We start from the raw sequence: 61,652 nt of genomic DNA, 5'->3' as shown, positions 1-61,652 counted from the left end.
AATTACCCAGGCTGAAACTGTGGTGCACAGAGTTAAGTTGCAACCTGTGGTGCCAGCATCCCATGTGGGAGCCGGTTTGTATACCAGCTGCTCCACTTCTGATCCAGCTCCCTGTTAATGCACCAGGGAAGGCAGCAGCAGATGACCCAAGTCCCTGGACCCCTGCGCCCACATGGGAGACTAGAAGAAGCTCCAGGCTCTTGGCTTCGGATTGGCCCAGCTCTGGCCGTTGTAGCCACTGGAGGAGTGAACCAGTGGATGAAAGGTGTCTCTCAGTCTCTTTCCTTCTCTTAAAAACATTACCCCACTTCTTGCTTGTTGAGCATCTGTCAGAGACAGAAGATTCATTCTTCAGCACACCTGGAAAACTCCTTCTGTAATCTTGCTTGGCATCATGTGTATTGAAACAGATGTTTTAGTCTGCTCAGGAGACAGGAGGGTGTGTTTTTGAATTCTGTGGTTATTTTGTTTTGTTTTACTTACGATGCAGGGAGGCACCATGGTGAATCTAGAGGAAGGAAAGAGGGTGTGTGTGTGTGTGTGTGTGTGTGTCGAGAAAAAGATGAGCAAGTGCATGAGCAGGACCAAGTCAGAACTAGAGATGTGTAGAGCAGCACGCAAGAAAAGAACTGCACTACATATGAGGGCTCTTGGAAAATGAATCTAATGAGAAAACTATGCATGGAAATAATAAAAGGTTCTGTAGCAAAACAAAAGAAACATCTAGGTATACTTGCAACAAAATATGCAAAATCTCTATGAGGATCACCACAAAGCTCCTAAAAAAGTCTCAAGGAAGAATTAAACATTTGGAGACACATTCTATGGTCATGGATTGGAAGACTCATTCTAGCTCAGATAGCTGTATTTCTTCACTTGATAGACCAACGCAGTCTTAATCAAAATCCTATCAACAGGGCCAGTGCTGTGGCGTAGCGGGTGCTAGCATTCCATATAGGCGCTGCTTCAAGTCCTGGCTGCTCCTCTTCCAATCTAGCTCTCTACTATGGCCTGGGAAAGCAGTAGAAGATGGCCCAAGTGCTTGGGCCCCTACCATCTGTATGGGAGAATCAGATGAAGGTTGGGGCTCCTGGCTTCAGATCAGCACAGTTCCAGCTGTTGTGGCCAATTGGGGAGTGAACCAGCAGATGGAAGACCTCTTTCTCTCTCTCTCTCTCTCTCTCTGCCTCTCCTTCTCTGTGTAACTCTTTGAAATAAATCTTTAAAAAAAATCCTATCAACATGTTTTACAATTACCAAACTGATTTTAAAATGTATGTGGGGATGAAGATACCCCGAAGATCCCACCTCCCATAATTGAAGATGAACATATTGGAGGATTGACGTGTCACAGCTTCACTAACTTAAGAGACAGCCAGTCATGGCAATGTGGGACTGGTGAGAGTCAGAATGGTAACCCCGGAAAAGACCTTCACGAATACAGTTATCAGATCTTTGACAAGAAAGCAAAGTGATACAAAGGAGAAAATCTTAAGAAAGAGCACCAGGTTTGTGAAATCTCCATTCCAGGAGAGGGCAAAGGACTGTCACCAAAGGCAGGTGGCTTTCAATGGAGACGGATGTCTGCAGGTCACCCTGCACATGGCTGACCAGGGGAGGATGGTTCGAGGCCATAGGCAGCAGGAAAGTCTCTAGGTGTGCGTTCCCATTAGTAACACTGTTTAGGGCATGCGCCTGGACAGGTGGATGCCTGCACATCTCTGAGTACACTGCGGTCCACCCAGGAAGCCAGGGCAGAGCAGGGAGCACAGGACAGGCTTGACCTGGACAGGGGCCTTCCCATCCACTTTGCCTGCCCTGTAGCAACCTTGCCTGCAAGCTCATCATCAGGCTCACATCTTCCCCCAGATAAGGAGCAGAAGAAGCAGGTGAAGAGTCCAAAATATGGCCTTATGGTTCCCAGGAACAAGAGGACCAGCCTCGAGCACTGGAGAACAGGAGCAGGCTCAGGACTGGCCCATGGCTGTGGCTCCCCACCCTGGAGAGATGAGTCATCAGCACAGTAGCCACTTGTCACCCTCTATCTCGTCAGCTTCTGGCCTCAGTGTGATTCTGCAAAAAGCACCCTGTGGGGACCAGCGATTCTGAGCCCTTGGGGTCCTGCCACTGACACAGCCATGGCTCATTCAAGAACGGAGTACAGAGTGGTCAACTCCAAACCAGACTCAACAGCTAGAGAATCCTGGGCCTTCCAGACCCAGGGGAAAATGGCTATGGCCTAACCTGCCCCATTGGGATGACCCAGGTAGCTTCTGATGAACAGGGCCTAGTCGCCTTTTGGAGGTCGTGTGGGTTGAGGAAGAGGCTACAAGTGTCAGGGACCCTTGGAGAACTGGGATGCTCTCTCTGCCCAAGGTAGGGTTCCAGACTCCTTCCCTGTGGATCCTCCAGGCCAGGAGCCTCTGAGCCAGGAGTCTCTTCTCCCAACGTCAGGGGACACATTCTCCATGCTAATGACCCCTAGTGACAGCATGACCTGGAGAAGCTGAACCCACTGTGACAGCAGCCCAGGAGGCCTGAGCTGCTAGAGGGCATGTGGGCATCTGGCCAGCCAGGTGTGCCACCAGGACCACCTGGACATTCTGGGGCTGCCTCCACCCACTGGCATCCTGGTCTGTGGTCAGAAGTGCCCTGGGGTCCTCTTGCAGGCTCAGGCCATGAGATGCTGGATTGTGAGATGGGGCAGGGAGGAAAGAAGAGTGGGAACCTGGTGCCCACACACCCAGGACAGTGCACAGAGGTGATCATGGGCCTGGTCCCTTGGCTGGGCCCACACTCCTGAACTGTCCCAAAGACCACATGTACCCAGCCATTGCTGCTCCTCCAGTTTTCCTCTGGTCCACGCTGGGCACAGGTCAATCTCAGGAAGTGATGGAGCACCCCAAGCTGGGTCTCTGACTGCATCTGGAGGCTGTGGCACCTCCAGCCACTTGCAAGGGACTCAGGGACCCTGTGTGGCAGCTCGGCTCCAGGGGTCACAAAATCAAAGGCATTCTGAAACCATTTAATACACAATCAACAAGGGGCAGAAGTTCCCGAGGGTTCCTTCACAAAGGCGGGAGGGGTATGTGGCAGCCCACAGGTGCCTGGGTTCATGTCCTATCTCATCTCCTGCTCTGAGGGTGCCCATAGCAACTGTGGCAGTGGACTGGCTCCTTGGCCGAGATGAGCCAGCGTGAGGCCACTCAGGGAGGGGGAGAGGAGCTCCAGAGAGGAGCCTTGTCAATTGGGGAGGCCACCAGGCATAGAGAAGCTAGATGCTGGCCGAGTTGAGCTAGGGTGAGAAAGCTCAGGGAGGGGAGAGGAGCTGCAGAGAGGAGCCTTGTCAGGCGGGAGGTGCTGGGCATAGAGAAGCTAGGCTTCTGGCCGAGTTGAGCTAGGATAAGGCCTCATGGTGAGGGAGTGGAGCTCCAGAGAGGAGCCTTGTCAATCAGGGAGGATGCCAGGCAAAGAGAAGCTAGATGCTGGCCGAGTTGAGCTAGGGTGAGGAAGCTCAGGGAGGGGGAGAGGAGCTCCAGAGAGGAGCCTTGTCCATCAGGGAGGCCGGCGGGCATAGAGAAGCTAGATGCTGGCCGAGTTGAGCTAGGGTGAGGCAGCTCAGGTGGGGGAGAGGAGCTCCAGAGAGGAGCCTTGTCAATCAGGGAGGATGCCTGGCAAAGAGAAGCTAGATGCTGGCCGAGTTGAGCTAGGGTGAGGCAGCTCAGGGAGGGAGAGAGGAGCTCCAGAGAGGAGCCTTGACCATCAGGGAAGCCGGCGGGCATAGACAAGCTAGCCTCCTTGGCCGAGATGAGCATGGGTGAAGCCTCAGGATGGGGGAGAGGAGCTCCAGAGAGGAGCCTTGTCCATCGGGGAGGCTGCTGTGCTCAGACAGCCTAAGCTTCTGGCCCGTCTGAGCTGGACACCTGGTGGGCTCTTCTTCCCCTCCAGGTGCCCACACACATCCAGCTCCTCCATGGAATGGGCAGCAAGGAGGCCTCGAGCCAGGGAGGGCACACAGGCCTGGTCTCCCAGTGCAGAGCTGGCTCCTGCAGGCTCCAGCCCGTGACTGTCCCCAGAGTGCATGGGGCTCCCATGCAGGGAGGGCGTCTTCAGCCCTGCTCCCAGGGCTGGCACAGCCTGCATGGGCCCGGGATCCAGGGGCTCTGAGGCAGGTGGGGGAGGGGCCCTGAGACCCTGCTGGCCACCCAGCTCCAGGGGCCAGAAATCAGCGCCTTTGACAGGCGGGCTGAGATTTGGGAGGCCCCCCCATCGGGACAGGTCTCCCCTGCTCTGCAAGCTCTGTGGGGCCAAGAGGCCTGGGCCACGCAGAGACTCTGAGGACTTCACAGACAGGGCTGGGGACGAGGGCTCTGGGGAGGCACCCTCTTCACAGCCTCCCTCCTCGTCCTCTTCAAAAATTGTCTCGGGCAGGACGAATCTCAGGTCCCGAAGCAGCTTTGGCCAGGGAGACGCAGGACACTCAGCAGCCTGGTCTTCCTCCCCTTCCTCCTCCTCTTCGTCCTCTTCCTGCTTCTCCAGGCCGCTGTAGTACTCCTCGTCCTCAGAGTCGGAGTCATCTTGGAAGGTCACGTTGAGTTTGGTCAGGGAAGTCCAGCGCCGGAGGGGGCCTGGCTCGTCCAGCCAGGAGCACTGTGGGCCCGAGAGGTGGGCGGCGCCCCCTGACCCTGAGGCCCCCGTGGAGGAGCCCTGGCCGCGGGGCTGGGTGCTGCTCTCGCCACGACTGCCCTTCTCCTCCTTGGTGTGTTGCTTGGAGTCGGGCTGGACGGCAGATCCGAGAGGACCGGTCTCCCCGGGGACAGAAGCTGAAGCCCCCGCTGGCTCCTGGAGAGCTGCAGCAGCAGGGTGACAGCCTTTGCGCTCAACGATGGTCTTGATGGACACTGGTGGGGGAGCGCGCTCCTGAGAGCCAGGCGGCACCTGCAGGGCCGGGCTGCCATCTTCGGTTGGCTTATCTGGAAAAAGAACAGATGGGTTTAATTTCTCCACGGCCACCATCTGGCCTGCAGGGTGCCTGCCCTGACCTGACCCTTGGGGTCCCCATTACTCGGTGTGATGCTCAGGACACCTCCAGCCTGCTGGCCGCAGAAGGAATGGTGCATGCAGCCTGGGCCATGGGAATGACAGGGACACCTCTGGTTCTCCCCTCAAAGCCCACAGACTGGACAGGCCTTGAGCCCCCCACCTCACTCTCTCATCTCTGGAGACTGCTGGCACCAACTCAGGACCCCATTACCTACCCCACCTGAAATCCTGGGCCCTAACAGTGCATTGGCTGAGTTACCCGCATCTGAGTCCCTCCTCAATTGTAGGAAGGGAACTGAGCCTAAGATGATGGGGGTGAGAGCTGGGGCTGTGGGGCAGACATGGGGTCTGGCCAGGCCCTCGGGGACAGGGAATGTGGTTTCCAAAGAGGTGGCAGGGGTTCCCTGTGTCCTCTGCCCCTGGGCCACAGTCCCTTTCCCGGTGAAACTGGGCTGTCATTGCTTCTGTCTCACGAGCACCCAGGGGAGGCAGCACCTGGAAGCACAGTGGGGACTTCCCAGTGTCTGAACAGGCTGCCCCTGGGCCCCCACTGCCAGCCTCTAGAGCTGGGACAAAGCCATCTCTGCTCTGCATGGGGACCCAGGTGCTCAGGTCCTTGTCAGCAGGGGACAAGAACGGGGACCCCTCTGCACCAGAGCCCAGAGGCCACTGCTGCTCCGGGTCCTGCTGACTTCTGTTGGCCCAAGGCTAGGACTGCAGAGCCCACACTCAGCTGAACTTGGGTTCTGCCGTGGGGGCCCCCAGCGCCTGCCTCTGCGCCCACCCTGCTCACAGGAGTGGACTCGGCCCCCACTACTGGGTTCAGGGCACGTGGGCCTTCCAGGGGTCCTCAGATGGCTGAAGGGGATCCAGTGCCGGCTGGACCACCCCGCAGGAGGATCCAGGGAAGCTGCCCGAGGCCCCGCCAGGCCATGCTGTCAGAAGCTCCTGAAAGCAGAACTGCTGAGCCCAGGGAGGACAAGGAGGACTAGGAAGAGGTGAGTCCCTGGGTGGGGCTGCCAGGGCCTGGCACTCCCACTACTGACTCCCCCAAGGGAGCATGGGACGGGGCCGTGTGCTGGACTCACCTTCGGGAGGCAGGAGGCACTGCAGCTTCCCCAGCTCACGCATGGAGGCCCGCAGCTGCCTGATGACTGCATCCTCGCTCAGTGACCAGGCCTGCTTCAGGGTCACCTGCAGGAACTCCCGGATGTGGTCCCTGGACATCTTCATCAGGCGCTCTAGACATGGGGGTGGGTGTCAGGCTAGGAGGAGCCCTAGGCATGGCGTAGCCACCATGGCTGCTCCAACCCTTGTTTCTGCTGCAACCCCTGACCCTGGCCCTGTCCCCCACTTGCTGGCCCTGAGGCTCAGCCTCAGCTTGGACCACCCTCAGCAGGACAGGGCCTGCCTGGTCTGCACAGCAGGCTCCTTCCTGTGTCTGCTGGGCCTGGGGAAGCTCAGCTCTGCTCAGAGTCACAGGCCACCAGGTCAAGAGAGCCAGGCAGTGGGGAAGGAGCGCATGCAGGAACTCCTGGATGTGGTCCCGGGGCATCTTCAACATGGGCTCTGGACATGGGGGTGGGTGTCAGGCTGGGAGGCGCCATTTTTGGGGGTTGGGGATGAAACGGGATTCGCAATGCCCCCTAAGCTGGCCAAGAACTCAGAAAACTCGTCCCTCCCCTAGGTTCTGCTCACCCGGGCCAAGCATGGGACCCCCCCAACTCCTCCATCCCCAGCACCCAGGCCTCTGTGGGCCCTGAGGACTTACTTCGGTGGACCTTGAGGACGGTGTACACCATGCCGGTGAGTACGTGCGCGCCCTCAAGGATGTAAATGTCGAACATCCGAAGTGCCAGGGGGAACGGCACCTGGGGAACAGAGGCATTGGAGGACCCCACGCATCAGGGCCTTAGTAGGACCCACAGTGGGTGGGTGTGCAGTGTCATAGGGCATCCTAGCTGTGCCCTAGAAGCCCAGAGAGAAAGAGTACCAAGGCCTATCCAGGACCCTGGGGCCACGCGGACTGCTCTGCACACTTTGGAAGCCACCCTGGAGATGCCAGACAGCCCAGGGACCTGGGGGAGGGGTCAGCCCTTGGGCTGTGCTGAAACCAGCCTGTGGCACCCAGGGTCTATGGATCTGCTGCCTCTCACTGTAGGGCTCTGGCCTTTGCCAGGCTCTCAGGATGGGTCCTGGTGGGACCTGTCCCCTCCTTGCTGTCCCTGAGGCTCAGCCTCAGCTTGGACCACCCTCAGCAGAGCAGGGCCTGCCTGGTCTGCACAGCAGGCTCCCTCCTGTGTCTGTTGGGGCTGGGGGAGCTCAGAGTCAGAGACCACCAGGTCAAGAGAGCCAGGTACTGGGGCAGGAGCTTCCCTGGGCAAGGGGTCCCTGGGGCACTTACCCCATCCAGGAAGCACTGGATGTACCAGTGGGCGGTGTAGTCCTCAAGGCACACACCCTCCTTCTCCTGAGAAGAGGCAGAGGGGGCTCAGGGCCCAGGGCCCAGGGCCCAGGCCTGACTCCCTCTAATCTGAGCCCTGTGGCAGAGCCCCTGGGTGCAGGAAGCCCAGCAGCAGGTGCATCCCCCCTCCCAGCGATGCAGATTCCTGAAAGGACACAGGTCCCTCAGTCCACTCTACCCTGGGGACAGCATCTCCCTTCAATCTACACAAACTCTGGGGGAACAAGTGGTGGAAAACACACCAACACCCAAGCTGCCACAGACCCCAGTAACAAGGAAAGTCTTGGTGAGGACGTAGCCTCCCCTGGCCCAGGAAGCAGTCAGGACCCCTCTCTGTCCTCCCCTCCCTCAGCACAGAGCCCCCGAGGGGAGAAAGGAGATGTTTACTTACCAGGTGTTTCTCCAGGGAGGGGAGCACGCGACGCATGATAGCTCCCAGGTGGTGCTGGAATCGCTCCAGTTTTGGGGAGTCCGGTGTGTAGAAATCTGAGTAATAGCAACCCCCCGGCCCTCACTTCAGAGTGTCTTCCCGGGAAGGCTGGAAAGTCAAAGGCTTGGGGCGGGTTCTTTCTGAACATGGAGGGTCAGGGGAAGCTCTAACAGGCAGGGGAGCCTCAGGGGAAGGGGGGGTACAGCTGACAGCCCAGGGCAGGCTGCCTAAGGTGACCTCTGGGCTGACTGCAGTCACACTGGGTGCCTCAGGGCCATCTGGACACTCAGGGTGAGGAGGGGTCACCCTAGAATGGATGCTCCTTCTGCAAGGGTGTGGCTCAGTGGGTGGGAGTCTGAGTAGAGATGTGAAGCAGTAAGGCCAGTAGAGACCTAAGGGTCATTTGTCAAAGACAAGGCACAGGACCTTTGTGTGATGGGAAGTGAGGGGTATGGCTTGGTATTGGGTCCTCTGCCGGCCCTGGCTTCTAAGAAAGCATTCTGAGGGAGACCGCCCTATGCACGCAGCAGCCAGTGAGGGACAATGTCCCAGTCACTTGTCTGCATGCCCATCCCTGCACTTGCAGGACCACGCCCACCACACCCATCACCCACCATGCATCGCGTGCTGGCTGTCCCCCATGAGCTGGACTAGGGCCCAGAAAGCATCCTCTTCACTCAGCCACATCAGCAGCAGGGCTGCCACGTGGCTTAGGCCCTGGCTGTAGCCCAATTCCTGGAAGAACACAAAACACATCAGAAGGACCTCCCTGGCTGGGATGATCTCACGTGGCAAGGGTGACCTCTCCTGGGAGAGCTGAGCATTACCACCAGGCCCCACTGCTGCCCCTTGGGTGTCAGGATCTCTCAAAGTTCCTGGAGAGAATCCTGCAGGGTCTGAGCGCAGGCTGTGCAGGGTTAAGAAGAGGTATGAGCCCCACCCCAGATGTCAGGAAGGGGAAGACTGTTGTGGGAGTGCAGACTGCACACCCGTGATGGCCTCTGGAGCTCTCTGCTGCACAGGTGCCCTGCTGGGCCCCACTGCAGACGTGAGGAAGAAGCACCATAGTAAGGCCTGCCTGGGCCAGAACAGAGCCCAGCCCAGGAGAAGGCTTCCGTTCTGCCCCAGAACTTGAGGTTGGGGCCAAGGAGGCCATGAGCTTGAACTCTACCCCTCAGTCTCTGCCTTGTGGATTAGAGAGGCCCCCTCAACCCAGGCTAGGATTTCTGTGACCAGGGGCACCCTGCATGGACAGCTCTGGATATGACCTTGGAACGTTATCGCAGAATACTCACGGGGTTGTACATTGAGTATGCGAGGAGCACCTCAAATAAGGAGCGTTGTCTGGAAGAGAGAGGACAGAGGCTGTGCGTCCAGTGCTGCCGAGGCTCTCAGTGTGGCTCTGCCTAACAGAGCCTGACAGCCACACGCAGGGCCCTTGATACTCTGCTCATGAGCAGTGACGTCATCAGGGCACCTGCGTGTGGTCCACCGTGTGGGTGAGTGCTGCCTGCAGGGACATGCACATCTCCCAGGGTGCAGTCATGTGCAGTTTCGTTTCCCCAGGTGGGTGTTCATTGCAGAGGTGAGCGTCCCACTGTGGGAAGTGCAGTCCCGTGGGTCTAAGCCATGGAGAGTCAGCCTCCCATGCACGTTCATTCTGATAGGGAGCAGCTCCTGTGGCCTATCTGTTCCCCATGAGCCTCTGTGGCCAAACTCCCCACCTCCCCCAGCCCGTGACCACCACTGCCCTGTTGTGTGTCCTGGAGTTTGGCCTCTTGCAGACGTCCTGTGAGTGGATCATAGCACGTGTAGCCTTTGAGGGATGCTTCCTCTCTTAGCAGAATGCACCTGAGATGCATCCAGGTGAGCCCAGGGCCGAGCCTCGTCCTGCCTCTCACTGAATCCTGTTCTCGGATTCAGCTGTGACACGGGTTGCTTATCCGTTTCCCCACTGAGCATCGTGCAGGGTAGTCCTGCGTCCAGTGACTGTGAACACAACCCTGAATCTTGCGTGAGGGTTTTATGCACTCAGCTGTTCTGGTGGTTGTGTAAATGTGCGTGTGTGCTGGGGGTTCATGTGGAAGGTGTGTGTCTCTCATTGTGAGAAATGGCCCTGGGTGCTGCTGGGGGCCTGGGCACTGTGCTCTGTTCCTGCAACGAACCGGAATTGCGCTCACCTCACGTTTTCCCCAGCACCCGGCGTTCAGTGGTCTTAGTTCCCCCATTCTCACAGCTGTGCGCTGGTGCCCCGTTGTGGTTTAGGTGCTAAGCATGTTTTCACGCGTTGAGTAGGAGAGTTGTGTGTGCCATCATGCAGGGGCCCTCCTGAGCCTTGGCCCATGTCAGGGCAGGGAACCCTCATTTGCTTTGTTGTTATTGAGATTTACAAACTTCATTTTCTGTATTTTGCAAATACTGTCTCCCCTTGTGTTCCTTTTCATTTCATTCCCACCAAAGTGTCTTTGGGAAAGCAAACTGTTCAGTATAAATAGAAGGCCATGGATCCATTTTTTTCTGTCCTACAGGAATTATGCTTTAGGTGTGAGCCCACGTCTCTCCTAGGACCCCATGTGTCCCAGGACCCTTGCACCTCCCTCCCCCAGGGCCCCTCCAGCCCAGAGGCCTCACTTGGCTCCGTATCGCTCTCGAAACATGATGTGACTTCTGAACGTGCGTGCTACATCTTCATCGATCTGTTGGACTTGATCTGAGCACAACCTGGCCCGTTCCTTCATCTCCTGCAGGGCAGGGCCGAGGGGGAGGGGCCAGCCTCAGGACGAGCCAACCCCCACTGTCACACAAGCACCCCAAAGCCACATCAGCTCTTCTGGTTGGCAGGGAGAGTTCCCCTTGAGGGAAGCTCATTCCCCTGATCCACGGAGGGTCATGGGTTCCCCACTCACCTTAGTGTCCACGCCACCCCCAGTGCCCAGCAGAGGGGCCACTGTGGACCCGCTACAGTCAGCCTGAGGCCAGGGGCTCTGCCAATGTCCTTCTGTGCTACCTCTGCCTTCCCAGAGCAGGAGAGACTGAATCAGGCCTCCGAGCCTCCTCACTGGGCTCTCAGGCCCCACAGGACAGGAGTCAGCCTCACCCTGACCAGCCTTCAGGGCTGCCCCCTGCAGGAGAGCCCCAGCTCCATCAAGAGAGTGGACACCCTTCTTGGACTTGGAGCTGGCCCCAGGGGCAGCCCCCACTTGAAGACTTGGGCGAGGGCGGGGCTGGCGGCTCAGTTGCTCCTTGCTCCCTGATGTCAGCCAGGGAGGTGACAGCCCGGGGCCAGCCCTCTGATGGATCAGCCCTCATTCCCAGAAGCAGTTGAGAGCTGACTCTGACCGATGGAACCAGCAGGCCAGGTGGGGGCTGGGTGAGCTGAGGCCAGGCCAGGCATGAGAAGGCCCAGGTGAGGGCAGGGCCCGGCGAGCATAAGAAACGCACAAGCAGGGTCAGGTGTGGGGAGGGCCGTTAGGGACAGAGCCAGCTGAGGGCCCTAGCACACAGGATTTCCACCTCACTCCAGGCCGTCTCTATCCATTCAGGACCCAGCACAATGGCACTGGGCAGTCCTGGGCCTAGAGGCAAGGCAGGACCACAGGGATGAGGGCTGTGGCCCTGACCGGATCCTTGTGTCCAGGCCCATTTGTGTGTGGGGAGACATGGAGGAGGCTTCTGGGGAGACGTGGATGAGGCAGAGGGGAGGGCCGGGTGGGGGCCCCAACCAAATGACCACTCCTCCTTGGCATTACTTGTCCACCACACGGGAGCCTTGCACTCCTGAGCAGGCCCAAGCGGGTCGGCCTGCCTCAGATTGCACGCAGAGCCATACCTCGAATTTGCCAGGGTTCTGGGCCTTCCTGGTATCCACGGAGAGCATCATGGCCCACACCTTGCCGCGCACCTGGGCAGGGATGCCTTTCTCAATTCTCCGGTGGAACTACAGGAGAGAGGAGGCTCTGGTGAGACCCGCCCCAGGCCCTCTGTTGGGGGGGAGTGTAGGGTGAGACAGCAGGAAGGGGAGCCCTGGGCTCTGTGCTGTGTCCCCAGATCTGCCTGGACCTGGGCCTCCTGACCCAACAGTGAGAGGAGGGCCGAGGGCTCAGTGCAGGCTCTGTGGTGCACTCACTGCCCACACAGGGCACCAGGAACTGTGCCTGCCCTGCATCTGGGAGTGGCCCCAGGGGAGACTGGATCTTCTACTGCGGCAGTGTCCTGGGTGCAAGGGCATTGGGCTGAGATGACCTGTGTCCTTTCAGGGCAGGACAGTTGTGTCTGAGAGGCACAGCGATGGGCACTGTCCATCCCAACTCCACCCTCAGTGGTCCCCAGGGGCCCTCAGGTCCAGGTACCTTCTCACTGCTGCGGTACTTGGTGAAATTTCGCAGCATCTTGTTCCATTTTTGCAGTCGGCGGCCCTCCTGATGTTTATGCTGGGAATGGAGACAGGATGGTGTGAGCCCAGCAGTGTCCTCTGGAGAAGCCACGGATGCAGCTCAGGAGGCTGTGGACAACTCAGCTGGGAGGAGCCAGCAAAGGGGCAGACCACGGCACCCAGACCTTCCAACTAGGGGAGCCTCAGGGGCTTGGGCTCTGCCCACAGGACAAGCCATCCTCAAGCCAGTCCCATCTCATCCAGGAAAGTGGGTCACAGTGGCCCACAGGTGGGGACCTCAGAGCTGCAGGCCTGCTCTGGGGCATGTGGGCCTCAACAGATCTCCTGGGGACTGCTGTCCCTGGAGGACCATATGGCACTCCCCTAAGCACTGCCTATACCCACAGGCCTGCTAGTTCTGCCTCCTAGATGAAGAGTCCATGGCCAAGGTCAGCTTACCCATTGCACTGCCAGGCATCCATGCCTGGGCGGCTTCTGCTTACTGAAAGGCAAGAGAGACAACACCATGAGAATGGGCACTGAACCACGCATGGTCCACTTCCCCAGCAAGGCTGGGACAGGACCCGTGTCCTCCTCACCCTGCTGAGGTGCAGCCCAGGGCACAGAGAAGGGCAGGGAGGGGGCAGCCATGCTGCAGGCAGACACCCAGCAGGGGCTGTGACCGTGAGCATAGGGAGCCCAGGGCCAGGGAGGAGCCCTTGCTGCCAGTGCTGTGAGTGTGCAGCTGGGACTCGAAGCACCTGGGACCACCACACCTCCCTGGGTACCCCCCTGCCCACCCTCCTCCCTATGCACTGGCTGCCTGAGGTGCCTGCTCCCCACCTCACCCTCCTCAGCCCGGACCGTGGCCATCTCTCCACCAATCGGCTCCTGCTTTTTCTCCAGGTTCTGGCACAACATGGAGCCAGAACCCCCATCCCCGAGAGCTAAGGTGGCCGAGACGGCTCCATCCCTCTAGGTCACCGGAGCCCACCCTCCAGCCACGGGGCCTCCAAGTCTGTCTCTTGCCCTCAGGTCCCACTCCTCCCAGCACAGTGCCCTCCGCTGCAAACCCCTCTGTCCCGGTCTGTACTGGGGAAGCCTGCAGGCAGGTTCGGAGCCTTGAGGTCACATCCCTGGCCTTCCCTCAGGCCAGGCCTTTAAGCCTTTAGCTTGGCCCCTGAGACCCAGGTACCTCCTGGACAACTGCCACCTTCTAGGCTGATGCCCCAACCCTGTGGCCACAGCTCTGGAATGCTGATGGCCCGGTTGTGTCCCCTAGGAGCAGGGCAAGACCCTCAAGCCACCCCCTCTACTTAGCATGAACAGAGGCCTCAGAGGCAGTGTGCCCCGTGCTTGCCCCATGTCCAGTTCTGTCCCTGCCTGCAGTTTGGATTCACTCACTGGGTCATCAGCTCTGGCCACACGCTGACCTGTGCCTGCACTGTTACAACAGCTTGGATCAAGGAGGGGGCCTGGGGACAGGTGTGCTACCTAATGGTGGGGTTTCTGACCCTGGTCCCTCCCCTGGGTGGATCGGGGTGCAGAGGACTCACCGCAGGAAGCCAAGTTTGTCTGGGACAAGGGCTCCACTCTCGTTGTCCTCTTCTCCCAGGTGAAACTGGGGCCCTTTACGGGGACCCTGCAGGGGAGAGGGGACCCAGGTGAGAAGTCCGGGTCTCAGTCACTGAGGGAAGCTGAGCCACCCTCCCCACTGTGTCCCCAGGGAGGTGGGGTCTGGCTCTCACAGGCACAGTACTTGAGGCAGGGTCCTACCTCCTCTCCCAGCACCCTGGCCCATACCTGCTCATATTTCAAGATGATCCCTGCTCGCTCCTGGGCCCTGCCGGACCTCAGGGCGTCCATATCCAATCTGTAAGACACACACGCACATGTGAGCCAGCACAGGGAGCCCACGGGAACTGCTGCCCTGAGGGCTGTCCCCCTGGTCAGAGGGGGGACAGCCACACAGCCAGGTGGGCGGGCACCTGGTGGTCGGGTCCCAGGAGGATGACTTGTCCAGAGCACAGGGACTAGGGACAGTTGGGGAAGGACAGCCCCCACCTTGCCTCCCCTGCCCTGGGAAAGGATGCTCCTCTCCCAGCCTGGCATCCACGTGTCCTCCAGGGAGCCCAAGTCCAAGGGTCTCCCTGGCCCTCTCCCAGCCCCCGCGTCTCTAGGGCTCTCAGAGCCAGCCTCGCTGCCCCACCTGATACCAGCTGATCCAACACCTAGTCTTGAACCCGTGTCTGACACAGACTCACACCAAGGCCCATTCGACACTGATGACCAGCAGAGTGGGAGGAATGAGACGACTGTATACACGCTCTGCACACAGGGGCCGACTGAGAGCTCAGCCACATCACTCATGGAACCTGGCGTGGGAGACCAGTGCCACCCACCTGGCGTGACCTTCCCCATGTCACAGCTCATGCACAGAGCAAGTCCCACTCACCTCCATCGCGAATCCATTGGATTCTAGCAAAAGTGCCTCCTGCCTACGCTACCAACATCTGGTCAGTTGGGCAGTAGATGCACTACTGACCGCTGGTTGCCGACAACCCAGAGTGCACAGTTCTCAGTGACTGTGATGTCACAGAATCCTGCCAGCCAATCCCAAGTGACACACAGCTCTGGCAAGGGGTCAGGGTTCTCATCCCGGCTTCATAAAAAGTCACCAGAAGTGGGGCCTGTGTTCTCCCCAGGGCCCAGGTGAAGAGGGCAGGGCTCTGGCAGAACTGCCCCAGAACCAGGGGTGCCAGGGCCCTCTGCCACCTGCCGTAACGGTCCCAAGTCTCAGGCAACCTGCACCTCCTGCCCCTCCTTTCTTCCTCTGCAATTTTATTACAGCACAACTGTGAAAGCCTTTCTCTATGAATACAAGGTGGCACAGGGAGCCCCATCATGGCCTGTCCATCTCCCTGAGGTCCCCACACTCGGGACTGCCCTTGCAATGACCTGAATGGAGACTCCCAAGGCTGCAGCCTCCTGACCTACCACAGGCCCCACCCTAGCACTCCCAACCCCTGCCGACCCCTCCTGCTCTGTTCCAGCCCTTCTTCCCAGGAGTTTTAGGAGGTGGACACCGGCATCCTCCTGGGATGGGGGGAGGGGAGCAGCCCGCTGAGCACCACCTGCATAGGACCTCAAGCCAGCGTGGTCCAGACTGTCCAGAGCGGGAGCCAGGGCCCTGTCCTGACACTGACCATGGCTTCAGGCACAGAGCACTGAGAACTCCTGGGCACCAGCTCCTGAGCCGCACGCTGGTAACACCGGGCTGCTGCTGACCATAAGGACAGGGACAGCATGCATCGGGCAGGAGCAGCCACAGGCCCACAGTTTCCCGGGGTGCTGATCACCGGGACACCCACCCCTGAGGGATGCAGGGGTCACTGCCAGCAGCAGCTCAGCCCTTCCAGCCCCTGGGCTGCTCGTGGTCAGCACGGGCTCTGCAGAGCCCAGGGACCCCAGCAGGGTTGGCCCAGCCTCAAGGCTTCCAGCTTTGGCTGCCTTCCTGCTACTTCCTCGCTGCTTACTCCGGGGAGGGGGAGCTGTCTTCTACTGTGGGGTGCACATGTATTTCTCTATGTGCATCATACGTGTGTGCCCAAGGTGGGTGTGCTCCAGGCCTCCCCCAGGACTAGAAGCTCCACGCCTGAAGCACCCGGTCCTTGTCACTGTCACCTCATGGCATGCAGGCTACACTGAGATGGCACCAAGTGTCCCCCCATTTTCCCACCCCGCCTTGCTGGGCTGCTTTGGTGCAGTCAGGTGGGCTTGCAGCGGGCACAGCCCCATGGCAAGGCGGAAATCTGCACTCCTTCAAGAACTCTTGTTGCCTTCAGAGCAGTGCTCATTGGTGAGGCTGACACGATGGCTCCAGGCTGATGGGTTCAGGAGGCACCCGGGATGAATCTGCTCTGGGTGACAAGGCAGCTGGCTGCACAGCCCCTGCCAACCTGGCCCAGCATGGAGGACGCCCGGGGGGAGGGATGAACTCACCTCTGCAACGTGGCTTCTGTCCCCTACTGTCAGGTGACGATCCCACCTGTTGGCCATCTCCTCCTCTGTCAGGACCCTGGAGGTGGATGAGGAACAAAAGATGCACCTGTCTCCAGCCCCTCCCTCCCCTGCCTCAGGCCCCAGGACAGCCTCTCCTGCTCACCCCATCATGGTCAGGGCAGTGACAACCCAAGTCTCATCTGCAGCCTGCCTGGTACCACAGAGTCCAGCGTCCCCATCCCCTGCACATGCACCACAGCACTCTGTTCCACTTCCTCGTTGTAAGGAGCCCCTCCTGTGCCCAGGAACCCATGCAGGTGTCCCCCTCTGCTGTCCTGCCCTACCTTGACACAGCACTCACCAACCCCTGGAGAAACTTCTCCCCAGACACGGGGGCAGGAGGCCTCCCTGCACCCCTTAAAGCCATGCGGCCATGGCGTTGTCCTGCCTGTCAGTTTCTTCCCAGTCCTCATGGCAGCCTTGTTCGCCTCATCACCTGAAGGTCACGGGCGTGGGCAGTTTCTCTTTAGTCTCCCTGCCCTGCAGACTTGCTAGCAAACAATAGAATGCAAATAAATACCAATAAGTTGAAAACCATGGGATTCTCACACATTCGGTGTGGAGTTGATGGCCTGTTTAGTCCAGAAAGAGACCGAGGGTGATAAATGCTCATCCCCAGACCTCCTCTTCCACAGCTATCAGGGGACAGAAGAGTTACTGAGCCAGCAGGAAACACCTCTCACACCTGGGGGCCCTGCTCAGGGGCAGGAGCCAAGACTCGGGAGTGGATGCTGTCTGGCCCACAACGCTGTGCATCCGGGAGAGTTGGAGAATGAACCAGATGGACGATTCTCTCTCTCTCTCTCTTTCTCTCTCTCTACTGCTCTCTTTATGTAACTCTTACTCTCAAATAAACAAATCATATATATGTACATATATAAAAACATTAATTAGTGGAGCTGTAGAGCCTTTCTATTACTATATATATATATATATATATATATCACTACACTGTTACACTGTGTACACATTTTTTTTTTCTAGTGAGCACTTGTAGTCTTCACCAAAACAAACTGCTCATGGGCCTTAATACCACTTGTTCAAATTTGAAAGGTTTTTTTAAAAAAATATTTATTTATTTGAAATTCAGAGTTACACAGAGAGAGGAGAGGCAGAGAGAGAGAGGTCTTCCATCTGCTGGTTCACTCCCCAATTGGCTCAGCTGCACCTATCTGAAGCCAGGAACCAGGAGTTTCTTCCAGGTCTCCCATGTGGGTGCAGGGGCCCAAGGACTTGAACCATTTTTCTTCTCTATAATCTTTTTTGTGGCTAAATGATCTTACCTAGTTGTGTATTTTAATTTTCCACTTATTGGCTTTGGTTATTATATTATAGAGTTTTGCTTTGTGTTTACCATGAGTCTTACTAAAACATTTTTGGCTTATCAAAAGCTTGTTTGACATGTAGACATCTTGGCATAAGGAAAAAACAAGGGGCTTGGTCCATGGCATGTTAGGTTAATCCTCTGCTTGCGGTGCCAGCATCCCATATTGGTGCCAGTTCTGGTCCCGGTTGCTCCTCTTCCAATCCAGCTCTCTGCTATGGTCTGGGAAAGCAGTAGAAGATGGCCCAAGTCCTTGGGCCTCTGTACCCACTTGGGAGACCGGCAGGAAGCACCTGGTTCCTGCCTTCAGATCCGCGCAGCTCTGCAGTGCAGCCACTGGGGAGTGAACCAACGGACAGAAGACCTTTCCCTCTGTCTCTTCCTCTCACTGTCTTTTACTCTACCTCTCAAATAAATTCTTCAAAAACAAAAAAAAAAAAAAAAAAAAACAAGAGATACATACTAATAAAGAACACTAAAATTATACTCCTTTCCTTCCTACATTTTGAATTTTTGATGTCTACTTTTAAATCTATATTATCTATTATTTTTAGTGGAATTATTATTCTTAATTCTTTTGCTTGTTATTCTTCATACTAAACATATGGATTGTGGATGTCCTTGTTTACAATATGGGAGCATTCTGAATTTGTGTATTTAGTGACTTGTACCAGTGAGTTTTCCACATTCTAATATTTTTTCTTACTCATTAGCATCTCTTTCTTCCAGTTTAAAAAACTTCCTTTCTTGTAGGACAGATCTATAAGACAATAACCTCTCTCACCTCTTGTTTTTCAGAGAATAACATTATCTGTCCTCCATAACAGAATGATAGCTTTGCTAGATCCAATATCCCTGGTCAGCAGGTTCTCCAAGAACATTGTGAGAATCACATCTCTTTTCGTGCCATCTGTAAATCCTGCCCTATCACTCTAGAAGTGAACTGGGACAGTCTGGTGTGTCATTCACTTCCTTTCTCTTGCAATGTTGAGACTCATCTTTTCCCTGGAGACAAATTTGATTTTAATACATCCCGGGATGGACTTGGTTGAATCAAATCTAATTGGTGACCCCATGCCTTCCTGTCACTTGGATCACTGTACCTTTCTGCAGACTTCAGGATGGTTCTGTATTATCTAGTTGTGTGTACTGACTACCAATTTAATATTCTCAGTTCCTCTTGACCCACAATAATGTAGATATGTTTGTTTGTTTTTATTGTTTGAAGGTAGAGAGATCTTTTATCAACTGGTCCACTCTGCAGATGCCCACACAGCTGGAGCTGAGACAAGTGAAAGCCAGGAGCCCAGAGCTCAATCCAGGTACCTCACATAGGTGACAAGGGCCCAAATACTTCAGCTATCATCTGACACCTCCCAGGGTGTACATTATCAGGAAATTGGATTCAGAAGCAGAGCTAGTGCTCAAACCCAGGCACTGCAATATGAAATGTGAGTATCCTCACCAGTGTCTTAACCACTGCACTGAAGAGATACACCAGATGTGTGTACCTTTCAAAGAATCCTAAAATACACGTAAGCCTTTTCATACTTGTTGGAATTTTTTTTATTTTTTGCTCCTCCATATGTTCATTTTCAAATAGCCTATATTTGAGTTTACTGCTTCTTCTGTTTGATATAGTTTCCCATTGATACATTCTATCATATTCTAAGTTTTGGTTAGTATAATTTTAGCTTAAAGATTTCTGTTTGGTTTTTGAAAATTACCTTCATTTCTTGAGGGCCGGCACCGTGGTGCAGTAGTTTAATTCTCTGCCTGAGGTGCTGGCATCCCATATGGGCGCCAGTTCTAGTTCTGGCTTCTCCTCTTCCCATCCAGCTCTCTGCTATGGCCTGGGAAAGCAGTAGAAGATGGGGCAAATCCTTGAGCCCCAGCACCTGCATGGGAGACCTGGAAGAAGTTCCTGATTCGTGGCTTTGGATCGGCACAGCCCCACCATTGCAACCATTTGGTGAGTGACCAATGAAAGAAGACCTTTCTCTCTGTCTCTCCCTCTCACTATCAGTAACTCTACCTCTCAAATAAATAAATACTTTTTAAAAAAAGAAAACTACCTTCATCTCTAGTAAGCCTCCTCCTCTGAGTATTGAATAGTTGTGCCATCTTCTCTTGAAGCTTAGTGAGTTGCAATACAGCAGCTCTTTTTAATTCTACATCTGAGAATCTGTACATGTCAGTTGCCGTCTGTCTGACCTCTGAAAACTTACTTTGTTCCTTAAGTGAGGTTGTGGTTACTTGAAAGTTCTTGATGCTTGTAAGCACACTACATCATCTTCAACTTTAGGGATTTTTTCCTTGAGCCTTCAAATTGTGGCTTTGTTTTTGACTTTCCTTCCAGAAATTCCAAGCAGTCTATTTTCAGAGCATATGGACACTTGGGCTGTTTCAGCTCTAGATTGCAACATAAGTCTGCTGTTGATGTGTTGTCACTGTTTTAGCACTAGAGAGTGCTCCAAGCCCAGGTTTGTCCTAATGCTGCGGTTGGTGTTTTGTTCAAAGTTAACTGAGGAAGTGCCTAAGTAGGGATAGTCTATCATTGCAGTCCTGTTCCTGGTGCTGAGCCAGATGCCAAGTACCACGCCACCAGTGCCAAAATGGCAATCACTTCTGGAGCCCAAGACCCATGCTTCCGGTCCTGAAGTGGACTCACTTCCATCATCCATCAGTGATGCTGTTTGGAATGTAAGTCTGATTAACGTGGGTCACAGGTCTCCACCTGGCACTCCTGGCACTGGGGTCAATCAAGAAGCAGGGGTTTGGGGAAGGGAAATGTTGGGATAGGAAGAGTCTCAGGTATTTTTCAGATGGGCACTGAGTCACAGGACACAATCCTGAAATCACTTTGTTTCTCAGTGGCTGGGGTCTTGTTCTGTATTCTTTCCAAGATTGAGAAAGGGATGGTTGAGGCAGTCCCCTTGACACCTCGCTAAAGAGGACACTTGGGCTCAGTCTGTAGCCACTGGCTTGGGAGCAATGGCCCTGGGGCCCTGTCTGGCACCATGTTTCATAGTAGTGAGCCTGGTACTGGGTTTAACATCAAAGGTCTGGGTGCAATTCCTCCTCTCTCCTCCAAGCAGAAAACCAGACACCCCTTTCCCTGCTACTTGGATCTGAGAGGTGGGTATGGCTGTCCTCTTTTCTTCCTGCATTCCTCAGAGTGTCTTTTCTTCTTATTCTCATGCCAGGCACTGTGGTCACTCACCTGCTTCCTTAGATCCTGTGGTGTGGTGTAGGAATAGCTGTTCTCATCAGTGTCTGAGTGCAGTGCTGACAGCCAGAACATCTTAGCTCCCTCCTGCTGCACCTTCTAGATATTATTTGCTGTACAAACACTACCAAGTTTGAGGCGAGCAGTGTCAGTGCGATTGTGTCATACACAGGAAGGTTTCCCCCCATGAAGTGATCAGGACTTGTCCCTACCATTCCTTGGAGATCATCTGTAATTTCAGAGTATGAAAAAGATGTCAAGGCCGGTGCCGTGGCTCACTAGGCTAATCCTCCGCCTTGCGGCGCCGGCACACCGGGTTCTAGTCCCGGTCGGGGCACCGGATTTTGTCCTGGTTGCCCCTCTTCCAGGCCAGCTCTATGCTGTGGCCAGGGAGTGCAGTGGAGGATGGCCCAAGTACTTGGGCCCTGCACCCCATGGGAGACCAGGATAAGTACATGGCTCCTGCCGTCAGATCAGCATGGTGCACTGGCCGCAGCGCCCTGGCCATGGTGACCATTGGAGGGTGAACCAATGGTAAAGGAAGACCTTTCTCTCTGTCTCTCTCTCTCACTGTCCACTCTGCCTGTCCAAAAAAAGAAGAAGTCAATATAAAAATATGAAAGATATGACAATATACATGTGATTGTGATGTGTAATTCTGGTGGACATTCAGGCTGGATAAGGGTGACTAGATAGCTTACTGAACATTATTTCAGAGCGTGTGTTGATGGTGGGGGGGATTTCTGGATGATGTAGGTGAATACATAGGTGCTGCCACCAGGGACCACAGCCTGGTCTCATCCAATATTTTTTGGAGGATTTATTTATTTATTTAAAAATCAGAGTTACACAGAGAGAGGTAGAGGCAGAGAGAGAGAGAGAGAGAGAGAGAGAGAAAGGTCTTCCATCCACTGGTTCACTCCCCAGTTGGCCACAATAGCCAGAGCTGCTGTGATCCGAAGCAGGAGCCTGGAGCTTCTTCTGGGTCTCCCATGCGGGTGCAGAGGCCCAAGGACTTAGGCCATCCTTCACTGCTTTCCCGAGCCATAGCAGAAAGATGGATAGGAAGTGGAGCAGTCATGACTCCAACCAGTGTGCACATGGGATGTGTGCACTGCAGGCAGTGGCTTTACCTGCTACTCCACAATGCTGGCCCCTGGCTTCTTTCTTACAGAGGTGTTTCCAAAGTGTGCCTGTGTTGTGCAATGTGTCAGTGCTTCTCTTTATTGCTGAATACCACAGTGTATGAATATGTTGCACTTTGCCTAGCCATCCATGGACATCTGGTTAGCTTCTACCTTTTACTTAATATGCATAATGCTAGTATAAACATTTGTGTTTCAGAAGGGTATGTTTGGTATCTGTTTTCAGTTCTCGTAGGTGTATATTTAGGAGTGGAATTGCTGGGGTAAATGATAACTTGGTGCCTACCTTTTTAAGAAACTGCCATGCAGGTCCAGTTTCTCCAAGACTGTATTGACAAGGGTTGTCTATATTTTTGACAATGGACTTCTTACAGGGTGTCCCCTTGTGCTTTTTTTTTTTTTTTTTTTTTTTTACAGGCAGAGTGGACAGTGAGAGAGAGAGACAGAGAGAAAGGTCTTCCTTTGCCGTTGGTTCACCCTCCAATGGCCGCCGCGGCCGGCGCGCTGCGGCCGGCGCACCGCGCTGATCCGTTGGCAGGAGCCAGGAGCCAGGTGCTTTTCCTGGTCTCCCATGGGGTGCAGGGCCCAAGCACCTGGGCCATCCTCCACTGCACTCCCTGGCCACAGCAGAGGGCTGGCCTGGAAGAGGGGCAACCGGGACAGAATCCGGCGCCCCGACCGGGACTAGAACCCGGTGTGCCGGCGCCGCTAGGCGGAGGATTAGCCTAGTGAGCCGCGGCGCCGGCCATCCCTTGTGCTTTGCATTTCCCTAATGTCTGATGGTGCTGGACAGTTCTTCATGTGCTTGCAGACCAGTAATAAGGCTCTTTAAAACCTTTTGATTATGATATAGTTTTTGCACTTACAGAGGAGTTACAGAATAGTTTGAAAAAGTCCTGTAGTTCCTTCACTCAGACTCACCAGACATTAACATTTGCCCTATTGGAGTTGCATTCCCATTCGTATTCTCTCCCTTTTCCCTCTCTCTGGTCTTCGTCTTTCTCTACACACATCCATACAAACACACACACACACACATTTTTATTTAATAATCTGAAAGTAGCTGGACTCATCATGTCCCTTTATCCATGAATACTTTGGCATAGATTTTCTGAGAACACGGATTCTTTTCATGTAATTTCAGTACACTTCTCAAAATCAGAACACACGGCATTGATAACCAGTAATATCCAATCTGTGTTTAGACTTTATCAATCGTCCCCATATGCTAGACCCACAGCTTGCTCATCAGATTTCCTTAATCATATTTATTATTTTTTGAAATATTATTTATTTGAGAGATCAATGGACAGAGAAAGAGAAGAAGACAGAAAGACAGAGCTACTATCCATGGGTTCACTCCCCAAATGCCTGCAACTGCCAGGCTGGACCAGGGCAAAGCCGGGACCCCAGAACTCCATCTGGACCTCCCCCATGGACCATTGTCTGCTGTCTCCCAGGTGCACTGGCAGGGGCCTGGATTGGAAGCCCAGGAGACGGGACTCAAGTCGGCACTCTGATATGGGAGGCGGGAGTGCTGGGTGGCGGTGTAACCTGCAGCGCCACAGCATTCACCCCATCCTTGGCAGGTGCACGACCTTGCCTGTCCTGGAGAGTTTGCACCGTGATTTGGTAGAAGAGTTGCCCGCTGTTTCGTGACAGTTTGGGAGAGTTTGCCTGCTTTTCCCTGGGGCTCTATTAAAGCACACGTGTTTAACACTCAGGAACAACAGGCAAAACGTGCTTCCCAGGCATGGTGGGCAGGGACTCATTCCTGCCCCATCGTTGACGATCAGCTCTGTCACTTGGCTAAGGTGCGGCCTATGGGTTGAGGGGTTAAGCAGCCAGGACAAAAGGCAGTACAAAAAATTATTGTAGTTAATAAGAAGTTTGGGGGGTGGGTGTTGCGGTGCAGTGAGTTCAGCTGCTGCTTGGGATCCCCGCATCCAACACCAGAGTGCCCCTCCGGCTGCTCGGCTTTGATCCAGCTCTCTGCTAATGCTCCTGGGAAGAGGGGGATGACGGCTGAAATACTGGAGGCCCTGCCACCATGGGGGACACCCAGATGGAGTGGCAGGCTCTTAGCTTCGGCCTGGTCCAGCCCTGGCTGATGTGGGTATTTGGGAAGAGAATGAGGAGATGGAAGGTGTCTCTCTCTCCTTTTCTTATCACTAGGTTCAGCATAGTGTGTGTGTGTGTGTGTGTGTGTGTGTGTTTAAATCAGACCTGAGGTGCGAGATACATGGAAGAAAATTCACCCAAGTGTCTCTTAGATGAGTTTTGCCAAATGTGTAGAGCCAGGTCCACATCATTGACAAAAACTCAGAATGGGTTGAAAAGGGCACACACTTTTTTTAAAAAATATATATTTATTTGTTTACTTGAAAGTCAGAGTTACATAGGAAGAAGAGGAGAGACAGAGAGAGAGAGACAGAGAGGTCTTCCATCCGCTGGTTCACTCCCCAATTGGCCACAATGGCCAGAGCTGTGCTGATCGGAAACCAGGAGCCAGGAGCTTCTTCTGGGTCTCCCACGCAGGGGGAACACACTTTTAAATCATAATTCAGGACTACATACATAACCAGACATGCATCACTCTAATCTTAAGGGACTTGGTCTCCTTCCTCTTGGACACATGCACCCCTAGGAGCCCAGGAGACAACGCTGGTGTCTCCTCTGTTGCTGTCACGGTGAGCTGTGGGCAGTAGGGGGACCCACAGAGAAGTCACTTTCCTGGGTACCGCAAGAAGGGAGCACAGTGTCCTTTTCCTTGCTCGACGACCCCCCTACTTACCTGGGGGTTCTGTTGCCTGCCCCCTTTCCTGGGGCACCACCCTGGTGTGGTCACAGGCAGGGCATGCACTGTGTCTCTGGGACCCACTCCCCCAGCTGCCTCTCCTTTGCCCTGGCCCTGGGCTGGATGTTGAGTCTGGTTGAATGGTGGCTGTTCTTTCATGCCATCTTCTTCAAAAGCTGCCATCCCTGCCATGAGCTGGGAAAAGTCTGTTTGGAAGTTAAAGGCTGAGCCTTGAGTCCTTTCTTAATCAATGGCTGTAGAAAGCCCCATCCCTCAGCCCAGGGTACCAGGCAGAAGAGGAAGGTGGGGGAGAAACACACCTCCCTAGCTAATACTTACCAATGCCTTCCCATGGTCGGACAGGTGATTTGGGAAGAAAAAAACACAGAATTGGCCCAGCATCCCATATGGGCACTGGTTCGAGTCCCGGCTACTCCTCTTCCAATCCAGCTCTCTGCTGATGGCCTGGGAAAGCAGTAGGAGATGGCCCAAGTCCTTGGGCCCTTGCACCACGTGGGAGACCCAGAGGAGGCTCCTGGCTTCAGATCGGCCCAGCTCCAGTCATGGTGGCCATCTGGGGAGTAAACCAGCGGATGGAAGACATTTCTTCTCCATCTCTCTGTAATTCTAACTCTCAAATAAATAATACATCTTAAAAAAAAAAAAGAACTTAATGTTGACCTACCTTAAATGTTATCATTCTTTGTCTACCTTAATCATTCTTCCTTTGGAAACAGGACAGATTAAATATTTATTAAGTATTTCTCTACATTGGTCTCCCCTGTTTTGGCCAAGAGGCAAATTAAATATTTGTCTACCTTAATCCTTCATCCTTTTGAATTTAAGACAAACAAGATAAGGGCAAGTTCTTGTCGATTTTTTTAATCTGATTGTTTTTGGTAGTGCAGCAGGTGAGAAGGGAGACAAAGACAAGGTCAAGATGATTGGAGAGGGTGTAGGAGCTTAGATCCTGTCCTGGGGCGTGCACATGGGCTTCAGGGAAGGGAAGGTATGTTCCGGGCAGCGTGGGGGATGGCGCAGGTGCTGGCTAGGCCGTGTGAAGGTAACGGGGTAGGGGTATGGGAAGGGGCCATGTCTAACCTTCACCTCAACCTAGGGTTGTTTAAGATGCAACAGAGAGCTGGTCTCTGAGCAGACAAAGTTTCCTTTCCAACACCATTTGTGCTTCTCCCAGCATGCTGTGGGTCGGTCTCAGAGACCCCTGGTGTGCGGGCTGAGTCCTAGCCACTGTGGTGGCTTCACTTTTGCACCATGAGATTGGAGACATGGCTCCATGCAGTCCGCAGAAAGTGATCTCCAGGCACTCGGGTGTAGCAGATGAGAAGCAGGATGGCACTCTGGAGAAAGGACAGCTGCCCAGGATTCCCTCAGTGGCTCGGACAGTCCAAGGTCATCAGCAGAATGGAGCCGGGAGTTTCTTCCAGGTCTCCCACATGGGTGCAGGGCCCAAGGACTTGGGCCATCATCCACTGCTTTCCCAGGCCATAGCAGGGAGCTGGATCGGATGTGGAGCAGCTGGGATTCGAACTGGTGCCCACCTGGGATGTGGGTGCTGCAGGCAGAGGCCTAACTTTCTGTGCCACAGCACTGGCCTCCACCTCTGCTTTTGATCCAAATCCTGCTGCATGTGCCTGGGAAGACAGTAGTTGATGGCTGAAGTACTTGGGTTCCTGCCACTTATGTAGGAAACCCGGATGGAGTTCCTGGCTCCTGGCTTTGGCCTGGTCCATGCATAGCATTTGAGGAATAACCCAGTGAATGGAAGATCTGTGTGTGTGTGTTTGTGTGTGTGCGCGCGCGCTTGTGCGCGCACGCACCCCTCTCTGTCACTCTTTCAAATAAAAAAATAAAACATCAAAAATTAATAAAAGAGACAGTTCATCCCCCCAAAAGAACTTTGATCCCAGTTGTGTCTGATGAACCTAGGCCATTTTCTTTAAGCTTCTGAACACTGACCAGCTAGACATCTAAACTTAGAGTAAACCTAGGCCATTTTCTTTAAGCTTCTGAACACTGACCAGCTAGACATCTAAACTTAGAGTAAGCTGTATTTTCTCTCTATGTCTATTTTCTTACAAAAATAGTAATACCTAGGGCTGGTGCTGTGGTATAGTAGGTTTAGCCTCTGCCTGTGGCACCAGCATCCCATATGGGCTCTGGTTCAAGTCCTGGATACTCCACTTCTGATCCAGCTCCCTGCTAATGTGCCTGGGGAAGCAGAGGAAGATGGCCCAAGTGCTTGGGCCCTGTATCCACATGGGAGACCCAGAAGAAATTCCTGGTTCCTAGCTTTGGCCTGGTCCAGCCCTGACTGTTGCTGCCATTTGGGGAGTGAACTAGCAGATGGAAGACTCTCTCTTCCTCTCTCCCTGTAACTCTTTCAAAATAAATAAAAAAATAAATCTTTTTAAAAAAACCAGTAATACCTTCCCTCCAATGCAATCATTTCAATATGAGACTCAAAGGAGTCAGGTTTATGTGAAAGCAACACACAGGGTCTCTAATTATGCTCCCCCAGAGGATTCCCAGGATCTACTGGATCCAAAGAAATTCTAGAGACACAAGAGAGAAAACTGGATTATGTCATATATTGGTCTATTTTGCTTACTATCACAAAATACCCAAGGCTGGATAACTTTATAAAGGAAAGGGGTTATTTAGCTCACAGGTGTAGAAGTTCAAGGGCCTGCGTCTGGTGACAGATTTCTTCCAGGCAGGGAGACCTGAATGTCTGCACCTGCACCTGCTGCCTCCTTGTGCATCTCCCTCTCCCTCTCCCTCTCCCTCTCCCTCTCCCTCTCCCTCTTCCCTCCTCTTCTTCTCCTGCCCCGCTACCAATTATCCACCAGTATTTTAGTCCTAGTAGCTCTATGATTTTGTTTAATCCTAGTCACCTTCCAAAGATCTGACCTTTAAATACCAGGGTCAAATTGAATTTCCATCCTCCTAACACCTGACAAGGGCATCAAATTTCAACCCATGAGCCTTTGGGGAGCACAGACAAACCAGTGTGGCAGAAATGAATTCTTCACACAGCCCCGGCCATTGTGGCCATCTGCAGAGTGAACCAGCAGATGAAAGACACCTCTCTCTCTCTCTCTCTCTCTCTCTGCCTCTGCCTCTCTATAACTCTGCCTTTCAAATAAATAAATCTTAAAAAAAAAAATGAATGCCTCATTCATTTGGCAAACATCTGTCTGGTGTCTCCTTTATGCAGCCTGGAGCTTGAAGGACTGGATTACAGGGGTGACAGGGGTGCCTCTTCCTCCCATTGTTGAAATCGGTCTACATTTTCATTGAAATCGCCCTGCTGGGGGCCAGCGCTGTGGTGTAGCAGGGTGAGCTGCTGTTGTTGGCAGTGCCAGCCTCCCATGGGGTGGGGGAATGGTTCAAGTACCAAGAGGCGCTGCTTCCAATTCAGCTCCCCGCTAAGGCTCCTGGGAAAGCAGGGGATGATGGACCAGGTGCTTGTCCCTTGAGCCCATGGGGGAGACCTGGAAGAAGCTCCTGGCCCTGGCTTCAGCCTGGTGCAGCCCTGGCGTTGAGGCCATTTGGGGAGTGAACCAGTAGTAGATGGAGAATCTCTCTCTCTCTTGCTCTCGCTCTCTGCCTTTCACATAAAATTAAAAATAAAAAATTCTGTAAGAAAAAAGAGTTTCCATAAAAGAATATGCTATAAAGCAAATCTCCTGGACCAGAAAGCATTTGTCCTCAAGTTCCACACTGTGGCTCGCTCCTGCCTGCTGAGGACTCAGAATACTGAAAGCCCAGGAAGCTAAGAATAAGTTTCCATCACTAACTCAGCAGCCCTAGACCAGGAGCAAGGGAGACTACACCCAAGTGGCCCATCAGAAGCGGCCACTCGCCCTCTGTGCCATTTTCGTGCCATCCCAGGGGGAAAGTCAGAAGTGCTCTACAAAGGAAAGCTGCGTGGTTGCCAGCAGCCATAACTAAACCCGCCTTGGGATCTTAAAAGCTGGCTGTGCCAGATGCAGTAACGGTCCAGGAAGCTTGCCTGCCCACTTCCTGTGGACGCTAGGGGACTGGTGTTCTCCCTGGTGGTGGTGGTGGTGGTGTGTGCTGGGGTCACCATGGCCAAGTGCAATGCACATGGGCATCCTCCAAGTCTGAGTCTCCGATCAAGGGACTCGAGGGGGCCGCTCCTCCTGAGATCCCTCCTCTGGGTTTGTAGGTGGTGAGTGCCACCTCCCTGTGTGTTCACAGAGCTTCCTCATGAAAAGAGCAGGCAGGGGGCCGTGACTGTGGCATAGTAGGCTAAGCCTCTGTCTGTGGTGCCGGCATCCCATATAGGCACTGATTCAAGTCCTGGCTGCTCCTCTTCCCAGCCAGCTCTCTGCTTATGAGCTGGGAAAGCAGTAGAAGATGGCCCAAGTGCTTGGGTCCCTGCACCTGCATGGGAGACCAGGAAAAAGCTCTTGGCTCCTGGCTTTGGACTGGCTCAGCTCTAGCTGTAGTGGCCATTTGAGGAGTAAACCAGCAGCTGGAAGACCTTTCTCTCTCTCTCTGCCTCTCTCTATCTGTAACTCTGCTGCTCAATAAATAAATAGAATATTTAAAGAAAGGGAAGGCAGTAGATGGGAAATAGAGAAGGAGAAGGAGTTCTGGTGTCTGTTTCCTGTTTAAAAAAAAAGTATTTGAAAGACACACGAGAAAGAAACAGACAGAGGCCTCCCATGTGCTGGTTCACTCCCCAAATGCCCACAACAGGTAGGGCTGGGCCAGACTGAAGGCAGGAGCCAGGAACTCCATCCGGGTTTCCCACATGGGTGGCAGGGATCCAGGCACTAATGCCAGCACCTGCTGTTTCCCAGGGTGTGTGATGGCGCCTCTTTTTTAAGATTTTGTTTACTTTTTTCAAAGGCAGAGTTTACAGAGGGACCCACACACACCCAGATACCTTCCATCCTCTGGTTCACTCCCCAAGTGACTGCAATGGCTACGGTTGGCCAGGCCAAAGCCAGGAGCTCCTTCCAAGTGTCCCACATGGGTGGCAGGGGCCTAATCCCATTTGGGCCATCCTCTGCTGCTTTCTCAGGTGCATTAGCAGGGAGCACAATTAGAAGTGGAGCAGCCAGGATCCCAACCAGGGCCCTATGGGATGTCCCTTTCACAGGCGACAGCTTTATCCACTGTGCCACAGCACTGGGCCCTGATGGGTCCTCTTTTAAAGACATTAATTCCGAGGTCAGAAACTGGATTGGGAGGAGGGAGCAGGGGTGATTGCTCTGGGTAGCTAAGAGAAAGTTCTGGAGGCCAGTGCTGTGGCATAGCAGGTAAAGCTGCCACCTGCAGTGCTGACATCCCATATGGACACCAGTTCAAGTCCTGGCTGCTCCATTTCTGATCCAGCTCTCTGTTATGGCCTGGGAAAGCAGTGGAAGATAGCCCATGTCCTTGGACCCCTGGAAGAAGTTCCTGGCTGCTGGCTTCAGATTGGCCCAGCTCTAGCTGTCACAACCATTTGGGGAGTGAACAAGTGGGTGGAAGACCTCTCTCTCTGCCTCTGCTTCTCTGTAAATCTGCCTTTCAAACAATAAATAAATAAACATTTAAAAAGAAAGTTCTGGAAAATGTCAAGGGCTCTGCAGGAAGATTAGTGCCCCAGTTAGGGATCTGCTCATTTACTGGGGGCTACGAAGCCGCCACCCTGAGACTGAACGCCAGGGGCAGAAGGGCATCACCCCCTCCCCTTCCTCGGCCCACTTCTTACTGGCCTGGTGACTGAAAGGAATTCAAAGTGTGTCAGGAGCTCCAACTGCAGCAGGGCCTGCACATAATCATCTCCAACCTGCTGGCCATGGAGAGGCTCTGGGGAAAGAAAGCCACAACCTTTCCAGCTGGCTGCAAATCAGGGCCGAGCAAGCAGTCTGTGCTGGGGGGGGGGGCATGCACCTAACCAGTCCCTAACCAGTGCCCAACACACAGTAGGTGAACGAACGAATGAACAGTAAGAGCAGCGCCATTGGGGAGGGGAGAGCTGGAGCACAGAGAGGTGGGGGCTTTATTTTTGCATTTCTTTTTTTCCTAAGATTTATTTATTTACTCAAGAGGCCAAGTTAGAGAGAGAGGGAGTTACATCATTCAACCTCCCCTCATCTCCTCACAATGGGACATTATCTCACATCAGTCCAAGAAGGCTGAGTGTGGTGCAATTAGAGAGAGGGAAATAGAGGGAGAGGCCACATTTGCATAACTTTTATTACTTTAAATCGTCATAATCATTCTATTGTGTTGTGAAGTTGTTGTTGTAAATCTACTGTGCCTGATACACTTCATCATAGGTACGTATAGGAAGAAGAAGTGCCCACAGGGTTTGACATTATCTCCAGTTTCAGGGCTCTGCTGAGGGATCTTGGAACAGATCCCCTGTGGAAACGGGGGTACCTGCTATATGCACAGTAATTTGGGGGATGACAAATGCTGTGAGTAAGAAGCAACAGGAAGGAAGGGAGTGTGGGCGTGGATGCCGCTCTGAGCGATGGCCTGGAGTGGGGGATGAATCTCTCAATCTGCAGACACTCAGATAGCTGCGGGTGCACCAGCCAGGGTGGGAGGATTTTCCCAGTGTGGTGAGGAATAGCAAAAAGGACAAAGTGACCCTCTCTGAGTAATGAAGGGGACAATGTTAGGACCTAGATATAGCAGGACATGGGGCGTAAGCAGGAGGCCAGCTCCCCGAGAGTTTGGTGAGGGCTTTGTTCTACAAGTGTGGTATGCAGCTGTGGGTAGGGGCAGGGTGGGGATAGCAAAGGTGCACCTGCTCTGTGTATGGGGGTCACGGTGACGGTGACTGTGCTGGCTGTTCTGCAAACAATTGACAGCAAGAGGTTTTGAAGTGGGCGTGAAAAGGCCACCACCAGGTTCCCCCTACACACACACACACACACATACAAACACAAAGAGGCTTCAACAAACACTAGCCTAGCTTCTCACAGCTCATGGCCGTGAACTCAGGATGATGAGCTGTATGCTGACCTCAGCCCCGTAAAGGCCCTGCCCACGAGAGCTCAATGTCATGGAGCATGGGCCCCGAACCTCCCTTCGGTTCTTAGAAAACTCGTCCTTGGGGCTCCTTTCTTTGTCTCTCTGAAATGTGTCCGTGCCAGTACAGAGCTGGATACATCCCTTTGAAAAGCAATCATCCCTCAGTCTTCCAGCCCTTGATAGGAGGGTAGGCCCCCACCTGGTTAGCAAACCCGGATACCAAGATCACCTTTACCCAGCCTCCCCCTAGAGAGTGTCCTCAAACACGCTTCCCTTGGCATGGCTCGGCATTTAAAACGTCTCCTGCCTTCGGGTGGAGTAGAGCCCAGTTCAGACCACAGGGTCCCTCTCCAACCACCGGTAGTCTGAATACAATCTGTCTTTGAAAATTTTTTTAAAGAATTTTTTTGAAAGAGTTACACAGAGAAGAGAGGCAGAGAGAGAGAGAGAGAGGTCTTCCGTCCGATGGTTCACTCCCCAGTTGGCCGCAATGGCCGGAGCTGCATTGATCCAAAGCCAGGATCCAGGAGCTTCTTCCAGGTCTCCCATGCGGGTGCAGGGGCCCAAGGACTTGGGCCATCTTTTGCTGCTTTCTCAGGCCATTACAGAGAGCTGGATTGGAAGAGGAGCAGCTGGGACTAGAATGGGCACCCATATCAGATACCAGCGCTTCAGGCTACGGCGTTAACCCACTGAGCCACAGCGCCGGGCCCTGTCTTTGACATTTTTTAACAAGTGCCTGGGACAAAATTTAACTTTTTTTTCCAAAATTTATTTATTTGAAAGAGTTGCACAAAGAGAGAAGGAAAGGCAGAGAGACAGAGAGAGACAGAGACAGAGAGAGAGAGAGAGAGAGAGATCTTCCATTTGCTGGTTCACTCCTCAATTGGCTGCAATGGCTGGTGCTGTGCTGGTCCAAAGCCAGGAGCCAGGAGCTTTTTCTGGGTCTCTCATTCAGGTGCAGGGGCCCAAACACTTGGGCCATCTTCTACTGTTTTCCCAGGCCATAGCAGAGAGCTGGATTGGAAGTGGAGCAGCCGGGACTTGAACCGGTGCCCATATGGGATGCCAGCACTGCAGGCGGCAGCTTTACCGGCTAAGCCAGAGTGCCAGCCCCAGAATTTAACTTTTGAAATTGGCTGGTGTAACCTCTTTCATCTTGTCCTGTTTAGAAAGTATTTTGGCTATTCTAAATTACTTGTATTTCTATATAAATGCTAGCCGAAGTTTGCCAATTTCTCTAGGAAGTCTGATGCACTCTTTCTTTACAAATGACTTTTCTTTAGGAATGGCATTGGATTTGTAGCTAAATTTGAGAAGAACTGTCATGTTAGCACTATAAAGTGAACGTGGGTGTATTTAGATTAAGGGTTGGCAAAGTTTCTATAAAGGGCCAGAGGATAAATATTTTTGGCTTCCTGAACCATTCATGTCTACCATTGTAAGTAATATGCCAATAAGTGAGTATAGCTGTGTTCCAATAAAACTTTATTTACCAAGCATGCAGGGGGCCAGATTAGTCCGAGAGTCTGTAGTTTGTTGTCCTGATTTAGGTCTTCTTTAATCTCCCTCAGCAAAATTTTGTAGTTTTCAGAGTAAAATCCTGCCCTTATTTTGCTAAAGTCATCCCTAAATGAATATAATTGTTTCCTGGATTATATTTTCAGATTGTTCATTGATTTTATTTATTGGTTTTGTATCCTGAACCTTGCTCAGCTCTCTTACTAATACCAGTGAGAATGGTTGGCAGATCCCCTGTGATTTTCTGCATGCGGTCAGGCACTCTGCAGGGCCAGTTTTTCTTCCTCCTCTTCATTCTTGATGCTCCAATGTGAGCCCTTGGATACCACACAGCTCTCTTGTGTCTTGTTTGTATACAGGAAAAGGTGTATCTGAAGGATCCTGGGGTAACACAATGAACAGATGGCGAGGAAGAGGAAAATGGCCTTTTTTTAAGAGCAGAGTTGTAATTTTGATGCTGAGGAGTGATCAGTCTCATGCTGAATTGTTTGATAGCTGAAGTGGACATCATGTTCGCATGGGCCCTGACCTGCTTTCCCACCAGCCCCCAGGAGTTGCCTGTTACCCTCTACCAGGAGAGAGCCAGGCCCTCTCAGTATCTCCATAGAGACCTGGGCTTCCTCAGATGCTACCTAGGCAGGATGAATGATGCAGCCCAGGGGTTGACTGTGGTATGGGGTAGATCAGAACCAGTAGGATAGAAGAGATGGGAAGAAACTGGCATTATTCCTATTACTCTCCCTTCCCCCATGCCTTCCTTCTCAACACTGCACAGGACTGTTTCCTAAACCCTCCATGAAGACATCCCATGGGAGTACACCCTCACTGCCTGCAGGGCAGCAGCCAGCTCACAACACACTCCTGTGCCCTGCACGCCTCTTCCCAGCCTGCCTCACTTTCAGTACCCCCTACTCTTTTATTTCCCTGGGATTGCACCCCCAAGAAAATGTGAACATGACAGCCTTTTTTTTCTTTGATTTCTAAAGAACCAGGCAGACAGGGCCTTAGAGATTATCTAAGAGCAAGATCACAAAGTCACCACCTCCCAAGCAGGATTTAGCCTACAGACATATCTGATTTAATTCAAGAGAGATGGGGCTGACCTTGTGGTGCAGTGGGTTAAGCCACAGCCTGCGATGCTGGCACTCCATACGAGCACCAGTTCAAGTCCAGGCTGCTCCACTTCTGATCTAGCTCCCTGCTAATGCACCTGGGAAGGCAGCAGGAGATGTGCTTGGGCCCCTGCACCCGTGTGAGAGATCCAGAAGAAGCTCCTGGCTCCAGATTGGCGCAGCTCTGGTTGTTGCGGCCAATTGGGGAATGAACCATAGGACGGAAGACCTTTCTCTCTCTCTCTGCCTCTCCTCTCTCTGTGTAACTCTGACTTTCAAAAAAAAAAAAATCTCAAAAGAGATTTTTTAAACAGCTATTATCTTTTAGTGGGAAGACTTCCAAAGCATCTGCATTTCCTGCTTGTCAGGGACAGAGGCCTTGAAACAATTGGCTGCTGAGGGGCTGCCTACCGGGCCTCTTGTCTTCCCCAGCTGGGCCCAGCATTCAGCAGGCATTTGCCTCCACACTCAACCAACTACCTACCTAAGGGTTCTCGGACATACATCTCCGTCCAAATCAGGATGAAGCAAAACAGGCTGGGAATAACGTGTGTCAAGGTCACATTCTCCAGAGCCCCTTTGCCAGCAACAGGGTCTGTATCAAGTCATCCGTGGGTTAACTGAGGGTCTACTTGTAAAGTTCATGGCTGAATTTCCCCAAGCTGGGGCACAGCTTGTGAGTTTGTGGCCCAGCCTATCAGGGAATATAAAATGCATGTTTTTGCTTGGACCTGAAATGAGAATTGCACCATGCTGAGCTGGGTCACCTTGACATTCAGCACGAGGGCCAGGCTGGTCTCTGCTGGCTTCCTGGGACACTGGACTCTCTGGGGGCTCTGAGGAGGCAGACTCTTCACCTCTTCATTGCCAGGCTTGTGTAATCTGCGCCATCTACATCAGTGGGATGCTTGGATGACTGAGAGTGACATCTGCTTCCCCTAGGGAACTCTGGGGGAGTTGGCCAGATCTTCTGCATCTCCCTTGCAGATGTGGTCCAGGAAACACTGCAGGAAAACCCCCACAGCCCAGAGCTGAAGCGCATTGGCTGTGGCAGCCCCCAGGGTCTCTCAGCACTCAGGGTAAACTGACCGCAGGCCAAGCCTGCACCGCCATAGGCCTGTTGTTGACTAGGGTGGAGATGGCCATCATATCCTCTGTCTGAGGCTGCAGACACAGTCCACTCTCGGGCCATATTTCTTTCTTTGAAAAATGTTATTCATTTAAGAGGTAGAACAAGAAGGAGAGAGAGAGAGAAAGAGAGAGAGAACCAGCATGGAAATCTGCAGGTACCCCAAATGCCCAGGAGTATGGGGAAGGGCCTGGGCCAGGCTGAAGTCCAGAGCTGGGAACACAACCAGGCCTCTCACGTGGGTGGCAGGAGCCCAGTGACGAGCTGTCACTGCTGAAAATGCATCAGCAGGAAGCTGGAGTCAGGAGCCAGAGCCAGGTACCAAACCCAGGCGCTGTGATGTGGGACCCAGCATCTGAACTGGCATCTTAACCAGCAGGTCAAGGACCCACCGTCTGCTGGAGCTCCCTCGTGACAGTGGTCATGAGGGAATGTTCCCAGTGCGTTGTCGAGGTTAGGAAGGAGGGCTAGGAAGAGGGTGGGCAGGCACGTCCCCTGCTCCGAAGGCCCCGCCGGGGTGGCGGCTGCCCTCCTGCTGCTGTTCTCCGTGCTTGGGTCCCTTCTCTTGAATTCAGATGCAGGGGCAGGTGTGTGAGGGAGGAAGCATCTGCCCTAAGAGAAGCACAGGCCTGGGTACAAATCCTGCCTTTGTCTCACTGCCTGGAAACCCTGAATAGATTCCTCCCTCCTCAGCTACCCCATGCCTGCCGTGGTCCCCCTTCCCATTGCTGCACCTAGGTGACATGGATCCGGCATGGATGGTGTGGCTCAGTCACTGATGTGATCCTTTGAGGGGACCAGGAGATGCAGCAGACACTGGATGGGTGAGGTTTGCTGCCAGCGTTACACACAAAACACTGGTTTATGGTGAACTTTTACATAAGGAGGAGTACACTGTAAAAGAAGGCTGACGTGTCAGTATGGTAAACACTAAACCAGGAACATAGGTGTTGATTTTATTATCAAGTATTATGTACTGTGCATAATTGTATGCAGTTTAGTTTTTTTTTTATTTTAAAGATTTTATTTATTCACTTGAGAGGCAGAGTTACAGACTCTTCCATCCGCTGGATCACTCTAAATGGCTGGAGTGGCTGGAGCTGGGCCAATACAAAGCCAGGAGCCAGGAGCCTCCTCCAGGTCTCCCACGTGGGTGCAGGGGCCCAACACTCGGGCCATCTTCTACTGCTTTCCCAGGCCACAGCAGAGAGCCAGATTGGAAGAAGAGCAGCCGGGACTTGAACCAGTGCCCATGTGAGACGCCGGCAGTACTCCATTATAGCCTTGTGGGACTGCTGTCTTTGTGTGGTCCATCGCTGCCTGGGACATTGTGGTAACTGTATATGTCGCGATTCATCCATGGGTCCAGAGCTTTCTGGAATAAAGTCCAGAAGAAAACAGACAGGTTCTTGTCCTAAAAGAGCTGATATTGTAGTCAAGGGAAGGCAGACAATGAACGGGGAGCTGTGCCTCCAGTGAGTCCAGGATTAGTGTCGAGAGAGAGAGAGAGAGAGAAAGAGAGAGAGAGAGAAAAGCAAAGAGGACAGGAAGCAAGGACTGTGAGAGCAGGTGCATGGTGAGAGGTTGTTCAGGTCGTTCAAGGCAGGATGTATTGAGAAGATGGCATTGCAGTAGCAGCTTGGGGGAGCATGGGAGTGATGCCGGCCGAGGCTTGGGGAAAGGTCTGTTCACACAGAGGAAATGACTCCGGGGCAACTCGGCTCTCTGGGGACAGCAAAATGGCCTAGAGCAGCTAGGATGGAGCACAGTGGAGAGAGCAAGTGCAGAACCGTGGGCATTGTGCTAGGGGCTGTCTTGCAAAGAGCACAGGCATGTAAAAGAGGGTACATCCAGGATCTGGTGGAAGAGCAGGCCTGTCTGAGTATCCGGCCACTCCAACTCCTGACTCCAGCTTCCTCCTAACAGAAGAATGGGTAATGAATACCAACAAACAGGCAACTTGCGAAAGTTGGTTAATAAGTGCTCAAAACTGTCTGAACCTTGCCAACCACCAAAGAAAAGTTACTAGAACAAAATAGTGTCCACCTATCAGAATGACAGGTGATGGGCTGGTCGAGGGCAGATGTCAGGAGCCAGGAACTCAATCCAGATCTCCCCCGTAGGTGGCAGGAACCCAGTGACTTGAGCCATCCCTGCTGCCTCCCAGGGTTGCTGCCGGCAGGAGGCTGGAATCAGGAACTGGAGCTGGGAATCGGACCCAGGCACTCCAACGTGGGATGTGGGCTTCTTAACCTGCATCTTAACTATGAAGCCAAATGCCCACCCCCAGGAGCTTTTCTGAATGGGAAGAGCAGACTGTACAACAGTGCATGTGAGACCCCGCGTTTGGAGAGACAGCTCTCGACTTCCACTTCTCCTGAATGCAAACACACCCAGAACACTCTCGAGGGAAATTCTCCACAATGCTAACAGTAGCTCTCTTGGAACAGTCCGACCATGATATTTTTTCTTTGCCTCTTTGCATGTTCCTTTTTTTTTCTACAATGAAGGTGGATTGGTTGGGGTGGGTGCTAAGTTTCTTAAACATCAGCCAATACATGCAAACATGTATGATACATGAATATACTCATGGGAAAAAATAAGGCCTGGTCTATTTGTAAAGATGACAGTGGAGATGGGATAAAAGCTGCACATCAGTCAGGCAGAGCTAGCCGCCATACACTGGGCGGTGGCCCTCATTCCATCTTCCTGCCCCCCACCCTGCATGGGCACCTGCACACCCCTGCTCCAACATCCGTCTCCCCTCACAAGTGCCTGCCTGGGCTGCTCTGGGGCAGCTGGCCACTGCCTTCCTGCTAGTGCCTGCTGAGAGGCAGATGGGCTCCTTGTAGCAAGGCTATGGGGCCTTGGAGACCTCTCTCCTGCTTGAGAACCTCTGCACTAACCCAGAAGGCGGCCTATCCCACACAGCTGTGCTTCACTGGGCAAGGTGCCAATTACCGGAGGGACACCAGCAGGGAGAACTTGATGGTCACAGGGTTGCACACAACAGAACCTGCTGGAATTTTATTAAAGAATGCCAGGGAGCTCACAGGCTCTGAGAAAGGCCGGAGATCCTGGTTTGGTTGCCAGAAGGCCGGGTAGATCACTGAAACCCCACTGCCACATGGCTCTGGCAGTACAACCCTGCTACCATGTCCGTCATTGGACTCCCACAAACGAACTGAGTGCCAGAAACCCCCTGTTTGAGGAGCCAGTGCTCCACTCACATTTAGCTTTGATCCTATCTCAACTTCCATCTTTACAGAGGCAACCAGCTCCCCTCCCCTTTCCTCCCCTCCCCACCTCTCCCTTCTCTCTCTCTCTCTCTCTCTCTCTTTCTCAGAGGCAGCCAACTCTGCAGCTCTGCATGAGAGCAGGAAGTGAACCTACCCTGCATTGGGTGCTGAGCCTGGATTTGGGGGGAGTTGAGGCTGGCACTGGGGCAGATCGCCTGGCCAGCTCTACAGACCTCTGTGGAGCCACTGGCTGAGTCTGAGCTCTCATCTGTGGACAGAGGGGAACCAGTGATTGGATCTCAGACACTAGGGAGCTCCAGGGGTGGGGGTGGGGGATCACATGGTATCATGGCCTCCACTGTGTCCACCCAAAATCCATGGATTGAAAAGTAGCCCTCAGGACCTCAGAATATGATTGCATTGGACATATGGCTGCCTCTAAGCAGGTGATTAAGGAGCGATGAGATAGTCAGGGTGGGCCCTAATTGGATAGGACCAGGGTTGCTATAGGAAGAGGGAATGGGTACCATGGGAAGAGACAGCAAGAGGGCGAGCCTCTGCAGACCAAGAACAGACCCGCATCTGCCTCACTGCCTGACTCTGGATTGATTCCCAGTCCCCAAAACCATGAGCAAATAAATGACTGTGGTGCAAGCCGCCTAGTCCATTCTATTCTGTCCCGGCAGCCTGAGCAATACATAGCTAATACACCAGGTGGTTCTGCCCGTCGCCACTCCTGAAAGGCCATCGTGAGGGTGAGCAGGGATTCTTCAAAGGAGATCATTCTTGAGCAGCGCGAAAGAAGGCTGGGATGACACAGCAGGGAGCCAAGACTGAAGACTCTGGGCCAGCATTGTGGCTCAGCATCAAAGCTGCTGCCTGTGATGCCAGCATCACATAGGGGCACTGGTTCAAATCCCAGCTTCTCCACTCCTGATCCAGCTCCCTGCTAATGCACCTGGAAAGGGCTGGGCCCCTTCCACCCACATGGGAGGGACAGATGGAGTTCTAGGCCCCTGGCTTTGACCTGGCTCAGTCCTGATTGTGTGGTCATTTAGGGGAGTGAACCAGCACATGGAAAATCTCTTTCTCCTCTCTGTAACTCTGCTTTTAAAATAAATTAAAAATAATAATTTTTTTTAAAAGAAGACTCAGCAAGAGCTTTAGAAAGTTCAAATGGACTAGGCTGGTGCCACGGCTCAATAGGCTAATCCTCCACCTGTGGCACCAGCACCTCGGGTTCTAGTCCCGGTCGGGGCGCCAGAATCTGTCCCGGTTGCTCCTCTTTCAGTCAAGCTCTCTGCTGTGGCCAGGGAGTGCAGTGGAGGATGGCCCAAGTGCTTGGGCCGTGCACCCGCATGGAGACCAGGAGAAGCACCTGACTCCTGGCTCCGGATCAGCATGGTGCGCTGGCCGCAGCACACCGGCTGCAGGGGCCATTGAGGGGTGAACCAACAGAAAAGGAAGACCTTTGTCTCTCTCTCTTACTGTCCACTCTGCCTGTACAAAAATTAAAAAAAAAAAACTTTAGAAACTTGAACTTTAGAAAGGTCAAGGCCAAGTGGACAGAGCCACATGGCTTGTCAAGGGGAAGCTGTGCTCCCGGCCCTGGAACACTGCTGCTCTCTCCTGCCACACTCTAAAGGCAGTGCCAACTGGACCATAGCTGCAGGCCTGGTGGGCCAGGGTGGGGGACGGCGTTGATTCCTTGGGCTGTTCTTACTCCTTCACAAAACCCAGCTTCATGACCTGGCTCTCGGGGCTGGCATTTCTGGACTTCCATTTCTTTGTTCATAAAATCAAGTAAGAAGGTGTCACATGCCCAGCTCAGAGTGACGGCTCTGTGAAGGGCAGTGCTCTCCTCCCCCACCCTTTCAGGTCAAGGGGAAATGCAGTTGGGGTGGGGACAAAGGTAAACACTTATTTGGGGTGGAGGCTTGCTTTATGAATCATCGTAACTCAGCTGATCGCAGCCCTCTGCAAACACTTGAGGTGTTCTTGGCGTGTTACTTTCTTGAATGATGTTGCGTGGTGCTGGTGGCGGGGTGGCGGGTGTGTGTGTGTGTGTGTGTGTGTGTGTAATTGTCCCTTCCTATATAAAAGTGTGGCCTGACTTGTCCTGGATGCACCTGTCTGTAAGGAACCCTGCTCACCACAATGGTAGGTAACTGAGTGGGTACATAGAGACCAGAAAGGAGGGGGGAAGTGTCTTCCTTATTTCACTTCTACTTGTACTGGAGCTCACGGGGTGCATTTAATGGTGAGTGGACCTAGTTAGGAATCTATTGCCATGTGACTTGGCAATTCAACGTGTAGAGTAGAAAAAGGGTGTGGGGACTCTGGGAAATCCTAACGAGTTCCCTAAGATCTGAGTTGCTCTAGAAACTCTGGGGTTCAGTGAGGTCTCTGGTGTCTCTGATTCTTGGGGCCTATTTGAGTGGCTGGTGAGATGGAATGCAATGCCGGACCAATCATTGCACCATTTTATAGATAAACTGAGCCTGGGGACTGGAAGAGACTACAAGCCTATAGGGGAGCTGAGTGCAAAGCCAGGGGTTGCTCTCTGCAGCAGGATCGCCTGGGAAACCTTGAAAAATACTGACAGGAGCTCCCAGACACTCGGATGTAATTGGTCTGCAGTGAGAACAGGGTTTTTGTTTTTTAACATTTATTTACTTATTTTAAAGGTCAAGGTCTACAGAGAGAGGGAGAAGAAGAGAGAGAGAGAATCTTTCATCTGCTGTTTCACTCCCCAAAGGGACTGGGCCAGGCTGAAGCCAGAAGTCTGGAACTTCATCCGGCTCTCCCATTGAGTGGCAGGTGCCCAACTACTTGAAGGGCCACCCTCTGCTGCTTTCCCAAGCACATTAGCAGGGAGATGGATTGGAAGTGGAGCAGCCAGGACTCAAACCATGACCCTATGTGATGCCAATATTGCAGGTGGAGGCTTAACCCCCTGCCCCACAACACCAGCTCCTATCTTATTAATTTGAAAGGCAGAGTGACAGAGAGAAGTGGAGAGACAGAAAGAGCTCTTCCATCCATTGGCTCACTCTCCAAATATCTGCAGCAGGCAAGGCTGGGCCAGGCAAAGCCAGGAGCCTGGAGCTTCATCTAGGTCTACCTATGTGGGTGGCAGGAACCCAGGCACATTAGCAGGGAGGTGGATCAAAAGTGGAGCAGCTGGGATTCGAACCAGCACTCTGATAGAGGATGTCCCAAATAACACCTTAACTTACTGCACCACAGTGCCAGCCCCCAGATCCCTTAGTCCGTGAACTCATGAATGCTCCGCCCACATGACCTAATCACCTCGGGGGGGGGTCCTACCTGTTAGTGCCTTCCCATCTGGGTTGAATTGTTACAGGAGTTTGGGTGACGGCATTCAAAGCATAGCATGCACGCAAGACAAACTAACTTTTGGGTGGGGCCGGGGAGCGGGCTGTTTCTGAGACACTGTCACCTGGGTAATGCACCCTCTTAGTAAGGTGATCTCGCGTGGGTCACTGTCATTCAGTCTCGTGCATCTCCAGCACCCCCAGGAGTCACATCCTGCAAAGTCTTCATCTCCCTGAGTGCCCCAGGTCCTGCCACCACCAGCCCCGCCCACTTGCCAGGTGCTTTTCTGAATCATCCCTGGTTCTGAACCAGCTCTGTTCTTGGGCGAGTGGTGTTTTTCCATTTCCCACTGCTATGGGGAGGAGTCTTTTCTGAAGATCAAGTCTGGGAAGTGAAGAAGTGAAGATTGGCATTGTAAACCGTGTTAAGGAGTTTGATGCACGCTCTCAAATTGCGTGCCCTAACCACTGTTCCAGCCGACTGGCCCTTGTGCCTCTCACATCTCACCCATGCGTCTGTTTCCCTCCGGGTGTTATAAATTAAATGGTTATTCTCGCCATACCATTATGGTTCTATTTTATACACATTTTACATTTGTTTTGTTTTCAGTAAGTTGAACTTTTTCTCGTGCTTGCTCATCATGTTTCATTGTGTCTATGCATGGGTGTGAAACGCCTTTTTTAAAAAAAAAAAAAAGATGTATGTATTTATTTGAGATGTGGAGTTACAGTGAGAGAGAGAGACAGAGAGAGAGGTATTCCATCCAGTGAGAGAGAGAGACAGAGAGAGAGGTATTCCATCCACCGGTTCACCCCACAAATGGCTGCAACTGCTGGAACTGGGCAGATCTGAAGCCAGGAGCCAGGAACTTCTTCCAGGTCTCTCACGTGGGTGCAGGGGCCCAAAGATTTGGGCCATCCTCCACTCTTTCCCAGGCCACAGCAGAGAGCTGGATCATAAGAGGAGCAGCTGGGACTCAGACTGGTGCCCATATGCGATGCTGGCACTGCAGGCGGAGCTTAGCCCACTACGCCACAGCGCTGGCCCCAAAATGCCATTTTTATACTAAAATGTTTTTCTTTTTCTATGAGATGACAGTCTTCCTGTAATGATACTATTTTCCAAATCTGATATCTTTTTAATTTTATTTATATTTTTGCAATTTTTTACATACTCAAATCTATTTTTTTCATACTGCATATGATAAATATTTGCCAATATTTTCTGTGGTTATTTTATTATCTTGTAAACATTTGAGCCTTGAATCCTTTTCAAGCTTCTTACATTGTGGCAACTAAAGTAAGAAACTTGTTTCTTCCCCACACAGTGCCTCACTTGTTCTAAAACCACTTAATGAATCATTACTCTCCTCAAAGACCATGCTTATTTTATAACAAACTTTCATACAGATTTATGAGTACTTTCTGAGTTCTCTATTTGGTTATGTATATTTGCACTTCTATTCTTTTTAATTTATTTTATTTTTTATTTTTATTATTTTTTAAGATTTATTTATTTATTTGAAAGGCAGAGTTACAGAGAGGCAGATGGGGAGAGAGAGAGAGAGAGAGAGAGAGAGAGAGAGGTCTTCCATCTGCTTGTTCACTTCCCAGATGGCTGCAACAGCTGGAGCTAGGCCAATCTGAAGCCAGGAGCTTCTTCCAGGTCTCCCACGTGGGTGCAGGGGCCCAAGTTGGGCTCAAGGACTTGGGCCATCTTCTACTGCTTTCTCAGGCCGTAGCAGAGAGCTGGATTGGAAGTGGGGCAGCTGGCACTCAAATTGGCCCCCATATGGGATGCCAGCACTGCAGGCGGTGGCTTTACCTGCTATGCCACAGAGCCAGCCACAGGCTAACAACTTTTAAGTGTCACAGGTTTTAAGGATTCTGCAGAAACAACAACAACAAAAAAAAAAAAAAAAAAAAAGAAGAAGAAGAAAAAACCCTGTAGTTTAGAACACACAGAAGTTTGTGCATTTTAGTTAATGTACTTTGTAACCTAAGTTATTGCAGGATAATTCTGTCATGTATCCTGTTTGTATTTGTTGGTGTAGTTCTCATGACAGACTACACACATTTTTGTCAATCTGTACTTTTTTCAAATATTGAAAACCTTATTTTTTAATTCTTTGCATTTTTCAATTACAGAAAAGCACTTCAAGTTTTTTATTTGTGAACATTACATATAAAGCCTTTAAAACACATAACTTCAGTGCAAAAAGAGAAAGTACAAGGTGGGAGTTGTGGCACAAGAGGATTCAACTGTGGATTACCAGGCCAGTGTCCCGTGTCCAGTGCTGGCTCGGGTCCAGGCTGCTCTGCTTCTGACCCAGCTTCCTGCTAACGCTCCTGGGAAGGCAGTGGAAGGTGTCTCAGGTACTTGGGCTCCTGCCACCTATATGGGAGACCCAGGTGGAGTTCCTGGCTCCTGGCTTCAGCCTGGCCCAGCCCCTGCTGTTGGGGCCGTGTGAGGAGTGAACCAGCAGATGGAAGGTCTCTCCCTCTCTCTCTCTCTCTCTCTGTCACTCTGCCTTTCAAATAAATATTCTTAAGTACTCTCACCCCATCTTTGTTTTTAGAAGATTCCTGGGGATTATCATTTTAAAGTTAGTTTGTGCAGTTTATCTAGGAAAGATGACAAGCGTAACCTGATCCTTCTCCTTGTCCTTGATTTCAGCCTAGATCGGTTGGTCTGTTCATATGGTCGGCAGCGATGCCTTTGTCATCTAGAAAATGAAAAAAATCATCTGATCCTCATGCTCACAGCTTTGCTTGCACCTGTCTTTCCTCTGGGACCCCCAGCTGACCCAGCTAGCCCCAGAAAGCCCCAGCCAGAGTCTCTTCCCCTTTATCTCTTCCTGAAACTCTTCCACCCCTTCTCTCTTGCAGATTCTTGCTAAAAACGACCCTACCCAGAAAGGCTTCCCCGACCGCTCTGTGATAAGTAGCACATGGGCATCATAGCTCCAGGACCTTGAACTCACAACTCAGTCTTTCTTTGGCTCATGCTCTGCACTTGCACAGGTCTTGCTCCATGAGGGTGGCAGCTCCATCTTTGCACACCTGCCAGGACCCAACCCTCTGGGTTCATTCATGCTCCGTCTTCACTCCTCTTCATGTTACAGAACACTCTGCTGGGCAGCCTTGTGGTCTTTGCCAGCCTCTTGGTGTTGTGCAACACGCAGTGCTATGTCGAACTCTACGACAAGAACCCGGAGGATCCCCCTGATGGTGAGTCCCCATTCTCCAGCGTTGATTATGTCACTGCAGCCTGGGAGATGTGACCTGTGCACTGGTGCTGAACACCTTTGAATCTGCATAAGAAAGAAGGTCAGGGCAAATATAGAGATGGTGTCAAAAGGATTCCAACTTAACCCTAGCTAGGTGAGAGTTGACTTTTTTCTTCTTTTGAAACTTACCAGCACTCAAGTCCCATCCAATCTAAAACCAGGTAGGCAAATGAGAATCACTGGGGTGTGAGCTGCACATTAAAAGCTCCTTGATGGGGTGAGCATTTGGCTTAATAGTTACACTGTGGCTTGGGACCCTGTATCCCATACTAAAGTGCCTGGGTTCAAGTCCCAGCTCTGCTACCAATTCTAGCTTCCTGCTGTTGTGCGTCCTGGGAGGCAGCAGATGACGGCTCAATTCATTGGGTCCTTGCAGCTCATGTGGGAGACCTGGATGGAGTTCTGGGCTCCCAGCTTTGGCCCTGGGCCACACCAAGGTTGCTGTGGGCATTTAGGGAGTGAATCAGCAGATGGGAGCACCATATGTTGCTCAAAAATAAAATAGAATAAAAGCTCCTTATTTGACTATGAAGTGGGGCACAACCCTGGGTCAGTGGCTCTGCAGGCAGATGTGGGAGTCTGCATGTCTCATGCCACCCCAGGTGATGTTGCAACTGGTCCTTCCAGGACACTGGGACCACATGGATGCAAAGCAGAGGATTGTACACTTGGTTAAACATTTGAATTCTTGGGGAGTTTGGTTTTTTTTTTAAGATTTATTTATTTTATTTGAAAGAGTTACACAGAGAGGAAAGGCAGAGAGAGAGAGAGAGAGAGAGAGAGAGAGAGAGAGAGAGAATCTTCCATCTGCTGGTTCACTTCCCCAATGGCTAAACTGGCTGGAGTTGGGCTGATCCAAAGTCAGGAGCCAGGAGCTTCTTCCAGGTCTCCCACGTGGGTGCAGGGGCCCAGGGACTTGGGTCATCTTCCACTGCTTTCCCTGGCCACAGCAGAGAGCTGGATTGGAAGGGGAGCAGCTGGGACTCAGACTGTGCCCATATGGGATACCGGCGCTTCAGGCCAGGGCATTAACCCGCTGCACCACAGCGCCAGCCCCGGGGAGTTTCTTAAACATGTGGTGGCCTGGGCTTCACACCCAGAGACTCTGATTTCCTTGCTCTGGGGTGGGTCCCAGATGTAAATTTTTTTATTTCAAATTTTCCATTATCTATTTTGTTTATTTGATAGGAAATGGAACAGGGAGAGAAAGAGACGGAGACAATGAGCTTCCAAACCCTGACTGGTCCACTCCTGAGATAGCCCAAATGCCCACCTACAAGTGTTCAATTTTAAAAAAATTATCTTATGTATTTTAAAGGCAGAGTTACAGAAAGAGAGGAAGGGACAGAGAGAAAGTATGAGAGTGGGGAGAGAGAGATGTTCCACCCACTGCTTTACTTCTCTGAGTTTCCCCATGTTGAGTGCCAGGGGCCCAACTAACTGAGCCATCTTCCACTGCTTCCCCAAGCACATTAGGAGGGCACTGGGTAGGAAGTAGAGCAGCTGGGACTCAAAGTGGCACCCATGTGGGATGCCGGCTTCTCACAGGTCCCTGTAGGTGGCTTTGAAGTGCCCAGTATGTGTCACATGTTCACCCAGGGTTAGGGACCGCCGATGCAAAACATAGGGAGGTGCTGTGCTGAGGTATTTCTGCAGAGAGAAGCCAGCAGGAGAGAACTTGGTCCCACAGAGCCCCATGCTTGTCCTAGCTGTCTGATTAAAGAGGAGGGCTTTATATCTCCAAATGTCTGTCCGGAAATAAAACCTGCAGGGATTCAAGCTTTGTGACAAAACGTCACCAACGGCAGGTTCTGCATGGCAGCACCTTTCCCGGACACCATGGTCACACGGCAGGGGGCTGGCCTTCCTGTCCTCATGTGCCCTGCTCCCGCCAATGCTCCTGATGACGTCGCTTGTGTTGTCTTAGAATGCAGGGACCTTGATGGAGTCACACACAAGCTGAACGTGGAGTGGAAGACTGAGAACTGTTACACATGTAGTTGTGATGAGACTGGAATTCATTGCTGCAACACGTGAGTCACGCGGGTAGTGACGGAGAGAGGAACAGCACTGCTCCTTCTTTGAAAACCGTGTTATTTTGGGGCATCCTTGTTTGTTTTAAATAGGCTTTTTTATAGGCATTTTTAAAGAGCCTCTTAGATTCCCAGCAAAATTGAGCAGAGCTAGAGCGATTTCTCATACACCTCTGCCCCCATACATGCACTGTCTCCCTGTTAGCAGTGTCTTCCACCAGCGGTGCATTGGTTACTGACTGACCTCACATGGACTCATCCTTGTCACCCAGTGGCCACAGTTCACATTCACTCTTGATGTGGTGGTGGGGGTTGAGGGATGGAAGTCATTTTCAGTCCTATTTCTTTTATTCTTTATGTAATTACACACACACACACACACACACACAGAGAGAGAGAGAAACAGAGAGAGAGAGACAGAGAGAGAGATCTCCCATGTGTCAGTTCACTCCCTAAATGCCTTCCTGCCAAGACTGGGTCAGGGAGCCAGGAACTGAATCCAGGTCTGCCAGACTCCCATGTGGGTGGCGGGGACCCAAGGACTTGAGCTCTCACTTGCTGTTTCCCGGAGTGTGTATTAGCAAGAAGCTGAAATCTTGAACTGGGACCCCAACCCAGGGACTCCAACATGGAATGCAGGCAATCCCAGGGGTATCTTAACCACTAGGCTGAATGCCCACTCCTCTCTTCCTTCTTTGGCTTGTGGTGGAATACGTAGCACATTAAACGTACCGTTTCAGCCATTTGTAAGTATACACTTCAGTGGCGTTAAATAAATTCATTGTGGCTGCCACCCCCCCACCATGCCCTTCATCCTGAAGAACTGGGATTCTGCACCCAGTCAACACTGCCCTCGCAGGGGCTGGTGCTGTGCTGCAGCGGGTTAACACCCTGACCTGAAGCGCTGGCATCCCATATAGGCGCAAGTTCTAGTTCGGGCTGCTCCTCTTGCAATCCAGCTCTCTGCTATGGCCTGGGAGAGCAGTAGAAGATGGCCCAAGTCCTAGGGGCCCTGCACCCGTGTGGGAGACCTGGAGGAGGATCCTGGCTCCTGGCTTCAGATTGGCGCAACTCCGGTGGTTGTGGCCGGCCATCTGGGGAGTGAACCAGTGGATGGAAGATCTTTCTCTCTCTCTCTACCTCTCTGTAACTCTGTCTTTCAAATAAATAAAATAAATCTTAAATTTAAAAAAAAACACTGCCCTTGGGGCTTGGCAAACACCATCTGTCTCTATGAATTTGACTGTTCCAGGCTCCACATGTAAGTGGAATCATGCATGTGTTTGTCCTCTTGAGACTGGCTTCTTCACAGAGTGTGGTGTCCTCCGAATTCACCCATGTTGTGGCCGGTATCAGAATTTCCTTCCTATTTGAAGGTGGACTAACACTTCATTCTGCACATTTTGCTTAGCCATTCGTCTGCTGGTGTACACTTGGCTGCTTCAGTTTTATTTCCTTTATGTTGCTTTTGGAACTTGGTCAACGCCTTCTCTTTAAAAAGTATCTGTTTTATTTATTTGAGAGACAGGTAGAGCGAGCTGCCGCCTGCTGGCTCACTTCCCAGATGTCTGCTACGTCTGGGATTAGGCCAACAGATGCTGGGAGTGGGAACCAATCCTTGTTGGTGGCAAGGCTCAGCCACTTGAGCCACCGCTGCTGTCTCCCAGGGTGTCCATTCTCGGGAAGCTGGAATTGAGAGCAGAGCTGCCTTCAACCCACTACTCAAATGTGCGATGCGGCCACTCAGCCAGCAGCTTAGCCTCTAAGCCCCCAAATGCCCACCCCAGTTTCCTTATTCTTTGTTTAAAAGATTTATTTATTGGGGCTGACCCTGTGGTGTAGGAGGTTAAGTCTCCACCTGCCATGCTGGCATTCCATATGAGCGCCAGTTCAAGTCCCAGCTATTACACTTCTGTTCCAGCTTCCTGCTAATGGCCAGGGAAAGTAGTGGAGGATGACCCACGTGCTTGGACCCCTGCACGCACATGAGAGACCTGAATGAAGCTCCTGGTTCCTAGCTTTGGATTGGCCCAGCTCCAGCCCTTGCGGCCATTTGGGGAGTGAACCAATGGATGGAAGATCTCTCTGTCTCTCCCTGTAACTCTGCCTCTCAAATAAATAAATATTTTTAAAAATATTTATTAAAATATAAAATACATAATACATAATTTATATTATCATATTTATTTATTTGAGAGGCAGAGTTACAGAAAGGAGGGAAGAGAGAGAGAAAGAGAGAGAATCATCCCTTGGTTCACTCCCCAAATGATTACAATATCAAGGGCTGGGCCAGGCCAAAACCAGGTGTCTGGAACTTCATCTGGGTCTCCCAAGCACTCAGGTCATCTTCTGCTGCTTTCCTAGGCCATTAGCAGAGAGCTGGATGGGAAGAGGAACAGCCGGAACTTGAACCAGATGCCCATATGCAGGTGTCACTTCTCCCTGCTGCAGCACAGCGCTGGCCACAGTATCATTAGCCTTAAATCTCTGTATCCAGAGGGGTTCTTGGAGACAGGAAAGCCTATGCAGTGGTCGATGTTATTGGAGAAGCTGGCCCAGCCATCGGTGCAGCCTTGGCCTTGGCCACTAGGAGGAGCAGGCGGTGCTGGATGTGAGGTGTAAGGAATGAGGGCGCAGTGTGTGTACCTTGTGCTGTCAACCCTATGTTGTGCTGCTGGGAGTTCTACCCACGTCAGCTCAAAGGTCATGCAAATGTGTTCTGCTGGGGTGCTGTGGACACCAAAGTCTAGATTGGGGAGGAGACAACACAAAATACCCACAGGTCTGTCCACACCAGCCACCCTACTCCTAGCCCCCTGCCCTAATCCATCTGCCATCCACATCAGCTCTGGCCTATGGTGTTTCACAAGCACGTAAGTGGCCTTGACGGGAGCACGTGTGTAAAGCAGCTTTCCCACGCTTGCTGGTCACAGAGTCCTCTGGGAGGCCAGGTGAAATGCAGATTCCTGGGCCCTACCCCAGAGCCATGGAACCTGAATTTTCTAAAAAATATTTTTATTTATTTATTTGAGAGGTGGAGTTACAGACAGAGAGAAGGAGAGACAGAATGAAAGGTTTTCCATCCGCTGGTTCACTCCCCAGATGGCCACAATGGCCAGGATTGGGCAGATCTGAAACCAGGAGCCAGGAGCTTCTTCCAGGTCTCCCACATGGGTGCAGGGGTCCAAGTGCCACCTTCTTTTGCTTTCCCAGGCATATTAGCAGGGAGCTGGATCAGAAGTGGAGCAGCAGGGACTTGAACTGACGTCCATATGGGATGCTGGCGCCACAGGCAGAGGTTTAGGCTACTATGCTGCAGCACCAGCCCAGGAACCTGCATTTTAACCAGGGCTTCCAAGAATCTGATGACAACTCCAGGGAGTAGGGGAGTGATCTTCTGACCCAAACCAGAACACTTGAATCTCATTGAAGTTCGCGTGGCTGGCAAGTGCCACTCACATTTGTGAAGCAGGTGCCAATGCTAAGTACGTACTGGAACAAAAGGCATATGGAACCGGGCCTCCAGCTGGCTGCCCGCCCAGAGCAGGCTCCCAGGCATCTACTGGCTGGGGCACTGTGTGTTCCATTTGAATCTTGATGTTGTGGCCCAGAACCTTGAATTCGCCCTTGTGTCGAGGGTCAGCAGGACCCTGGTGTGCCTGGCTGGGTTAAGGGCTGGTGAACTGTGCCTTACTCCCACCGAGGGCACCTCTGTGGTGGCATCCCCATCCCATCAGTGCTGTATCATCACGTCCCATCCATGGGACCCTCTTCTAAGGTTCCCATGGACCCCAAGTAGAAAGCAACCAGGGCTGCCCCAGGCAGTGAGGTGGGAGGAGCCTCGATGCAGGAGTCTCAGTGAGCTTACTCAGCTCTGGCTTGTTGCATGCATTTGGGAAGTGAACCAGCAGGTGGAATCGCTCCCTTCCCCCATATCTCTGCCTCTCAAAAGATAAAAATCCATTTGCTCAGCAAACACGTCAGGCCTTCTCTGTGTCAGTTCTGAGCGCCCTGAGCCTGGAATGGCAACTAGCACGTGGTTGGGGTGAGGGTACCCTCTCCCTCTCTGCTGCTATGTTGCCTGTCCACAGGAAGTATGCTCACTTCTCTCTGCTGCTCAGAATCAACCCCTTCCCTGGAATTGCTCCATTGCTTACCAAGTTCGTTTTTCTCATGAACTCCTCTCTCTCCCTCTCCTGACCAGAGCAAAATACAGATTTTGATTAAACTTTCTTTGGGAGAATTTCCTGGATCCTTGCACCTTACTTGAGACACAGGTAGATTTCCAAGTGGCAGTAGCAGTGGAGCCTGGGGCTGGAGGCCCAGGCAGAGGCTGCCCCCATCAGGGGGTGGGAGATCTCCTGGCCTCCCCACCTCCCAGCCCCTGCTCTCTGACCGCAGTGAAGGAGTGAGCTGTGGAGGCAAAGGCCCAAGGTCATCCAGCCCCCAGCGCTGAGACACCCCTAATGTTCCAGTTTTCCCTTCTCATTCTCTCTTTAGCTGTTTCAGCTACAGAATTGGGTCAGATTTAAATGAAAATATGCATCCAGTAATATGCCCTTTGCCCTGCAACTTGTACCTGCACACAGACAACAGAATTACACAATTTAATTTCTACTAAAAACTTGTAAAAAAAAAATCTCACCTAGGGGCCAGCATTGAGATGCAGCAGGTTAAACTGCTACTTGGGACACCCACATTTCATACTGGAGTGTTGTTTCCAGTCCTGGCTGCTCTAGTTCCAGTACACTTGGGAGAGAGCAGATAACAGAGCAAGTGCTTGGGGTCCTGACTCCCATGTGAGAGACCCAAATGGAGTTCCAGGCCCCTGGCTTTGGCCTGGCCCAGATCTGGCTGTGGGGGCATCTGGGGCAGTGAATCAGCAGATGGAACCTCTCTCTCTGTGTTGCTCTGCCTTTCAAGTAGATGAAAACCAACAGACTTTTAAAAAAATAAGAATATCTCTTGAACAACAACCACTTTCCTTTTTAATGTTTTGTATTGTGGTAAAAATCTATATGACCAAACATTTACCAGTTTCACTGCTTCAAAGTGTACAATTCAGGGCGGTGAAGTTCATGCACAGCCAGAGGCACCCATCACCGCCATTTCTAGAACTTTCCAGGGACTCCAAACCTAAACTCCCCATGTATGGAGTCCTACCTCCCCCTCCTCCTCCCCCAGTCCCTGAGAACAACTAATCTACTGTCTCTGTGGATGTGCCTAGTGTAGATCTTTCTTGGAAATGGAATTTCACAACGTTTATCTTTGTGCACTCTGTGTATTTCACTCAGCAGCACGTTTGCAGAGTTCATCCGTGTTGCAGCCTCTTTCAGTAATCCCTTCCTTTTGGAGCCTGAAAAATATTTTGTGTTATAGGAATAACCTATTTTACTTCTGTTTCTGTGCTGACGGACCTGTGGGTTATCTGCACCTCTTGGCTATAGTGTGTGCTACTCTACAGTATGGTTGAGTCCCTGCTGTCAGTTCTTTGGGGGCATATACCTGGGGTGGAGTGGCTGGGTCTCATAGTGTGTATTTTCTTTTTAACTCTTTGAGAAACTGCCCATCTGTTTTCCACAGTGGTCACGACATTCACATTCCATCCTGTAAGCAACCATATTTTTTAACTTAAAATATTGTTGGATTCAATTTTATCAGTAAGCATTCTTTTAAAAAAGTTATTTATGTATTTGAAAGGCAGTTACAGAGAGAAAGGGAGAGAGAGAGCAAGAGAGATCTTCCATCCAGTGGTTCACTCCCCAAATGGCCACAGCAGCCAGGCTGGGCCAGACCAAAGCCAGGAGCCAGGAGCTTCTTTCAGCTCTCGGGCCATCTTCCACTGCTTTCCCAAGTGCATTAGAAGGAAGCTGGATTGGAAGTGGAGCAGCCAGGACTTTGAACTGGTGCCCACATGGGATACTGGCATCACAGGTAGTGGTTTAACCCTCTACACCACAACACTGGTGCCCAAACAACCATTTTTAACATTAAAAGTTTCAGTAATAATTTCCCAAGTTTTCAGTATAAAACATAGTAATTACAGCACTATTGGAAAGTATAGGAATAAAATATATTTATAATCACACACAACAATTAGTATCTTATCCTGATTTCCTTCTAACTCCTTTTTTTGTTTTGTTTTAAATATTTATTTATCTGAAAGGCAGAGTTATAGAGATGGAGAGAGAGGAGGGAGAGGAGAAAGAGAGAGAGAGAGAGGCCAACCATCCACTGGTTCACTCCCCAGATGTCCACAACAGCCAGAGCTGTGCTGATCCGGAGCCAGGAGCTTCCTCCAGGTCTCTCACGTGGGTGCAGGGGCCCAAGGACTTGGCATCTTCTACTACTTTCCAAGGCCACAGCAGAGAGCTGGATCAGAAGCAAGCATCGAGGCCGCCTGGCTTCAGATCAGCATGGTGCGCCAGCCACAGCGCACCGGCCGCAGTGGCATTGCAGGGTGAACCAACAGAAAAGGAAGACCTTTCTGTCTCTCTCTCTCACTGTCCACTCTGCCTGTCAAGAAAAAAAAAAAAAAGAAGAAGAAGAAGAAGAAGTAGAGCATCCAGGACTCAAACCGGCACCCATATGGGATGCCGGCCCTGCAGGTGGTGGCTTTACCTGCTATGTCACAGCGCCAGCCCCCCAACTCCTTTCTACACTTTTTGTTTTTTACATGACAGATACCAAACTCTAGGTTGCAATTGTGTAGTCTGGGTTTTCCACTCAATAGTCTAGCATTAACACTCACGCACCTCATCAAAACTCTTGCAAACATTCAAGCTAGTCATTCGTTAGTCTTCAAACAGATTCAGTGCTGAACCCCAGCGCTGAAGTCAAGTCTCGAGCATTTGCTTCCACTCGCGTGCAGCATGAGCCAGCAGGAGATTGGTGTGCGAGTGCCCTGACACCACTGGCCCAGAGGGAGCGCCATCCTCAGGTGTCTTGGGAGGAGTCAGGCAGTTGAGATAGAAGAAAGACCCTGGCTTTGTTGGTGGCCAGTTGAAAGGAAAGTGAGGGTCATCTTTTGTCACAGAGGGTGGTGGGGAGCGGCTGTGTGTATGCACCTTTTGGGCAGAGACAGTTTAAATTTAGGGTTTACGCATGAGCTTCAAGGGACCAATGGGCCCCCAAATTATTTGCCCCACTGAATGTGGGGGTGAATATTCTGAGGGAGATGGTCCCCAGTCTTCAACTCCTTCCTGGGCCCCATGACCCCAGCCTGGAGTGGCTCTCTTTGCTCCTGTGGGTTGAGATGGCTCCTCTTCTAACTTCCTTCCTGCCAAGCTTGGGACAACCTGACCACTTCCTGAACAGGAACACCAGGGACAGCCAGGCTGGAGCCACCTGCCTGGCCCCAGAGCAGCCCAGGCCTGCCTCTGGGGCTATCAGAACTCCTGGCCATGCTGGGCAGGCCAGACGGACTGTGCGATGGATGGCAGGGATGGTTTGTATGACTGCAGAATGGGCAGGTGCAGGTGCCCCGGGGGCCACGCTGTGGGGCTGACAGCAAAGGGTGCCATCCCATTGATGATGGCGGTTGCAAGGTGGGAGGAGAGGATCCACTGCAGTGTGGCCCTGGCTGGGCTGGGGTGGGGGTAGCATGGGGGAGTCTTTTCCTGTCTAACAGGGCTTGGTTTTTCTCGATGACAGTGCTGCCATCCCCGGAGGTTTTGATACCACAAAGTGCAAGACGATCTTCCACAAGGACACTTGCAGCTACTCCGTGGTGGAGCTGGAGAACCCGGACAAGGAATGTCCAGTCAGCTCGTGGATCCTGTGAAGAGCTAGTGGGCCCAGGTCCTCCCGCGGGCCCGGACAGCCCGATGTACAGCCCTGCTTATCAGTAAAGCATGTGTGGAGCAATCACTCGGCTGTGTATGCATTGATTGCGCATTTTAAAGCATGTGAACTGAAGAGAAGAAAAGTGGAATAAAGGTTATGCCCATGTGCCCGCACGCAGCGTCCCCTGTCCCAGCGCCGGGGCACCCCTGTGGTTTCTGCCTGCAGCCTGCTCTCTGCTGGGCAATGAACACAGTCTATCCATCTTTGTGATGAGATGGATCCTTTCCCTGTTTGGGGGTGTTTGTGTTTTTCCTCCCTTCCCCTTCATGGGTGAGGGGCCTCTCTCTCTGCTGTGGCTCCCCACAGGCTGCAGTGGTTGCCTGAGGATAGAACAGGTCAGAGCAAGGCAGCCGGGAGAAGTGTCCAAGACCTGGTGCAGCACAGGGTTGAAGAGGCCAAGGCTGAGAGGGCGTGGCCTGAGGGAGCCAGGGCTGATGGGTTGTGGCCTGGGGGAGCCTGGGCTGAGGACCTGGCCTGGGGCAGCCAGGGCTGAAGGGGTGTGGCCTAGGAGCAGCTGGGGCTGAGGGGCACAGCCTGGGGAGTGAGGGCTGAAGGGCGTGGCCTGGGGCAGCCAGCTCCCCTCGCAGACCACTGAAAACAGTGACTTAACAACGCACTGTCAACTTCTGTTCAGCTGGGCCAGGCGGTGAAGGGGCACTGGCTGGGTGTACGTGACAGGTCATCAACAAGCCACTGGCCATCGGCCTCACAGCGTGTGGGCAGCTGATAAAGAACATTCTCTCCCCTCTGGCCCGGCCCCATCTGTGCAAACAGGCCGCGTGGACGTGCTGAGCAGTGCAGCCGGGCCCCTCGGCGTCTTTGTCCACTCTAGATAGTGACTTCGGTTATGTCCAAGCCTCCCTACAACTCCGCGCCTGCATCACGGGCACAGCCGTGGGCCTCTGGAACATTCCCCTACTGAGCCCCTCTCCACAGCTCCCCTTCTGTATCCCTGCCGGTGCCTCCGCCACTTTCTACTCGGGCTGCCTTGCCCCTTGTAGGAGCCGCCCTTGAGTGGGACCCATAAAACCCCTTTTGGGGGCCATTATTGTGGTGCGCCGGTTCGAGTCCCAGAGGCTCCACTTCCTATCCAGCTCTCTGCTATGTCCTGGGGAAGCAGTAGAAGATGATCCAAGTCCTTGGGCCCCTGCACCTACTAGGGAGACCCAGAAGCTCCAGGCTCCTGGCTTCAGCCTGGCCCAGCCTTAGCCATTGAAGCCATTTGGGTAGTGAACCCGCAGGTGGCAGACCTCTCTCTCTCTCTCTCTCTCTCTCTCTCTCTCTCTCTCTCCGTAACTCTGCCTTTCAAATACATGAATTAATTGTTTTAAAGTTCCTTTTACGATCTTCCACTTGGCTGGGAAAAGTGGAAGCAGTTGTCAGTGAGTGTGGAGCCCCCTCAGGCATCTGGCTACAAACACACTCAGAATCCCAACGTGGTAACGCGACCCTGGGAAGCTGGTGTGAGGAGGCACCACAGGGCAGGCAGGGTGTGCAAGATGGCCCTTAGGGAGCAGCTAAGTGTGCCTTGGGAGTGGTTCCAGGGGGTTGGAATCTGGGTTGACATTAGCTATTTACCCTATGCCCTTATAACAATGGGAAGAGGTTTCACTTGAGTCTTTCCAGGGATCGCTCCTCAGCCTGTGTGTATACCGGCCCGAAATGTCAAACCCTGGACCCCAGTCTCGAAAGGCTGACCCTCTAACAGCCAACCTCAGCACCTTTCCCTAAACAAGCCGCCCATGAAGAGACAAGGAAGAGGCCTGCCTCCTCCCAACATCGGGTGACATGGAGGACCTCAAGGGTCTGGTGGACCAAGCACAACGCCTGTCCCTGACCCCTAGTCCAATGGGCCTGCTGCTGGTGGTGCTGATCTGTGCAGCCCCTGACGTTAAACTCAGGCTGCCGGTGACCAGGCTGGGTTCCAGGATGGGCCCAGTGATTTGGCTTTCTGTCCGGGCACACAGTAACTGGACTGGACCCTGGGACCAGCCCTTCAAGGATGCAGTCAGGCAGCTGGTAGAGCGGACTAAGAGGACCCTTCGACTGATCATCGCTCTGTTATACCCATTGTCGCTGCGGTAGCTGGTGCGGCTGTCGCCATCGTTTCCCTCGTCCAAAGTGTTCAAACAGCTGACTGGTGAACAACGTCACTCAGCTAACGGCCACTCCCCTGTTTACCCAAAACCAAGCCACCAGTCAGATCAAAACAGCGATCCTGGCCTTGGAACAGGGGTTGGATTCACATCAGAAACAGATTGAACTGCTTTGGCAGACCATGCACCCCCAGTGTGACGTTGGCTTCACAGATGGTTCTGTCTCCAGCGTGCCTGTCTTAGACTGGGAAACTTGGTCCCATACCTTGTCAGCCTGTATTGGGGCTCTTGGATGGGCAGTTTTCTCAGGCGCTCTTCAGTTTAACCCAACAAATTCTAAAGCTTGACGCTACTCACATTTCTGCCCTGGTAGTCACCACCTTTACATAGGGCCTGGGTGATAACTGGTGGGGACCCATGAAGTTTTGCTTACATCCCAACATGATTATTGCAGAAGGGGGCAATAAAAAGGTCTCAAGAAAGTGCAATTTCTTGTTTTTTTTTTCATTTGTAATGTTTTTAATGAAGATTTATTTTATTTTATTTGAAAGACAGAGCTACAGAGAGGGGGAGAGAGATATTCCATCCACTGGTTCACTCCCATATGGCCACAGTGGCCTGATCTGGGCCCAAGCCCAGAGCTGCTACCGGGTCTTGTATGCTGGTGCAGGGGCCCAAGCACTTGGACCATCCTCCAGATGGCTTTCCCAGGCACATTGGCAGGGAGCTGGCTCAGAAGTGGAGCAGCTGGCTGTGCTTTAACTGCTTTGCCACAATGCTGGCCCCAATTTACAATTCCTTTTACTGAAGATTTGTACAAACTGCCTAGTGTAGGTTGTTGCATGAAAGAAAACCAAATTGACAGTTAGTATTTCGAGTTTACTAAGTCCTACATTGATTCTGACCAACTTGGCCTTTTACCAGTAAGTTGGATGCCAGGAAAAGAAGTACAGATTGGAGATCTTGGTGGGGGGGGGTGCTGGTGGGGAAGGAACAGACAACAAAGAGTGTGAGAGCTGGAAGGTGGAGCTACAGATGACCTAGTCCAAGCCTTCATTCCACAGTGCCGATACTGGATCGTGGGCTCCTGCACCTGTCCTAACCACTTGGCACTGGTAAATGGCAATGGTTCTTTTCTCTGAGCCTATCATGGTGCTCAGTGGCCCTTGTTAGAGTTATCCAAGGCAGAAGGTTCTGATACTTTGTGAGTTATTGAGGAGTGTGAATGTGGACTGAGGATCTTCAGGGAAGTTACTCCATTAGAACGTTCATTTTAAGATGGAGTGTTGGCAACTGAAAATTTATTAATACAGTACAGGAAGACCACACCGGTCTTGGGTACAGAACCTGGGACTAGACATTGGGAGCCTTAGTTCAAAGCCCCAATGTTACCCGTGGCAGCTCTGGCCCTTTAGAACGGTCAGTTAAGCTGTGTGGGCCTTTGTGGCTTCATTTACAAAATGAGGGTGCTTCAATCAACCGATACTCAGGTTTTCAACTTCAAATTATGGTGTGTGTGGGTCACAGGTGGTTAGAGATCTTTGGAAATTTTTTGGTTAAACCATATGATAATAAATTAGCTTGCTTTGTGGTTAATTGCTCAATTTTGGTTCCATGATGTTTGAACTTCGGAATTGTATTCATGCAAACCATAGTATAAGTATGGTATATGTTGTTTATAGAACTCCTCTTTGAGGAGATATTAGGTTCTGTTTGAGGGTGTGTGTTTTTCTCTCCCTCTTTTTTTTTTTTTTTTGACAGAGTTCTCTCTCCCTCCTTTTAACAACCACCCCCTGCCCCACACTTAAACAATGATCATGGATCTAGAGGCAGGGAAGTTTTAGAAAGCACTAAACTTTCTAATTGCTTCTAAAAAAATAAACATTTAAGACAACCCTCACTTCGAGGTGGTAGGCAGTAGTTTGGATTATTATTTTTTAAAGATTTACTTATTTATTTGAAAGTCAGAGTTACATAGAGAAGGAGAGGCAAAGAGAGGGAGGTCTTCCACCTGCTGGTTCACTCCCCAGTTGACTGCAATGTCTGGAGCTGTGCTGATCTGGAGCCAGGAGCCAGGAGCTTCTTATAGGTCTCCCACATGAGTGCAGAGGCTCAAGGACTTGGGCCATCTTCTACTGCTTTCCCAGGCCACAGCAGAGCACTGGAACAGAAGTGGAGCATCTGGGACTTGAACAGGTGCCCACAAGGGATGCTGGCACTGCAGGTAGCAGCTTTACCCACTGTGCCACAGCGCTGGCCCTGAATAGGTTGGATTATAAATGTGAAGATAAGTAGAACTTTGAGTAAGTTTTTATTAATTTGAGTTTTTTAGATACAATTTGGTCCAATTTTACAGGTAGCAGAACTGGCAAAAGTATGTATGCTTGGGTTATATTAGAGTGTTTTGACTATTGAGTTTTTTATTGTTAAGTGGAAGATTGAATAAAAAGCTGATATTTATCAAAGCACCACCTCTTCCCCATAAGTGTGTGAGTCTATATTAATATCCTCACTGAACGGATTCGGAAGTTAGGATCAACAGGAGCAAATGGTGGTCCAAAGTCAGAGCTCTGAGTAAGTAGTGACTAAAGGACGCTAACTCATGGCTTTCTCGTTGCAGACCCCCTGACCTCCTGCCCCCAGTTTCTGTGCTGTGTTTTATACTCCTGAGGGGGAAATTCCAAGCCACCATCGTTGACCCAAACCCTCAGTGTTCAGAGGCTGGGCAAAGTGCTCCTAGATGGGGAGTGGCTCTCGTCACCCTCGCTGCAGCCCTCTGTGGCCGCCGCTGTGTCAAAGTCACTGGAGGCCGTTGTTTTTGACCAGTCTCCAGCACTAGGCCACAACAGACGAGGCCAAAAATCAACATGTAGTCATCCCTGCTAAAGTTCCATGTTCTCAGGCTGAAAGGAAGTTGCTTGGCCTGCCAAGAAATGAGAGTTAGGGAGCATCCAAATGGACCAGGTTTCTTTGGTACAGTAGTGAAGTTCCCTCTGCTTGAATCCTTAGACCAGAGAGGTAGCCTGAAATAGTCTGGTGTTAACTAACCATTGTTTTCTTGCTGGCGTTGCGCTCTTGCCTTTTCTACAAAGAAAGTAACTTGGAAATGATCAGTCTTTTTGTTCTTTTCTGTTTGCTGTCTTCAGCCTTTCCCAGCCCATAAAACCAACCTCTTCTGCTCAGCCCATCAGAGAGCTTCCACTTTATGTGATGGAGTGGTGCCTAAATCTAATTAAGGTCTTCAGATGGCTCTAATTTGGTCCTTTGGCACTACTCTTGTCTCCATTGTTCAGAAGAAGTTGAGGTCCAGAGAGGTTAATTGACTGGCTCAGGGAGTCTCGAGCTTGCAGACGTAGACAGAACTCAGGCTTATCAGACTCCAGAGTGGTCTCCTGACCACCAGGCCTGCCATGCTGGCTGTGAGCCTGCCACACACAGTCACGTGAACCAGTTCCTTGAGAGAGGGACTCAGCTGCAGCTCATTGTCCCGGGAGTTTTTCTGTGTGATGGGGTTCTTGCCTCCAGCTCTGAAGGCTTCCTCCTCATCACAGGACAGGAGGGCCAGCCTCTACACACAGCTCTGGTCTCAGGAGCTGGGCTATAGAAGTGGAGCCCTCTTTGCTCCGCAAGGAAGGAGGAGGAAGCCAAGAACCACGGAGACCCAAGCAGACGGGACTGGCCGTGAAGAAACACTGAATGGATTCCAGAGACCCTTATTCTAACAATGTGACTGTTTTGAAGGCTAGCACTCATTCCAGCTTAAAAATGTTTGCTAACTCTGTGGAAACAACAGTTGGGTAACTTTAATCTCATCCTACATTCTGTCCATAGCTGATAAGGGAGAAAGCCAGTGTGTGTGCCCTGTTCTACCCTTCCCAGTGTGGAGTGGAGTTCCTGTGATTGAATGGAGAGGGCTTCTTTGGGGACCTGGAAATGCATAGGCACTGTATGCCTGTTTGGCTCCATACTACAGCTCTGGGGTTCTTTTTTTTTTTTTTTTTTTTTTTTTTTTTTTTTTTTTTATTTTTGACAGGCAGAGTGGACAGTGAGAGAGAGAGACAGAGAGAGAGGTCTTCCTTTGCCGTTCGTTCACCCTCCAATGGCCGCCGCGGTAGGCGCGCTGCGGCCGGCGCACCGCGCTGATCCGATGGCAGGAG

The 61,652-nt window shown here is 52.0% G+C and overlaps 2 protein-coding genes across 3 annotated transcripts; one reads left to right on the top strand and one right to left on the bottom strand.

The window, feature by feature from the left end:
• Positions 1–3,039: 3,039 nt before the first annotated feature.
• On the bottom strand, positions 3,040–9,823 carry LOC103346748 (uncharacterized). The gene is made up of 7 exons (XM_070058064.2): positions 9,233–9,823; positions 8,552–8,672; positions 7,899–7,993; positions 7,448–7,513; positions 6,815–6,914; positions 6,132–6,284; positions 3,040–4,973 (listed from the first exon to the last, which is right to left on the bottom strand). Exons 1-7 carry the CDS (start codon positions 9,242–9,244, stop codon positions 3,826–3,828), a joined length of 1,695 nt encoding a protein of 564 aa, XP_069914165.2. The 5' UTR covers positions 9,245–9,823; the 3' UTR covers positions 3,040–3,825.
• LOC100350807 (beta-microseminoprotein) lies at positions 4,969–55,423 on the top strand. 2 transcript variants are annotated; one of them, XM_089313673.1, is made up of 8 exons: positions 4,969–6,041; positions 6,731–6,849; positions 18,924–19,017; positions 19,535–19,667; positions 20,259–20,398; positions 45,357–45,462; positions 47,449–47,554; positions 55,208–55,423. In XM_089313673.1, exons 4-8 carry the CDS (start codon positions 19,544–19,546, stop codon positions 55,335–55,337), a joined length of 606 nt encoding a protein of 201 aa, XP_089169799.1. In that variant the 5' UTR covers positions 4,969–6,041; positions 6,731–6,849; positions 18,924–19,017; positions 19,535–19,543; the 3' UTR covers positions 55,338–55,423. The 2 variants fall into 2 exon arrangements, with proteins under 2 accessions (XP_089169799.1, XP_089169800.1); XM_089313674.1 differs by lacking the exons at positions 4,969–6,041; positions 6,731–6,849; positions 18,924–19,017; positions 19,535–19,667; positions 20,259–20,398 and adding an exon at positions 40,926–41,053.
• Positions 55,424–61,652: the final 6,229 nt, after the last annotated feature.

The sequence above is a fragment of the Oryctolagus cuniculus genome, chromosome 15, assembly GCF_051225735.1.
Source record: "Oryctolagus cuniculus isolate XC-2025 breed Fujian yellow rabbit chromosome 15, ASM5122573v1, whole genome shotgun sequence".
Taxonomy (NCBI): Eukaryota; Metazoa; Chordata; class Mammalia; order Lagomorpha; family Leporidae; genus Oryctolagus; species Oryctolagus cuniculus.
The sequence above is the reverse complement of the archived record's forward strand: the minus strand, read 5'-3'. Positions and strand labels throughout refer to the sequence as shown.

Bases quoted from the DNA above. Each gene is read 5' to 3' on its own strand.
- LOC103346748 (XM_070058064.2), bottom strand. The intron at 7,994-8,551 runs GTGGGTGATGGG...GCTATTACTCAG, and splicing joins CAGCCAGCACGCGATGCATG to ATTTCTACACACCGGACTCC. The intron at 7,514-7,898 runs GTAAGTAAACAT...GCCTCTTCTCAG, and splicing joins CCTCCCTGGAGAAACACCTG to GAGAAGGAGGGTGTGTGCCT.
- LOC100350807 (XM_089313673.1), top strand. From the start codon at position 19,544: ATGGCCTGGGAAAGCAGTAGAAGATGGGGCAAATCCTTGAGCCCCAGC. The intron at 19,668-20,258 runs GTGAGTGACCAA...CTATCATTGCAG, and splicing joins CCCACCATTGCAACCATTTG to TCCTGTTCCTGGTGCTGAGC. The intron at 20,399-45,356 runs GTAAGTCTGATT...TTCATGTTACAG, and splicing joins TCAGTGATGCTGTTTGGAAT to AACACTCTGCTGGGCAGCCT.